The sequence below is a fragment of the Hibiscus syriacus genome, unplaced genomic scaffold (genome assembly GCF_006381635.1).
Source record: "Hibiscus syriacus cultivar Baekdansim isolate YM2019G1 unplaced genomic scaffold, ASM638163v2 tig00006507_pilon, whole genome shotgun sequence".
Lineage (NCBI taxonomy): Eukaryota > Viridiplantae > Streptophyta > Magnoliopsida > Malvales > Malvaceae > Hibiscus > Hibiscus syriacus.
The window spans coordinates 501,474-573,562 of NW_024062101.1; the positions used below are offsets into that span (position 1 = coordinate 501,474).

The window sequence follows — 72,089 nt, forward strand, 5'->3', positions numbered from 1 at the left end:
TACATGTATATGTGAAAGAAGCTATGAGCTTATATGACATGTAATATGAAAGTGTATATGTGAAATAATATAAGTGAAAATGCCCATGTTATATGATACGAGAGCTATAGGTATAGATGGAATGCTAAGAGTCGAGGGTCTACGCGGTCTTCGGGATATACAATGATCCTTCGGGATATTTCATAGTGGTACTTCGGGACAAAAATGTCATAGCCCCTAGTGGGACCCCATACGAGCTATGGTGATAGCATAGTGCACAACCTCAATAGACTCACATATCTACAGTTCTCACATGTGTACATAGGCTAATAAAAGATAACATTGAATACAATGTATGTGATATATATATGTGTTTTGTGATATTATTTATATGATATGATATGTGTGTGTTAGTGATTATTATATATGTTATAAGATATATGATATGAATATAATAGATCATATAAACAAGAGAATATAAATATGAATGGTAATAATATGATAATGATAGAAAAGAAGATAATTATATGCATGTGTGGATTTGATATATGAATGGATATATGTTTGGGTATGATGTGATAGCAGTAATTATTCATGCATGATTACAAGTTATAGTTTACATTATATGTTTATGCCTCACTAAGTCATAGACTTAGCGTGTAAGTGATTTACACGTAGGTTTCAAGAAGAGTAAAGAGCAATGTGGAACAAGACAAGTCAGTTCTCCTTATTGATGGTCAGATCAGAAGAGAGGTGATAATATGTATTTTAATATATAAAGTTCTATTTGGCATGTATTCAAAAGAATATATTGTATAAGCTCTGAATAGTTTTGTAAACGTTTTGAATAAGTTATATGTTATAAAAGTTTTAAATTACTCACTATTTTATACAAGTAAATGTTTTGAAAAGTTAATGTGACACCTCCGACTCGTATTTCGGCCAAATACAGGTTGGGGTGTTACATTTAATTGTATCAGAGTTACGGTTTAGCCAATTCTAGGCTAAAAATGAAGTCAAAAGTGTTTTAAAAAGTATACATGCTAACACAAAGTGGAAAATTTTCTGATCTGATAGGGTGAGGAGTGTGTTGTCTTGTTAATAGAGTTAAATTGTTATGTTATATAAGATAATGAATACCTGAGAATAATTTATGAGATATATATGTTTATATGTTATGATAGATGATATGTGAACATATGCAAATGACATATGTTATATGATATGAATTGGATGATCATATGCACACGCGATATGTGAGAGAAAAAATGATATGAGCACATGAATATATGAGAGCTTCCAAAGTGAAGCACAAGGCAATAGACCTGAAGGTAGTAGCATTCACCTGCCTAGGCCAGGCAGGGAGAAGAGCAAAAACCTCAGGGAATGCCTGTATAAGATTAGAGAATGTTTCATGATGTTGAATGAATGTATAGAAATAGTTAAAAGAGTTAAGAGCACATGAGTTCAAGGGTGAATTTGAGAAAGGTTATGTTGTTACAGACCTTTGAATAAATGATATGAATATAATGTTAGATGGTTTTTATTTCTCCAAAGTGAAGAAGTTAAATTGAGAAGTTTCGTTATTATGAGAGAAACCTAGAGTATGGTGGACAAATGTCACCATAAGAACGTTAAAAGATCAAATGATATAGTTAGAATTGTAGAAGAGTTCAACAATAAGTGCATCAGTGATACATTTATAAAATGAATGAAATCAGAGTTATGGATTTGAAACAAAGAAATAGTTTGGTGTATAAGCAAGAGTGTGGATATGATAAGGGTTTGTACAATAAAAGGAAAGAGTTATCGTGGGCTAACAAGATTTCGTGATGAAAATGTATTGGATATAGTTGTATATTTTGATCATAGTAAGGTGATATCGTGAAAGAAGTGAGGAATCATATAGTTGAGTAAAACTGGGATTGATAAGAAGAGTTTAAGAATGAGTATATTGGTGAACAATTTATAAGACAAAGAAAGTTACAACGTTTGACTCTTAAACAGAGGAATAATACAGTGTACGAGTAAAAGTATGAGTTTGAAAAGTTGAGTACGATACCGTTGAGGAAAATTTTGACGGAAAAGAAGATATATGATTGGATGATTAGGTCTTGTGCCCTAGATTGAACAGTTGATATTTATTAACTGTAATAGTAAAGGTGATGGTGTTGTAAGATTTGGAAAAGATATAAGGTTAAGTTAATTAAGTATGATGAATCTGGATTTGGTTATGTATTCTAATCATATAGATATGATGTAGACAAAAAAATAAGTGGTTGTATAAGATTAAGGAAGAAATTATCATTACAAGAGATGGTCAAGGAAGAGATATATATAAATGAAAGGAATTATCAAAGTTATGAAGATGTTATGAAGATCGGTAATCAGGGATAAGTCTAAGTGATATGAAAAGCGTATGAGAGACTGAAGAAAAGATATGATCTATTTACAAGGATATTTTGAATTGTGAAGGAGTAAAAGGATAAAGAAATTAAAGGGTTAAGTATGATAAAGGTTATATGGAAGTGTAGATGATAAGTTCGATTCTATAAAGTATGTGTTTAATCACAATTAAAGAAGATTTAAAGTAGTGTTTTGGTCAAATGATGATAGAATAAGAGTTAGATTATTGTTATGAAGTAATTAGAGATGGATTTATGATGTTGAGTGATGAAAATGGATGTTACTGTCTACATGAAGAGTGACATTGTATAAATTTTTAAAAGGACAAATGAAATATACAGAATCAAAGGAGAGAAATGACAGAAATGAATGGAGTTCTTTGGGAAATTGAAGTCAAATCACTGATCATAAATTACGAAGGAATAAAGTTGAGAAAACAACATGAGAATATTAGATGATATGTTCTTATCAAGATGTGTAGTGAAAATTTGAGGACAAATTTTCTTTAAAGGATGGGAGATTTGTAACATCCTCAATACCGGGTTAGTGACCAAATTGAAATTAGGAATTTAGTGATTAAAGTAGAATAATTGAATAGTTCAATGATTTATCTGGAAATATTTCCTAAAAGTTAGTAATTATTAAAGGAATTAAAGGGCAAAATGGTCATTTGATAAGGAAAACTTTTATATTCCTTTTATAAGATAATGGAACCACGTGGGAAATGAGAGAATTCTCTAGAGTTTTCTTTCTTCTTCTTCCTCCTCCCGTATCTCCAAGCTCAAAGGTGAGTTTCTTTGTTTGTTGATTAATTGTTGATTTTAAGGTTGGGTTATGATCATTAGATGATAATTAAGCTTAAGAAAAGCTTAATTTGTTCTAAAACAACAAGATGAAAGATATAGAAGATATTAAAGAAAATGAGTTTTTAGATGAATTTCTGGAAAAAAGTTAATAAGTGAAATTTGAGAAGGAATTTGACTTGTCATCACTAAGAATAAGAGATTTATGAAGTTAGAAAGGATTAATAACAAAGTTGAAAGTTTAGTAAGATTCTTAATTTTAAGAATCATGATGAGATATGGAAGATAGAGATGGTTTATATGAATACAAGTTGGTTTAAGTAATGGTAGTTGAGTTTAATGACATGATAAAGGCTTAAAATAGAAGAATTGAATGAAGAGTTGATGATTTTAGGGCGTAAAATACAAATTCTATGCAAAGTGTATCGATGCACATTCAATGTGTATCGATGCACTCTTTAAAGAAGAAACATCAAATGCCTTGAGTGTACCGATGCACAGTTAGTGCATCGATGCACCCCCTTAAAATGAAAACATCAAAGGTGATTTGTGTATCGATGCATGGGTAGTGCATCGATGCACATGTTAAAGAATGCATCGATACACTGTAGAATGTATCGATGCACTTTAAGGGAAAATAGAATTATACCTTTTTTTTGGTCTAAGAAATGATAGATTAGAATATATCAATTGGATACTGATATGTATCAATGTATGATTATATAGATATCGAGCACGAACAAGTTCCGGAATGATTATCAAGTTAAGATTCGATCGAAAGAAAGGAAATCATAAAACTGGATTGGAACTTAGTGAGTGCATATTAGTTAGTTTATGGTGCTAAATGGAAACAAGACTTGCGACAAGTCTATTTCCTATATTAGAATGCATGAATATATGATTATACGTATATGAATGACATGAATTGTATGTATGCATGAATATATGTGTTAACATGCTTTTGAATGTAATGATATGAGAAGTATGAGCTATGTGATGTATATATATATGAACATATGTGAAACTGAACTATGTGACTGCATGAGAAAGATATGAGCCATATGACATGATATATGGGAACATGAGAAAACAAAGTATAAGATATGAGCTATGTGATCCTATGAGAATATGAAAAGAAGCTATGTGACTACATGTATATGTGAAACAAGCTATGAGCTTATATGACATGTAATATGAAAGTGTATATGTGAAATGATATAAATGAAAATGCCCATGTTATATGATACGAGAGCTATAGGTATAGTTGGCATGCCAAGAGTCGAGGGTCTACGCGGTCCTTCGGACATACAGTGATCCTTCGGGATATTTCATAGTGGTCCTTCAGAACAAAAATGTCATAGCCCCTAGTGGGACCCCATACGAGTTATGGTGACAGCATAGTGCACAACCTCAATAGACTCACATATCTACAGTTCTCACAAGTGTACATGGGCTAATAAGAGAAACATTGAATACAATGTATTTGATATATATATGTGTTTTGTGATATGAATTATATGATATGATATATGTTTGTTAGTGATTATTATATATGTTATAAGATATATGATATGAACATAATAGATCATATAAACAAGAGAATAAAATATGAATGGTAATAATATGATAATGATAGAAAAAAAAGATAATTATATGCATGTGTGGATTTGATATATGAATGGATATATGTTTGGGTATGATGTGATAGCAGTAATTGTTCATGCATGATTACAAGTTATAGTTTACATTATATGTTTATGCCTCACTAAGTCATAGACTTAGCGTGTAAGTGATTTACACGTAGGTTTCAAGAAGAGTAAAGAGCAATGTGGAACAAGACATGTCAGTTCTCCTTACTGAAGGTCAAATCAGAAGAGAGGTGGATAATATGTATTTTAATATATAAAGTTCTAGTTGGCATGTATTCAAAAGAATATATTGTATAAGCTCTGAATAGTTTTGTAAACGTTTTGAATAAGTTATATGTTATAAAAGTTTTAAATTACTCACTATTTTATACAAGTAAATGTTTTGAAAAGTCAATGTGACACCTCAGACTCGTATTCGGATCGAATACGGGTTGGGGGTGTTACACTTATTTAGTGATTGAAGATAATGCTTATACTATCGTCGTTCGAGCGGCTCGTATTTGTGCAAATATGTGTCTCTGACACGTATCGTGCGTATTACTTCTTTTTCAATAAAATCAATACAATGTTCTAACATTTTGATCCATTATTCTAATTCTTTCATCTTGATCCTAGCTGATATAAACGGTGGAGACTTCATCCTAAAAACTTTTCAAGTATAGATGTGCCCTACAAAATACATTTCTTTCGTGGCATGCCTTAATACAAATAAAATATTTAAAGTAATATTTGATTAAATAATAAAAATATATTATTCCCATTAAATATATTAATATTTTTTTGTTTTCAAATATTAAATTTAAAAAATATGCCAAGAATAAGTCAAATCGAAAATGGGCTTTAACAAATAAAACAAAAAATAAATTTCAAATTTACAACGTATCTCTATCCGTAGATAAATTTATTTATAAAATATTGTAAAAATCATATCAATAGTTGAATCTATAGACCATCAATATCCGTAGATAAATTTTCATATAATAAAAGTTTATAAAAAAAATTCAAAAATTAATTTAATCGATTGACTCATTAATAGTTTTTATCTTGAATTTTGTTTATAAATGATCACGTAACTTATTTAATTTTATCCTATTAATTTAACTCATAAAATTATTAATTTCAATGAATCAATTTGACAACCATGCTAATATTTCACATTACAAATTAAATTAGATTAAATATATAACTGATGTAAGGGTGTTGTACTCTTTTAATTGTGAATCTATGAAGGAAGCAAACCAACCTGCAAATGTAAGTTAATGGTTCAAAGAGAATGGTTTGGTAGTTGATGTAGATGAATACGGTGGGTTGTTTATATAGAAATGAAAATGGTTTAAGTGTTGAGAAGGTGATGATTTATAAAATAAAAATGGTTAAGATTATAAGCTGATTGTGAGCTGTATATTAACTCCACCAAGCTACCAATATGTGTGATGTCCATTGATGTACCTACACAAATGAATAAACTAAGGTAAAATGCAAGGAATGAGCTCGAATAAATGAAAAAGCTTGTTGTGGTGCATGTTTAATTGCTTGTGAGCTATGGATTAATGTCATGAGCTAAGTATAAGATGGTGTGATATTAGTGAGCTAATATATAAGCCTTATGAACTGAAATTACATTTAATGAGCTAAAGGAATCATGATTAATATGCTGTCATATTATAAATGAAATGAAATGAGTTCAATTTGAATGAATATAAAACTAATGTGAATCAATAATAAATTAAGTAAATAACATGCATCACATAATATAAAGATGTGAGCTATTGTAAGTTATTCTTCAACTTGCAAAAACATTATAGAACTTATCATCAAGTGCTGGTAACTTATCAAACGAACCAAAGGCATCAAGACACTTGAGTAATAGTGTAACCCCTCAGGCCGATATGGGTGGCCCGATCCGATCCGAGTGTTACATTAGGGGCACCGGAGCGACCCATCGTAAAAATCTCAAAAAAATTAACATTTTGATTAAAACATGTAAAAATAAAATCATTTAAAAATACAAAAGTAAAATTTGTCAACATTCATAAATAGAAATAATTTTCCAGACTCATATAAAACAAAGTACAACCTACATGCCCCTAATCTCATGCACAGTACTTTGCAAGCAACGCCAGTGGAACTCCCTTACTGAAGTTGATAGCTGCACTGATACGATTCTTTTAGCCTGAAATGGTGAGTAACATAGTGAGTTTGGAAAGCTCAGTAATATATAACTACTAGATGATGCTAAAGAACATGCAGATAACAGATAATTATATGTTTCATTATTGGTTCAGATATCTATAGATTTTTATGCTGAGCTAAGGTCCCACTGATATCTCAGGTAGTAACATACATTAAGTTTTTCGTTCAGAGGGAAATATTTCGGATAACTGGGTTCAGGAGATCAGGATGGGGCATCTAGTGTGTTCCCACAAACCATTTAAAACATGTTTCAAAACCATAATAATCCCTCCAACCGAACGCCATATTCAGCTCCCCAAAAAGCTTGGGGCCCAAGAGCCTACCCAAGAAAGTTCTCGGGGCCACGGAGGCCTACCTAAGAAAGATCTCGGGGCCGCAGAGCCTACCCAAGGGAGGTTCGTAAGGAATTACCAGTCGGTGCATAACCTATAAAAGGAATTAACCACAGCGACTGAACCTGCCAGAGTCTTCATACCAGATCCCAGGATACCCCAAATAAAACATTTTCATTCATAACCAATATATCAGAAATTAGAACAGAAATCAGAACAGAAATTAGAGAAAACATCCTAGTGATAAGGGAACACACTAGAGGTTTCAGATATTTTCGAAGATACTGGATAGTCTTATCGGGCAGAGAAACACGGATCTTGTATACCATTAGAATGCCGGAAGTTAGAATCACTATCGGAAGAGTTCATTAGCTGACGGAATCATTAGTTATTCAGAATGTGATTTATCAAGATCATATTGTATTCAAACATTTTTCGAAGGCACTAAGAAATCAGAAGGGTATTCAGAGTCCTTTGTATTTGAGTTACTTATGTTTCAGATATGACCGAATTTAATTCTATTATTCAGGAAATTTAGGGGCATTTGGGTATTAGGTTCTTAGAGAATTCATAGTGATTTGAGATGATAAGGGAGAAATAAATTCAGAGAATTTACCATCCATGTCAATCAATCGGATTATCGAACAACTCGAGATGAACAACTCCCAGAACTGATGCTGTCGACTGTTCAATTCATTGCCCTTCTAGGGTATTCACTCTTTAATACCAACAATTCTTGTCTAAAGATCATCTTCATAATCTTCTCTGAATAAATCTTAAGGAGACAAACATATCTTCCATAGGTCTTTATTTCATTTCCACGATTCAACGTATCAGAAAATGTCGACTTACTTGATTTATGGTTCATAACCCAAATGAATGGTATATCATGTAAGTTCATCAGAGTTCTAGACTTATCCAATCATTTATTTAATCCACAATCATTGAGGTTGTTGAATTCATTTCAGAGTTGTGGGTATTAGTTATTCCAGGGCTTGAACGTGCTTCGAATCATATTACACTTTAAGGATATTATCATCATTTCATCTAATTATGACAGTGGAATTACTTCGAATAACTTAGGCTTGAATATATTCTAGTTCCTTTAGAGTTTAGAGTATTTTGTTCATTTAATCACTTGAGGTTATTATCACCATTAGGGGATATCTGGGTCATTTTTCGGTATAAGGGCATTTTCGTAATTTTACCCCAAATGCTATTCTTGGTAATTTCTTATCCAAATATTTCCATCATTTAATCTTTAACGAGATTAATCAGAAATTACGCTTTCTGATATTGATTGATTGATCGATTTATTCATTGAACTGAAATTTGTTTCCGATCAGTCTACCAATTTCATTTTCGAGTCGTCAGAGTCTTATACAATGTTCCTTCTTTAATCCAATTTTCCTCTAAATCCCAAGATAGCTAACTACCCTAATGGACTATTTATTTCCATTCATGCATTTACCATTTATCAGTGAGTCCCGAAAAGCATTCAAAGGTAGTAAACTATTACCTCAATTTTTGTGCCATATCGATCAACCATTTAACTCCATTTGATCACCCTCGAACTTGAATTCAATGCCCCGTAATTCCTCGGATACCAAGCAACCAAATTTACATTACAAATTGAACTTAATTTAGAAACCAACTTGAATCGAAGATAGAACATTGAAAAACGGCTTACCGGGTGCGAATTTGGTAAAACAGACTTCAAATCGGACTCAGGACGTCGAAAAAAATAAAATAGGTCTTTTCGAAAAGTTTGACTTTTTGGTAAAAGTCAAGGTCAATGGTCAACGGGTTGACTATGTCAAAGTTAACGAGTTGATCCAGTGAATTGACTCAGCCGAGTTGACTCAGTGTAGGTTGACTCAGTCGGGTCAAGCGGGTAGGGCAGGCAGGTCGGGTCGTCCTGATTTCATAAATTTCCTTGGAGCGTGGGCAAGTCCCATGAGCTCTCGGTGGTGCGTGAGGGCACGCGAACCTACGAGAAGATGGTTGATTGACGATCGAATTCTCTTACAACTCCAAATACCCAATATCAACCAATAAATTGCCAATAACTTCTTAAAATTCATCGAAAATAAATAAAAGAGTCAAACTCTTACCCATGCCGACGACCAGACGAAATCGTCGACGTTGACGCGACCCCGTCGGTCTTGAGCGCAACAGATCGAGGAACACGACTATGGCGGCGGTGAGGTACAACGATGAGCGAGGCAACCGAAATTTGAGAAAAAATGAACGGCGGGGCTAAGGATTCGTATGATTTTTGTGAGCTCCCCACGGCGACCTGTGACGGTTTTCGAATGAATAGAAGTCGGGTTTTGTTCACCGTTCGACGATGAGTATTTCGGTGGTCATAACTCGGGTTGAGGTGGCCGGACGGCGACAGATCGAGGCGGCGAAAGGAGTCGACGGGGAGAAGATTTGGGGTTAATATTTTGGGGGAAACCATATTGATCGGGAAAGAGGGTTTATTTTTCATGTCCAAGAAAAATGGATAATTTGGGTTCAAAACCTTAAACTTTCCACATGTTTCTAAACCAAGCTACAACTTTTTAAAATTTGCAATTTGACCCCAATTTGAGGTGTTACAAATAGTACTTCCGTGAATTGTGGCTCTAGATCGGGTGATAGGATCTTGTGGCATTACTTCTAGATCCAATATAGATGTGACCACATCAATAACTTAATGGTATCTCTTTATTTATTTTTGACAAATTCCAAACTAATCATAATCCCTTCTAGAGAGAAGAAGAGGATGAGAGACTTTAAAGAAAAGAATATGAATACTTTTAGTAGGTCTAGAACTCATAACTTAAAGAAATATTAAAGGAATAAAGTAAACAACTCGACTAATTCAGTTACGGATCTAAAAATATTTTTCAGGGTGACACACATATATATTAATCCCATAAAATTTTTATATTGTATGGGTACAGATAAAATTTTAGAGTGACACAATCATTAAAATATATAATTATTAGAAGAAAATTTAGATTTAAAAATATACCTATTCTTAATATATCTTTCACTAGACTAACCGACTAAATTACTTACTAAATTATTTAATCTAAAAAGCAATCTAATTGATTAGAAGACATAAACCAACTACCCATTGTTAATCGTAGTACGAAAATCATAGATCCTAGGGCCCTACCAAATTTTCTAAAACAATAACATTGAATAATATCTTTGTTTAACATGTATTAAAAAAAGTAACGATGAACCAACGAAAGTTAGTCTGAGTGGATTCTGATCGCTTAAGTAAGGGGTCTCTAGTTCGAATTCTTGTGGATGTAATAAATTTTTTGGGAGAGATCCCCATCTTCGTGCCCGACAGTACCTCGAGGATTAGTCTCAGACAAAACCTGAGTATACATTTGGATATACCAAAAAAAAAAAATGATGAATATGAATATAAAATTTTCTGATTACTCATTAATCCCCATTAACAACACCTCAACTCAGTTAACACCTGGCCCCACTCTTCTTGCCTTTATTTCTTCAAATACCCCCATTTCGTTCACTTTTTCCCAGGAAAAACAGAGAGAAAATTTGATGGGAAACTACAGGTTTCAATTCTCGGATATGATGCCCAATGCCTGGTTTTACAAGCTTAAAGACATGGGAAAACCCAGAAACCATGGCTATTCTTCCAACAAACACCACCACCAGATTTCATCACCTTCTTCATCAATATCACAGCCATCAAAAACCAAGCAGCCCCACCATTTTTATCCCAGAAAATCTTATTACTTCACTCGAGAGCTTGTCCCCAGTGATGGATTTTATGTTGCTCCAACAAACAACAAATCTGCAGGTTCCCATTTACTTGACCCGCCGAGAAAATCCTCTCAAAAACGATCAAGGAAAAGTAACATCAGGTCTTCTTCTTCTAGGAAGCTTGTTAGCTCCTCTGTTTCTGCCGGTTGTCGTTATCGTGCCACACTCTGGACAAAGCCTGATTCTCCGCCGCAATACTCAGCTTCTTCCTCCTCTGATGGTGTCTCTCCGCCGCAAGAATTCAGGTCTGACTGCGTTCTTACGACTCAATCGTTCGATAATATGGTTTCCTTGTCGCATTCTTCTAGCTGCAAAGCCATGGATTCTCAGCCCATGGACATCGTCGTTGTCGATGAAGGTAGCAAGAAATTCAACAAGATGGACGAGTTTGACAACTTTTCTGAACTTCAACTCCCTCGGATCATAACTAAGCCCGTTGAATTCAACTATAAGAAGGAACAGAACATGGAACCAACAAATCATCGAAGGAATTCAGCTAAATTTGAAGAAAACAATGTTCATGGTTCATATTTAGTGAAAGAAAACAAGAAAACGTGTCAGGGGAGGAGATCTTGTGTGAATTCTACAGGGCTAAGGCTGAGAATAAACTCTCCTAAAATGGGAAGCAGAAGACTACAGGGTCATGCCCAGAAAAGCATGTCTTCGAGTTCGAGGTCGAGGTCGAGGAGGAGTCTGTCGGATAGTTTCGCGGTGGTGAAGTCGTCGTTCAACCCTCAAAGAGACTTCAGAGAATCAATGGTGGAAATGATTAGGGAGAACAACATCAGGACATCAAAGGATTTGGAGGATTTGCTGGCCTGTTATCTTTCCCTTAATTCTGATGAATATCATGGCCTTATCATCAAGGTTTTCAAGCAAATATGGTTTGATTTGAATGATGTCAGGTTGAAATAATTTCCTCTAAAACATAATAAGTAGATTTGTATAATATCTTTCTCCTTTAATCTTCTTTTATAATTTTATTGTCGGTTACTACTAGTTCTTAAAGCATCAACATTTTTTTACCAATCAAATTTACATATCAAATTACAGCAGAATAAAAGTAAGAAATTCAATCGTTTGGTTGCTCTCTTTTGTTCTGTCGTCAGCCTCTTACCTATTGAGACATGGGATCATCTCAAATATTTGGATTCGTTCTATTTGATTCTAATAGCCAGGACATACGTAATAATTTACATTAAGGGGGTGAAAACTTAAAAAATTATATTAAAAATGTAAGAGATGTAAAATTAGATAATTTAAGAGATATAAAATTAGATAATCAATAAAAATTATAAAAAAATACATAAAATATAAGAGAATTTAAAATTTTAAGAGGTACGATCCGATCCTTCCTCCTATATCATATCAATAATGCTTTTGTTGTTGTTCTTTTAGAATATTTTTTTATTTAAAGAGAAAAAGAATAAGGAAAGTGTTGGTGCAAAAGATGTAGAAGCATATTTTTCTTTAATAGTGACCGAGGCAGTACCTATTTGGTAAAGAATTGATCTCAGCAATTTCAGCCACAGTTATTTTAGTTATTTTGTTAGCACATTTTGTTCAAATTAAGCTACGTTTTTATTGAGTATTATTTTATATTAAATTTTATGTTATGAAGATAATACAAAGTTTATTTCATATAATTCTTATTGATTTTGAAATCTAAAATTTGAGTTGGTTTATCATACAATACTTTTATTTGAGTAGAATTCTCATTTAACCAAATAAAGAGTTTTTATACATTTTGTTAAAAAAATGTTAATCCAAGAATGAAATAATAAACAAATATTGATAATATTTTTTGAATCGAACATAATTAAAATACATATAAAATATCTAAAATAAAATCGAATATAAACAATATTAAATCGATTACTTGTCGTAGACAGAAAAACTGATTAATAGGAAACATGTTGAGGCTTGGAGCTATGCAGTTTCCTTAAGATAAAATTTCGACCACTCTTATGGTACTTGAGATCATTGATCGTCTGTCTCCTATGATACAACAACTAGATGATAAGCTACAATTGCATAGTTGTAAAGATCATGAACTATATCATTATCATCGTCTATCTTTAAAATCCAAAGGAGAAGAAAAGAATTCTTTTTTAGTTGTGTTTAACCACCAAAAAGGTTTGCACGATATTTATAGAAGTTTCACTTAAATACCATATTTCAATCGAATACGTAGCCACATCATACAAGTGTGACCCCAACCTCGATGGGTTTGGTAAGCTTCAATTTACACCCATTCTACACCTATGCGCGAGACACAATCAAAGCGTAAATCATTCAACAACTAACAAGTGGGTTGGTGTATAAAAATACTTCGCATGCTTATTATCATACCAATATGGGATATATGTTTTTCCATTTTCCTTACACAATTCACAAGTGTCATACTTTGAGCATCAATTTCTCATTCATTATTCAACTTTTTGAGCATATAGGATATCATTGTAAAGGTCTAATAAAACATAATATGAATCACTAAATTCATCATTTGAGTCTCCACCTTTACCCATAGAAAATATGGCTCAAAATTTTCAATTTATGACATTTTCCCAACAATCCCTCACATGAATGAAATTGATGATTTTATCAAAATATTTTGAATCGATGTGGAGATAGATTCTACGATCGATAGTTACATAGGATAGGTAGGTGTCTTCCTTTGGACCTTCCCTTGTAATAGTATATTTACTTTATTGGCTGACTAGTAGACGTGATGTCCTTGAATTGTTCTGTCGTTTGTGTAGATGATGATATACTTCACACAACTACCTTTCTGACAAGAATATTAATTCTATGAGTATGTCCATATAGCCATGAACATCATCATTTTAAACTTCTTAATGATAAGTGACCAAAACGTAACATTATGTATAATATTAAAAAAATAATAGTTAAGTGTCCAAAATAAAAACTAAGTGGATGACCAAATGGATAGTTTACCCTAAAGGTTTCCACTATCAATGGAATAGTATATGTGTACTTTGTAAATTTCATGGGATTGTCTCAGGAAAGGTTAATTAATATACGGCTAAGAAACGGTCTGATCAGAAATTTAATAAGATACTTAACAAAGTCGGTTTAGCGCTACCGAAAATGTTCAGTAATAATAATGTTGTAGGTGAAAAACATGAAGAAATATTAAAAAAATTGGAAATCGTCAAACTTAGCTTATCGGTAGGTATCAATACAGTGCATAAAAGTATCGATATACATAGTAATTTATGAGAAAATGATGAAAACCGGTTAAAAGTAGACATGTATCGATACCTTTATAATTGTATGTATAAAAGTATCGGTACTTTAGTGATTCAAAAGAATTGCAATAAAAACGCCTATAAAGTATCGATATCTACACATGTATCAATACATGAGAATATAACAGGTTGAAATTTGAGAAATCCAATTTCAATTTGACAAAACAGGTAACGAATTTGACAAAACCAATTGGAAATTGACAAAATCGGTTGAAATTTAAGAAAATCGGTAAAGATGTAACCCCCTCAGACTATACGGGTGGCCGGTCCGATCCGGGGTGTCACATTAGGGCCACCGAAGCGACCCACCGTAAAAATCTCAGAAAAATTAAAATTTTTGTTAAAATATAAAATCATAAAACAATTTATAAACATAACAGTAAAAATTAACATTATTCAAAAATAAAACAGATTTCAGACTCAAATATAAAAACAAAATACAAGTTACATGCCCCTAATCACATCCACCGTACTCCGCAAGCAATGCCTGTGGAACTCCCTTACTGATGTCGATATTTGCACTGGTTTAATCCTTTTAACCTGACAAGGTGAGTAACATAGTGAGCTTTGAAAAGCTCAGTAATACAGAACTACCATAAGATGCTGAAGAACATGCACATAATAGGTAAGCATAATTTTCTTATTGGTTCAGACATCTACAGATTTTTATGTTGAGCGAAGGTCCTACTGATATCTCATGTAGTGAAAGACAAGAAGCTTCTAGTTTAGAGTAAACGTTTAGATGACTAGGTTCAGGAGATCAGAAAAGGGGTGTCTAGTGTGTTCCCGCAAAACCATGAAAATGTAAAGATCATTTTTAAAACAGTAGTAATTAAAACATATTTCTCAAAAACCATAGTAAGTCCCTCTAACCGAACGCCAATATGCAGTTCCAAAATTACATCCATAAGGACTTACCCTAGGCCCAAAAGGGTGTAAGTGCCAACCTAAGGGAACAACTTGGGTCCATAAGGTCTTACCCTAGCCGAAGCGTAGGTACCTACCTGAGGGGAGTGCCCTCAGGTCCATAAGGACTTACCCAATGCACAAATCAGAGGAGCCACCCTAAGGGAGTTCCTTAGGGTCCATAAGGTCTTACCACTAGGCCCATTAGGCCTAGGAGCCCACCCAAGAGTCACCTTAGGTCCATAAGGAATTACCAGTCGGTGTTGAACCTATAAAAGGAATTACCAGCAACGACTAAACTTGCCAGAGATAGGAATTACCAGTCGGGGTAAAACCTATACAAGAAATTACCAGCAGTAACTGAACCTGCCAGAGTCGTCATTCAGATACCAAAGTACCCCAAATAACACATTTCTAGTCAGTAAACAGAGATATCAGAAATCGGAGCATAGATCAGAACAAAAATCAGAGAAAATATTCATGTGATCAGGGAACACACTATAGATTTCAGATATTGTTCGGAGATACTAGATAATCTTATCGGGCAGAGAAACAGGGATCTTCAATATACTGATAGAATGTCAGAAATTAGAATCACTATCGAAAGAGTTCATTAGTGGTAAGGATCATCAATTATTCAGAATGTGATTTATCATGTTCATAAAGTATTGGGACATTTTTCGGAGGCACTAAATAATCAGAAAGGTATTCAAAATCCTTTACATCTGAGTTACTTGTATTTTCAGATATGACCAGAGTGGTTCCATTATTTAGGAAAATCAGAAGTATTTTGGGCATTAGATTATTGGAGGATTCAAATGATTTGAGTTGATAAGGGAGAAATGAATATTCAGGAAATTTACGTTTTATGTCGATCTATCGGAATATCAAGTTAACTCGAGTTGAATAATTCCCAGAACTAATGCATATCAACCGGTTAATTCGTTGCCTTTTCAGAGTATTCACTCTTTAATACCAACATTTCTTATCCATAGATCATCTTCAGAATCATCGCCGAATGGATCTTAGGGATGGTATAACATCCATGCTTATTTGGATTCCTTAATTAATCCAAGACATTCACTTATTCTAGGACATAAGGGTATTTTGGTCATTTTACATATCTAGGGTATTTCAATCTTTTTCTTTCGTCCGGTCTTTTTATTTAATCTGAACTTATCATTTATTTCAATCTATCAATGACATTACTTCTGATATTTTAGGCTTCATGTATTATAGTTCATTTAGAGTTCAGGGTATTTGTTTCTTTGATCAGTAGGGGTTATTATAATTATTACAAATCTCGAGGTTATTTCAATAATTCCTTTCAATTCAATCCTATGCAATTTTTTTGATAATTGATCCAGTAGGTTCTTTTAGAGTTATTTTATACCTTTCGGAGAAGTCTTGGTCTTTTATAGTACAAGGGTATTTTTGTAATTTTGCCCCTATAGGGTTATTTTGGTAATTTCTAATCCACATAAATCCTGATATTTAGCCTTTAAATAAATTTTATCAAAATTTACGGATCTTGAAATCAATTCATTTATTATTGAATCACCGAACTTATTATTAATATTTTTGACTGGTCTTCCACTTTCTTAAGCGAGCCATATAAGTCTTATCCGGTTATTGACTTTTTATAGTATTTGAATCGAGTTTAGGAATTCATCACTACATACATGTGACCAATTATACTCATCCTTATATCTATCAATTTCTAACATATTCCATAAAACATGTATAAGGTAGAAATATATTACCTCGATTTCTTAGCCCCACCGATCGAACATTTAAACTCCAATCGATCAATCTCGAACTTGAATCCAACGTCCAATAATTCCTCGGATACAAAGTAAATGAATTTACGTTAGAAACTGAACTTAAATGAGAAACTAACTTGAATTTGAAGATAGAACCTTGAAAAATGACTAACCGAGTGCGAATCTGGCAAAACGAACTTCGAATTTGGGCTCAGAATGTCGAAAAAAATAAAATACAGATTTTCAGAAAATTTAACTTTTTCGGTCAAAATCAACGGTCAACGGTCAGACCGGTCAACTCTGACCAAAGTCAACGATTCGAGTCAAAGTCGACGGTTCGGGTCGAGCAGACAAGTTGGTTCTGCCTAGACCGGTTCTATAAATTTCTTGGACCGGTCGGAGACCCCCACGTGCACTGCCGGCACGTGATGGTGCGTGCGGCGGTGGCCTGGACCATTTTTACATTCCGATCACTCGCAACACAACCAGGAATTCATTTACACCCAAAACCAATCCAATATCACACTTAAACCATACCAAATTCACCTACAAACCTATCAGAACTTACCCAAACGGAGGACCAATGACGGTGCATCCACGGTGAACAAAATCGGTCATGTTTTAAGTGCATGATGTCGGTGAATCCAATGGTGCAGGTGGTGAGGCGAGACAATGCAGGTGGCAATCGGAATCGGCGAAGATATACTCGATGACGAATGGTTTTTGACATGACTTTCTGGCATAATTTACAGCGAACGATGTCGATTCAGGACGGGCTAGGGGTTGGGTTTTGATCATTGTTCGACAGTGAGTCTATAGGTGGCATTGGAGCGGCGAACGATGGCCGGACGGCGACAGAATATGGTGGCAAAGGAGGGTCAGCTGTGAGATGGATTTGGGATTAATTTTTGGGGTAAACCAGACTGATCAGGGAAGGGGGTTTAAATTTTTCTCTGTCCTACAAAAATGGATAAATTCAAGGTTGAGTCTATGAATTTCCTTTACTTTCTAAAACTGACTATAAGTTTCAAAAACTTATAATTTGACCCCTAAATTGGGGTGTTACAAAAAAGCTACCGGAATGGTTGAAATTTAGGGTATAAGTATATGTACCAAAGTATCGGTACTGTAGGAATTTAAAAGAAATGAAAAGAGGAAAATGTCGCGAAAGTATCGATACCTTACACATATGTATCAATACATGACAATTTAACAGGTTGAAGTTTTGACAAAACCGGTTCAGTTTGACAAAACCGTTAAAGAGACCAGAATGGTTGAAATTTGTATCGATATTTTTATAAGTATATGCACCAAAGTATCGGTACTTTAGGAATTTAAAATAATTGCAATAATAGCGCCTATAAAATATCGATACCTTATACACATGTATCGATACATGACAATATAACATGTTAAAATTTGAAAAAATCGGTTTCAATATGACAAAACCGGTAAAGTACTATCGGATATGTTAAAAGTATCGATACTTTTATAAGTATATGTATCATAGTATCGATACTTTAGGAATTGAAAAAAAAATGAAAACGTATCGAAAATATCGATACCTTACACAAAAGTATCGAGACTTGGGTAATAGTATTGATTGAATATAAATAACATATTCGGTTAAAATATAAAAGGCATAGCTACATTTCTCTGCCTCGAGGATATAAGGTATTGCATGCATGATACTTATTGGTTTCGAAATGTTAACGGAGATCATTACAACTATTCTTATATACATTGAAGAATAAATCTTCAAGAACTTAATACAACTATTATATGTAATGTTCAATCATGCAGTCCTTACCTGGGAGGGGTTGAGTTCAATGACCCTCAAAGAAAGCTTGTCTTACCAATTCTTAGCTTACCATTTGGACCCTACAAGGGGGTTTTATTGGCTATGCAGTCAACATGATTAACCTGGATAATCCTAACTACATAATTGATTCCGACCACGACTTGCGGGAGACTCTATTCTACAGACTGTTTGGCAAGGTTCAAGTACACAATACAAGGGAACATATGGAAATGTCTCGTAGTTGCATAAAACATGGAGGGATTCTGAGAAAGAATTGACTTATCCGTTTACATTGTTAATTTACCTATTACTTTAAAGTAATAGGTTTCGAAATTTCAAGTATCGATATTCCAAGTACCGATTTAAAGTAATCAATTAGTGCATTGACATCCCCATTGATGATTTCCTTTGTTTTACCTCTTTGAAGTGCATTGTAGATGTCTTATGTGTAAATCCAACATTATGATAACCCATATATAAAGAGCATTGTAGAAGTAATAGGTAAATTTATAATGTAAAAAGTAAAAGTATACTGGTATAATGATAATAACGTAAACACATTGTATTAATACTTTGTTATATTGGTCTCGATACTTCAATTCCAGTATGTTTCTCTAACAATTTGCACGCAAAATGTATCGATACACATATATATATTTTTCATACTTATAATTTCGAAACCTATTACTTTAAAGTAATAGGTTAATTTCCAATGAAAACGGTAAAAGTCAATTAGTAGAATGATAATATATGTAAACATCAAGTATCGATACACATGTATAAAGTATCGATACGTGGAATTTCGAAACCTGTTACTTTAAAGTAACAAGTAAATTAACAATGTACACGATAAACTTTTCTACCGGTATAATGAAAATAGGCGTAAATGTACAAATATCGATACTGTCATATAAGTATCGATTCTTATAATTTTGAAACCTATTATTTAAATGTAATAGGTAAATTAACAATGTACACGGTAATATGTTGAACCTCGGTACCTAATAATAGGTGTAAACATAAAGAATCAATACTCTTTGTATATGTATCGATTCTTTTAGTCCAGTATGTTTCTCAACAATTTGCACACACAAAGTATCAATACATGTATAACAAGTATTGATACTTATAATTTTGAAATCGATTACTTTAAAGTTATAGGAAAATTTACAATGTAAACAGTAAAAATCTATCGATTTAATGATAATAGGTGTAAACATAAAATATCGATACTATTTGTGTAAGTATCGATACTTTTAGTCCAGTATGCTTCTCAAACAACATGCACGCAGAAAGTATCGATATACGTATCATAAGTATCGATACTTATAATTTCGAAACCGATTACTTTAAAGTAATAGGTAAATTTACAATGTAAACGATCAAAATCTATCGGTTTAATGATAATAGGCGTAAACATAAAGTTTCGATACTTTTTGTATAGGTATCGATATTTTCGATCTAAACAACACTGATACTTTCAACACAATTACCGATATTAATCCAATTAACCGGTTAGGTTAACACTATTTTACCGTTTACAATACTATTAACATATAAACAAACTGGTATCGAGGTTCAAGTAATAAGTAAATTGACAATGTACACTGTAATATGTTGATAATACTGATAACAAATCAAGTAATTAATCGATTATGTTACTGCCGGATTTCTAAGGATCTATCAGCTTAAACTTTGGTAACATTTTAGGTTTTACCTAATATGTTGATAATACTGATAATAAATTAAATAATTAACATATTTTGTTATCGTCAGATTTCTAAGACCCCATCAACTTAAAAAATGTGCTACCTATTACGTTACATAAGCGCTACCTAATATGTTATTATGGTTGATAATGTTTTGAGGAATTAATCGGTTATGTTATCGTCAGATTTCTAAGGCTCCATCAGCTTAAACTTTAGCAACATTTTTGGCGTTACCTAATATGTTGATAATACTGATAACAAATTAAATAATTAACATATTTTGTTATTATCGGATTTCTAAGGCCCCATCAACTTTAAAAAGGCGCTACCTATTACGTTACATAAGCGTTACCTAATATATTATTATGATTAATAATGTTTGCAGTAATTAACCGGTTATGTTAAAGTCAATATTTTTTGTCGCATTTTACATACGATGATAATATTCCCGATTATTACCATTATTATTACCAACACAAATAATATTTCTGGTGAAAATATATAATATTTTCGATATCAATTTTAAACAATTACATTATTTTTTAACCGTAATTTAACCGTCTCACATCATAACCTCCAAAATTTCATGCGCTCAGAATTGGACAATTGTTGACAGAGCAAAACTATTTGGAAACAAAAAAAACACCAAACAAATATTCAATGAACGTGAAATTAACGTGCAACGAGAGAGGTCCCTCCATTGTACAATTCCTGACACCCTAATCTCATTATCATCATCATATAGATTTGACTATTAAATATGTATGAATTATTTTTTTATTAAATTATCTGTTAATATTTTATAATGATTTATTTTACTTTCATATTTTTCTTTTGCAATAATCAATAATGGCCATTACAATAGTATTCTCCCAAAAATTGTATCTTTAATGATAGAATATGTTTCTTCTACAATAAAATCAATTTCAAAGAAGAAAGAAAATATTGATATATGCAACAACTTAGAATATATATTATTTTTTATTGAATTATTAGCTCATTGATATAACAGTAATTGTACATTTTGCACTTTTTAAAAGCAGCAAAAAGCATTTTACGCTACATGCATGCACTTAATTAATATTTAGGGTAAATTCCGCATTTAGTACATAAACTATCAATTTTGGTCTGTTTTAGTATTTAAATTTTTCATTTTTTTCAAAATCATACTTAACGTTTAGTTTTTGTTTCGTTTTAGTACCTCGCCGTTAAGCTCGCTAGTCATCGCGTCCATAGTCGTCGGTCGTCGTATTAGTCGATCGATAAAGTCTAAACTTTTCAACCCGCACCTTTTTAACCCCCTGAACGCAATTCTGACCTTCGTTTCATCGAGAAACGCCTCAATCTCCCTAAATCAATGATAGAATCTTTGATTTCTTTATCTTCTGATCTTCATGGTCCACCGTCTGAAGGGCTTCAAACTGGACTATGTTGGTCAACTCATCATTCTCTCATGGTCTATCGTTCGGATTAGTCGTCCGTCTACTGGAGCTATGCCACGTCAGCTCATCCGTTAAATTTTTAAAGACAGATACTAAAATAAAAAAAAACTAAACATTAAGTATGATTTAAAAAACTTAAGGTACTAAAACAGACCAAAACAAACATGTTAGGTACTAAACGTATAATTTACCCTAACATTTATTTTGGTTGAGACTTTATGGGGTTTTAATTATTTTGTTTTTAGTGCAAAACTTGAGTCACACTTCATACCTTGAATTTGTACTGAAGTCTAAACTTTCCAATATTCGAATCTGATTCCAATTAAATTAAATTTTAAATATGTAAATATACAAATTCTATGAAAGCATAGGAGATGATAAAAAAGCCAAATTAAAGCAAATTGGGGAAGTTGTCGGCGAGGCGAAAGGAGAGACCGAATCAATGAAAGAATTATTTAAAAAAGGAGATGAAAAAGCAGTGTGAAGACACTAGTTTTTTACAATTGGTTTTTTTTATATTTATTATTATTATTATTATTATTATTATTATTATTATTATTATTAATATTATTATTTATTATATATTACAGGCCCAAATTACAACCCAAACAGGAGCCCAATTCTGGTCCAACTGAGCAAACCCATCAGAAACCCTAAAACCCAACTTGGGTTTTCTATCCTAGTGCTGCCGCCGCTTTGCTTCTCCACCGTTGGATCTAGCATTGATCCAACGGTTCAGATGGTCCCAGCAGAAACCCTAGGGTTATGATACCCTAGGGCCACATGGTCGCCGTTCGTCAGCCAGCCGACACCTTCAATGCCAGGTGACCCAACCAGCAGCTGCCGACGCTTTGCTACCTTGACACCACCATCGCTGAAGTCTCCAGAAGGCCAGATGGCCACCCACGTTGCTGCTCTAGGGGTGAGTCACCACATAGTTCGGTGACTCACCGAACTAGACTTTATACCCGGTCCGACGAGAGGCTCATCGAGGCTATAAAGCCATCACCTGCAAGACGAAAAAAAAGGGAGACAGAGAGGAGAACACAAAAAACAGGAACCAACAGCCACGAGAGCAAGGGGACAGAAACCAGAACCGGAAACAACAAAAAGACAGAGAGCAAAAACAACACAAAACCAAGAACCAACACCAACACCAACAACAAACCAACAACGAAAAATAAACTGAGAGAGGAGAGAAACTTACCACGACCATCGGAGCCCTCCAAAACGTCGTCGAACCGTTAAAATACCGAAGGTATTATCTTTAGATCTAGGAAATACTATGAGGTTTTAGGAGAAAATGATACCAGATTTGGCTTTAGGGTTAAAAGAGCTTTGATTTGGTATGGTTTTGTAAATTCCGGCCACCGTGCGGCGGTGCTTGGCGACGGATCATGGTTGTCGGCCGGTGGTCAGCTCTCTCTCCGGGGAGAGAGTTTAGAGAGAACAGAGAGAGTTTTCTCTCTCAGAGAAAGAAAGAAAGGAAAGAAATGAGAAAAATGGCCCATAAGGGCCGGCCGATTGGGTATTTAAAACCCTCCCCAAACGACGTCGTTTTGGGGAGGGTATTTCTGTAATTTCATAAAGGGTAAACCCCATCCGTAGTGCTCCAAGTTTGTATACCTTGCAATTTAGTCACTAAAAGCAATTTTTGATTATTTTAATTTAGTCTTCTTATTAGCATATATATATATATATATTTAGGTAATTATCAAATTTAGTCCCTCATAGTTTAGTATTTTTTATTTTAATCTCGTATTATGAATTATGGTTAAATTACACTTTTAATGCCCACCTTTTATATATTTCGAATTAGGACTCTAGTTTTATAATTTTACATTTTAATCATTAAATTTTCATTTTTGACTATTTATTTTTAATACTATTTATTTTTTTCCTTTTATTTTAATCATTATTTGCAATATTATTTTATTATTATTATTGCTTTAATTATTATTTCATTATTATTATTTTTATTATTTATATAAATAAATATATATATAATAATATTTGTTTATTTATTCTATTTATTTTCTATTAAAATCCTATATTTCATAAATTACTTTTAATAATCATATTTTAATATATATTTATTTTTCAATATCAAGAAAATGACTGTCTTAAAACACCTAGAAGTATGTTTTCTGATATTTTTATAAATATATTATAAATCTTATTTAAATAAATGAAATATTTCATAGAAGCCCTTTTCTGATATTTCTAAATAAATAAATATGAATATAAAAAATCATAAATTTGATTATAAATTAAATATATATTTGAATTCTTAAATTTCTAATAATCGAGACAATTTATAATTAAAAAGTACCAATTTTGGGTGTTGTATGGTTGCTAATCCTTCCCTAAACGTAACCGACCATGAATCCCTTTTTATTATTAAAAAGAACAAATTTTTGGTTAAAACGCATATCAGTTTATCTTTTAATCGTTGCTTTCTTAAAAACTCTTTTAAAAGATGATTTTTAGGTATTCGACCTACCTGACCCAAAAGGCAAATGGCGACTCCCAAATTATTTTAAAAAACCATTTATTCACATCACTTTTCCCGCCAAGAAAAAAATTCGTGCATGGGCGAAAACCGGTTACGACAGCTTGGCGACTCCACTGGGGACCCTGGTCAAACTTTTAAAATCAATTATAAATTGTCTCTATTAATTATAAATTTAAAATTCATATATTTAATTTATAATTATTTCTTTTCAAATTTTTTATACTTATTATTTTTATAATATTTATATTAATATTTCATTTTACTTACAAGTATTTTATTTCATTATTTATTTTTCTGTTAGAGGTTTGAATATTTCTCCTCACACACAACACTTGCATTACATAACATAAAGCTCTATAATTGAGTTGGTCCCTTTTAAGTGGGAGTGAAAGCGACGTCTTCGTGAGAATTTATTCTCCGTGTCAGACCTAGCAAGTAACTTTCGGGGTTCATATGCTCTATGTCTTCGTGAGAATTTATTCTCTGTGTCAGGCATAGAGAAGTGTATCCCCTCGAATTGAACTCGATCCACTTTAGTCTGTGATGGACTAGGATAGAGGGTTAGCAGCCCAAGGGGGTACTAACAAGGACAATTCGGGTACCTTTACTCCTAGAACTGAAACCCTGCATATAATAAACTCTAGCACTTCACCTGATCTAAAAAGTACTGAAATCCTGTCCATAGGTGTACACAAAGGAGAAATAAGCTCTAGCTTTTAATTTATTTAATTTATTATCTTTCTCTCTAAATAAATGCCTGCGAATTAGTAATCATGTTATTAGGTTAATTTTTCCAAACAAAGCATGGAACTAGAAAGCATGAGGTTAGGATATATTATATATACCATGATAGGTAGAATATTTTCTTTTCATTAATTGGTACTTACCAATTTATTTATTTCCTTTCTCATTTTTATTTTTCATATATTTTGTTTTGTTTTAACTTGTTTATATTGATTTCTTTTGTTTTGTGCCTGCATTACATGATCATGGCATAACCAAAAGGTGTTAACTGGAAAGACTGTTCATCAAATTGGAAAGAAATCATAAATGGACAAAAAGTTTTATGATCAAACAAAATATGATGTGGCCAAGGAAAGACATCCTGAGGAAACTCCGAGGATGGAAGCGAGCAATGCACACAGAGATCTTGTTATATTAATACCAAAAGTACTCCATAAAGATTTTGCCAGATTGATACCAAAAGCAGTCTATGGTAAGAGCATCAGTCAGGGCATTCAAAGTGGAGGAGGTTTTTATGAAGCTCAAGCATGTTATTTGAAGGACTTGAACGACCAAAACAAGAAATTGAGCACAGAAATGAAAACTATGCATGACGATTTTCAGAAAATCAGTAAAGCTTTTCAAAATACTGGCCTAGGAAGTACCCCAGAAGAGTGGATCACAGGGGTCACCAAGCTGAAAAAGAACTGCAACATATATGAAGATCTTGTTCAAGAACTTCTTGGACAGAAAGGATCTCTTACAAGGGAAAATGAGCAACTCCGAGAAATAACACAGAAGATGAAAGAGAATGTCATGGAAGAAGTTGCAGTCCAGACAAATAATATGGTTCTTAAATGATAAATTTAGCTGACTTTACAATGAGATGAAACAGACTGAAGACTCAACTTTTGAGCATAAATGGAAACTAACTGGGCTTTGGAGAAGTTAGAAGTGAAAGATATCCCTATATGTAAAGTTTTGTTTGATGTACCGAAACTTTTGTGTTCAATAAAATATGTTCTAAGATAATCACTCTTGAGTAAACACCTTTTCATACATGCATTTGCATTTTGCATCTTTGCATTTTTCATTGTGCATTTATACTTTTATATTTGTTTTTGTACTATACAATTTGCATTTTTATTGTTACATTCACATATTTACATTTGCATTTACATTTGCATTTTTTACGTTTGTATTTACATTTTCATTTTTACATAATTACATTTGGTTTTAAACTATTTTACATACATTTAAACATGAAAACATGAGAGTAATTCGTGGAGAATTCCATGACAGAATTTCTGAAATCAAAGTGGAGCTAACTTGGTCTTCCTAAATAAGGATAAGAACCACGAATGAGATTTTAGCAAGGGTTGGTAGAATTGAAAAAACTACAAGAGAAACTTATCAAGACTCAACAAGAGATGATTGATCAAGTAAAAAAATCCCATAATGATTCAAAAGAGCAAATGACAAAACTGATGGACCTGATAAATGTTGTACTCCATGGAGAGAAACCCTTAAAGGATCCCACTGTGAAGGCTGTGAATAAGGTTTTGAATGATAATGATGAGTTCAATGTGATAGTGTCTGCTGATCAAGAACCTATTAAAGATCATGGTAATTCAAGACAGATTCAAGATTTGGTCTCAAGGGGCAATCTAAGGAGTCTGGTGAACACTACCCCAATTATAGGTGAAATGAGCACCCAGAACCCCCTCGATAACATGAGAGCATTCATTCGTTCAGAACGATCAAAGAAAGTGATAGCCTCGCGAGCGAGAAAATCTCTGAAGGTGTTTCAAGAATCTATCTCAGACCTGTACCCTCATTTGGTTAAACGTCGGATACATTACACCAAGATTGGTGAAGGTGTCACCAAAGCCTTATGCTCATTGCTATGATCAAAATAGCTTCTGTAATTTTCACTTGGGAGTATCTGGACATTCAACAGGGAATTGTTGGTCACTGTTAAAGGAAATAGAGACACTCGTCGACAAGGGAGTCTTGACACAAGAAATGATCAAGAAATGGGGAGCAAATAAGGATAAAAATCCTGGGCCAAGTACATACCCAACAATAGAGGAGTAATGATGCATAAACAACTGGAAGTATTATCTACCACTGTAGTACTTTCTATTTTCAGCATCTTGTTTGAATATGTTTTTTGTTCCTTTCTCCGCCTTTTGTGCAATAAATAAATATGTGTTTCTTTTATGGTTATGAGCAAGGAGACAAATTTTAATCTTGAGATTATTGAGTATCAAGTAGATTAAATATTCTTTTAATTTTTCAAAAGTTATAGATCTATTGGCAAGTAGTAAAATTATATATCCCATCCAATGCCAATTACTCGACCCTTACCAAAACCAAATCTTGACACTACATTTATCTGAGACTCTGAAGAAATGTCTCTACTTGTTTTTGAGACATCAACTCTAGATGTTTACCTTCTCGGATAGAGTTGGTTGGTTTATGATATTATCCATTCCACCATATACATGACTTTAAAAGTCACACATTTTCCTTCCAAACACAAAACCATCATAAACCAAAAGACCTCAAAAGAACCAAACTTTCAATTATTCGTGAATTTTACTGCAAGAAGAGACGAGATGAGGCATCATGGACCAACTCATTGATGATAATTTCGAGTGATTAGGGCATACTCAAAGAAGAAGGGGAAGTGATTGATTGAAATAAATATATCATGCATTAATTACATTTTTTCATGTAAATAAAGTTAATCTTGAATATTCATCCCCCTGTGGATACCTCTTTTTACAAAGGTTTATGTGTATGAGATGATGAACGACATTGTTTCATTTATCCTTTAATATATATATATATATATATCCTTTGTTGTCCCCATTTGAGCCTGAATAATTTTTCTTCTAATTCAACCCTAACCAAAGATCACCCTCTACATTGGGGGGCATGGTAAAGGATATTGGCTCACAAGAATAAAGATTGTCAATACAGTTTTATTACGAAGACAAGTTTCCATGAAGTCATGAAAGTTTTGAACTACAAAGTATGTCAAATATAGAGTGCTTGAAGATCAATCCAATCAAGAATAATGGAAAACCTCCAAAATGCAAAAGGAAAAGGAGGTGCTCAAAGCAATTGAAGTATTATACTCATCCATCAAAAAAAAAGAAAAAAAAAGGAAAATTGAATCAATATGGGTGACTTATTGAGCCTCAAGTTACAAGGTTGATCAAGTACAAACAAGAAGAGCAAGAAATGCTGGAGATATGAGAAAATGGAAATGAATCCAAAATTTGGCAGTCTAGAGGGATCCAGATGATGGAAAAATCCCCAGCAAGGCAGATCCAAGTCAAACAAAACAAGATTGATGGCATCAGAATGAATTGATCCTTGGTTTGATTACCCTTAAACACTTATTTGGGCCTTTTTATCCCTTTCTTTCGTAACCACCATGGCCTACGTTATGTACCTGAAAAGTCCATTTTAATCATACATGGATTTCTAAGTAAAAGAGAATATCTTCAGAATTCATTCCGCCTCTCAAGATTGATTTTTATTTGCAAAAATTGGTTTTTAAAATCTTTAATGCATGATATGAAAAATGATAAAAGGAGGGTTCAAGATATAAATTTTTAAATAACATCTTAGAACCAAAGGAGGATTCGAGTTGAAAACCTGAAAAGGCGGCTCGAATATTGAATGGTGCAACAAACGACATAAGAGATGATCTTAAGCTCTTAAATGAAGCACCACACATCCCAAAGACGTTCCTGAGATTCTGGAATCAAGAAGTATCTCTACAAGATGAGCATAACAACCATTTCTTCAAGTTAATGGAAGCCCAAAGAGACATATATGCTGGACTAACCTGAGAACCTGAGAGACCTTACTTTACCAGAATCAACCTATACCTCAAATCAGTCAATAATTTTGACACTTGCCATAGGACTATGATTTTTGAATGATTTAAAAGTGTAGTTAATTTATTTGATATTTATTAAACTCATTGTTTATGATTTGATTTTATTGTGAACCTATGATAGGCAACATTCTACAAAATTCTTTCATTCTTCAATAAAGAAAGGAGGAAAAACATTTTCAAACAGGACAGTCTCAAATGAGAAGGGTCCTTAAAGCAAGTTGTTGCCTAATCTACCTCTATTGTAAAAAAAAAGACGCCAGAATGATGAAGCACTTCACATTTTTGAAGGCAAGTGGTCCAATAAGCCAGAAAGTATGAAGAATTGAACTTGTGACACTCTCCTATGACATTATTAGCAGCTCATAAAGAAAGATTATCGTTTATCTCATGCTGAGGGCGATAAGCATCACCAAACAGATTATTTTCCCTAACCATCAATTCATGTTCTCTAGAAGATTACATCATAAAACCATGAACAAGTCACTACATGCACTCTGGTGTTAGCTCAAGTCTTGATACATCATTGCTACTTCTTCTATGCCGATCACTTTCTTTGTCAAGATAATATCCATTATGTCATTCAGAAGATTGCTGAATTTGAATTTGAGGACTTATGGCACAGAATAAGACGTTGGAACAAATTCTACATTTGTATGTCGTACAGGATTCCAAAAGTTGAGATAACCAGTTTTACCATCAACTAAACCTTTCCATGGTTAGGGAAGAGTGGGATATGGCAGTGTGTATTTTGGAGCAGCAGAAGAGACAGTCATTGTGGCAGTCATTGTAAGAAAATGCACCAACAAAAATCTTCTATTTCATCCTGATGATGTTTATTTCTTCCAGTAAGGTTGTTACGCTGGATGCCACCGACAACAAGGTCGAATTCGCCAAATATACTCATCAATTGCTCCAATCGATCATCATTCAGTTCTTGCACATTTGTTTTCAAAGGTATACCAAGACAGCAGAAGGCAACCTCTGCATCACTGATTCCAGAGAAAAAAGACAGGACATTGATACCACCGGGGAACTCGTCTCTAGCAGCTCCTCGTGTATGGTTTTTAGGGAAACCTAGAAGCATTTCCACCTCATCAGGTTCAAGTGGAGTAACTTTATTCCTTCCAACCCATACCATATTCCATTTTCAGCACTCATCAAGAACATACTTCTGGACACTCGAAGGTGGCTCATCGTCATAAGCTTCAAGAGCCTTACAGATCCTTTCTGTCAATTTGGCACTTCCTGTACATGTTTGTAAACAGTTCAACTTTGTTCTTGGATCCCAGGAAGGCCATCATTTCTTTGTCAATGGAAAAATATCATGTATAGTGTGTGGAGAAAACATGATAAGAGTAAATCTGTTCTCAATTGGCAGATTATGAATATAGCCCCTTTTCAGTCTAGCAGTATGAAAATGCTTCGAATCTACAAATTCTGGCTCTACATCGAATAAGTACTGTGATATTTCAGTCCAAACCAACTAGAGCAAGTGCCACGTTCTCATAGTAGAAATAAGGAGACCCAATAGCATCTTCTGGAAGTGTTCTTTGAGTTATCTGATCTGGTTTGGTATTAACCCCAAAACCAATCATTAGATTTGAAAGACGAATTTGCTCATAGTAGAAATAAGGAGACCCAATAGCATCTTCTGGAAGTGTTCTTTGAGTTATCTGATCTGGTTTGGTAGGAACCCCAGAACCAATCATTGGAATTAAAAGATGAACTGCATGATCGTCTTTATTAAGAAGCTTCTTTTCAAGCTTCCTCTGCTTCTTCCTTTTCAAAAATCATAGCCCAAGTTTCGCCTTTTCTTGTAATTGGGATCATTGCATAATGACTTCCTATCTTCTACCATAAGAAGTGCGTCAGTAGCCTTAGCCAGTTGATCCGCACATATAAAATCTGTCAATTCTGCAATTGATGAATCTGGACCACATCTCTCCATGGTTATTGAAGTCTCAGCCTCTGAGAATCCCATTTTTGTCAAGTATAACAGTTTATTATCTTCATCAGAATCAGAGTTCAGGATTTCCTCGATATCAGAAGAACTATCAATATCTGTGAAATCATCCTGAAAGATCACTTCATAATCAGATGAGTTGTTATCAGAATCAACATGTTGCATGGGTGTGGATTTTTCAAGAGCTTGTACTGCTGTATATGTAGTCTTGCTATTGCATCAGATTACTGTTTGCATAAATTGGTTTCTCTCCCACAGAAAAGTATATTTCAGAGATGGCCTTCACTGAAAGATGATAAGCCACTGTGTCAGCCTGGAACGGATTACCAAGCTATTTTTACTACTCTGTCTGATTAAATCCCTCCAGATACAGAAAATGGTCACCTCATTCAGAAGACACATATCTCAGACGTTTTTGTCAGAATGATTGAGTACTTCTTAAATTTGTGACAACATGAAGAGAATTCCTCCAGTTACCTGACAACACTGCTGTTTAGTGACACCAGAATGAGAGTATTCAAGATAAACAGATTTGGAGCATGAATAAAGCCACAAGTACCTACAACAGTTCATTGTCAAAATTGGACCTTGTGGGGATCATGACATTTCAGTCAAACAGACATTGAGAGTGAATCAGACAGATCTAGAGGGACATCTTGAGGGCCCATTTCAACCAGAAATAGAATATTGGGGCATTTTGAAGGCTCACAACAAAATGAATATTTGGGTATTCTTGGAGGCTCATCTGAACAAGAAGTAACGTTGAGCACACTTTTAACATCTGTATCAGTAAAATGTTGGGGAATTTTAAAGGTTCCTTCAGACAGATCCATGTGGGGCATTTTGAAGGCTCAGATTAACAAGAAGCAAATATCGAGGCATGCTGAAAGGCCATTTCAATCAGAATTAGGACTGTTGATGCATTTTTGAACATTCGTATCAGCAATGCTGGGACATGCTGAAGGCCCACAACATCCTGTGTCAAGATCATTGATTTGAACAAATATTTTCAATGAGACAGAAAGATATGAAGAATGAAAATGATAAAACAGTGGCAGTCGAGCTGACTATACATAATTGCTTCGTTCATCAGGCAGTTACATTATGATCATATTGTTGAACAAATATATACTCAGCAAGTATGGTTTCTAATACCCAATCTTCTTAACCATGTGTCACATGATAGCGTGTTCCTTGTTAAGCTACATCACAATCGAATGAATAAAGATGGTCCCCCAGGCAGACTACTCGATCCAGAGTTCAGTTCCTGAAGATCTCAGCTTTGAATTTTGCATTATCTGTGTCGGTGATAATTGAAAATATTTCTTTGAGATTCCTGTCAGTTAGTTTCAACCATACTGTTGAGGTCGAAGCTGTTTTTCACATCAGTTTTGTTTACTTGATGACATTGAAGAGAGAAGCTCATGTATATTGCTCTTTCCCGATGTTACTGGGGTTATCATTGCCAGCTAGACTGAACCGAGTTTTCATCTATTTGGTTTATCATGTGCGTTTTATCCCCATCTGTAAGAATTCCACGGATATCTTTCTGTACATTGATCCTATAGCTGAAGTGTTTCTACTTCCTACAATGCTCATTATGAAAAAAAGCATGATCAGTATCACATTTTCCTTTTCCAGAGATGATATCAAGATTTGTTGGTATCTCCTATTCAATTCGATACCAGCATATTTTGTGAATTTGACCAACTTTTTGGTCATACCAACATTACACTTGAATCCCCACTGAGTTTTGTTCTCAAATGGTCTTGTGACATCATTCAAAATCTTTGAACACTAGGTAAAGAGCTTCAATGATTGAGAAATCTTGGCAGAAGTCACAAAAAAGGATGAATGGGTTGTAAAACGCTTTACGAATGTCAGAACTAAAACCACATGAGATGAAGAATGTGTTGTCAAATGTTTTACGAACCAGTTATTCTGATGTTGAACCAATGTTGTGATCATATGTTTTCCATTTTTGATCCAAGATAAAGTTTGTCTTCTTCAACTTCAAGATTATAAGATGATATATGATGAAGATTTCTTTCTACAGAAGGAGAACTAAAATTTTAACCACAAGAAACTAGTTGAACGACAGGTTGTGGTTAAGCATCTCGACATGATATGGTCCAAGTTTCTGTATTTGAGATTGAATTAAATGTGGAGACATGAAAGGAATTGGAATAAATCCTCCTTGTGATATGTTTCAAGAGTCAAATCAGAACAGACTCTACTCTCCTAATTAATCCCTGCTGAGTCAGGCATATCTACATCTATACTCTTCAAAGATGATAGATTCCCTTTTTAAAGATGACAGATTCTCTTTTCAAAGATGAAAGCTTTATCGGATTTCTGCACAACTCCAAGCAAAGAAAGTTGGTTTTATCCAAGACAAAATGGGGCATCAAGGTCATAGTTCTGATTACGACAAGAGTTCTACAAATGAAACAATTCTTCTAAGACTTTCATGAAGCAAAGAAGACCTAAAGATACAAGTTGATCAGATGGTTCTTCATAAATGCAAGCTTGAGAGCATAAGTTGCTCCACTGATATCCAGAGGTGACCCTGAAAATAAATGATGAAGTGGAGGAAAACCAAGTTCACCATTTTGAAGTCAAATGAAGATTGCATCAACATTCATGCATCATATTTAGGCATTTGCAAAAACAGGTGCATTTTCATTCATTTTATCCATGTTGAATTTTGACAGGAATTTCAAAGATTTTAGCAAAGATTTAAATCCATCATTCAATGGATCAACAGTGCCAAATAGAGTTCATAATAAGAAGAACTCATCTAAAGAAGGAAGAAGAAGTTGATAATAAGAAGAACTTGTTCAACTTTTCGCTTGAATTCATCATTCGATAGATCAGCATTACCAGGTCGAGTTCATAATGAGAATAACTCATCTGAAGAAGGAAGAAGAAGAAGTTCATAATGAGAAGAACTTGTTCAACTTTTCACTTGAATTCATCATTCGATTGATTAGCAGTGCCAGGTAGAGTTCATAATGAGAAGAACTCATCTGAAGAAAGAAGAAGAAGTTCATAATGAGAAGAACTTGTTCAACTTTTCACTTGAATTCATCATTCGATCGATCAACATTACCAGGTCGAGTTCATAATGAGAAGAACTCATCTGAAGAAAGAAGAAGAAGTTCATAATGAGAAGAACTTGTTCAACTTTTCGTTTGAATTCATCACTAGATGGATCAACATTTCCAGAAGGTGTTCGTAATGAGAAGAACTCATCTGAAGAAAGAAGAAGAAATTCATAATGAGAAGAACTTGTTCAACTTTTCGTTTGAATTCATCACTAGATGGATCAACTTTTCCAGAGAGAGTTTATAATGAGAAGAACTCATCTGAAGAAGGAAGAAGAAGTTCATAATAAGAAGAACTTGTTCAACTTTTCGCTTGAATTCATCATTCGATTGATCAGCAGTGCCAGTTAGAGTTCATAATGAGAAGAACTCATCTGAAGAAGAAAGAAGAAGTTCATAATGAGAAGAACTTGTTCAACTTTTTGCTTAAATTCATCACTCGGTGGATCAGTAGTGCCAGTTAGAGTTCATAATGAGAAGAACTCATCTGAAGAAGGAAGAAGAAGTTCATAATGAGAAGAGCTTGTTCAACCTTTTGCTCAAATACATCACTTGATGGATCAACATTTCCAAAAGGTGTTCATAATGAGAAGAACCCGTCTGAAGAGGAAGAAGGAGTTCATAATGAGAAGAACTTGCTTAACCTTTTGCTAGATTTTATCACAGAAGGAGACAAATTATCATACCCAGTGGAAAAGTTCATAATGAGAAGAACTAATCCCAAAGAAGATTTTATTCAACGTTACCATCATAATCAAATGAAGTCAAATGAAAAAAACTTATTGTCTTTTCATCTTTGCCCAATTCTTGTTAATACAAGAATGAGCAAAAAGGGGCAGCTGAAGACACTAGTTTTTTACATTTTGTTTTTTTATTTATTATTATTATTATTATTATTATTATTATTATTATTATTATTATTATTATTATTTATTATATATTACAGGCCCAAATTATAACCCAAACAGGAGCCCAATTCTGGCCCAACTGAGCAAACCTATCAGAAACCCTAAAACCCAACTAGGGTTTTCTATCCTAGTGTTGCCGCCGCTTTGCTTCTCCACCGTTGGATCTAGCATTGATCCAACGGTTCAGATGGTCCCAGCAGAAACCCTAGGGTTATGATACCCTAGGGCCACATGGTCGCCGTTCGTCAGCCAGCCGACACCTTCAATGCCAGGTGACCCAACCAGCAGCTGCCAACGCTTTACTACCTTGACACCACCATCGCTGAAGTCTCCAGAAGGCCAGATGGCCACCCACGTTGCTGCTCTAGGGATGAGTCACCACATAGTTCGGTGACTCACCGAACTAGACTTTATACCCGGTCCGACGAGAGGCTCATCGAGGCTATAAAGCCATCACCTGCAAGACGAAAAAAAAAGGGAGACAGAGAGGAGAACACAAAAAACAGGAACCAACAGCCACGGAGAGCAAGGGGACAGAAACCAGAACCGAAAACAACAAAAAGACAGAGAGCAAAAACAACACAAAACCAAGAACCAACACCAACACCAACAACAAACCAACAACGAAAAATAAACTGAGAGAGGAGAGAAACTTACCACGACCATCGGAGCTCTCCAAAACGTCGTCGAACCGTTAAAATACCGAAGGTATTATCTTTAGATCTAGGAAATACTATGAGGTTTTAGGAGAAAAGGATACCAGATTTGGCTTTAGGGTTAAAAGAGCTTTGATTTGGTATGGTTTTGTAAATTCCGGCCACCGTGCGGCGGTGCTTGGCGACGGATCATGGTTGCCGGCCGGTGGTCAGCTCTCTCTCCGGGGAGAGAGTTTAGAGAGAACAGAGAGAGTTTTCTCTCTCAGAGAAAGAAAGAAATGAAAGAAATGAGAAAAATGGCCCATAAGGGCCGGCCGATTAGGTATTTAAAACCCTCCCCAAACGACTTTGTTTTGGGGAGGGTATTTCTGTAATTTTATAAAGGGTAAACCCCATCCGCAGTGCTCCAAGTTTATATACCTTGCAATTTAGTCATTAAAAGCAATTTTTGATTATTTTAATTTAGTCTTCTAATTTTATTTTATTTTAATTTAGTCCTTATTAGCATATATATATATATATTTAGGTAAATATCAAATTTAGTCCCTCATAGTTTAGTATTTTTTATTTTAATCCCGTATTATGAATTATGGTTAAATTACACTTTTAATGCCCACCTTTTATATATTTCGAATTAGGACTCTAGTTTTATAATTTTACATTTTAATCATTAAATTTTCATTTTTGACTATTTATTTTTAATTTTTTTCCTTTTATTTTAATCATTATTTGCAATATTATTTTATTATTATTATTGCTTTAATTATTATTTCATTATTATTATTTTTATTATTTATATAAATAAATATATATATATAATAATATTTGTTTATTTATTCTATTTATTTTCTATTAAAATCCTATATTTCATAAATTACTTTTAATAATCATATTTTAATATATATTTATTTTTCAATATCAAGAAAATGACTGTCTTAAAACACCTAGAAGTCTGTTTTCTGATATTTTTATTAAATATCCTATTTTTATAAATCTTATATTAAATAAATGTTTTATTTATTTTTATATCAAAGAAAAGAGCTGTCTTAAAGCACCTAGAAGCCCTTTTCTGATATTTCTAAATAAATAAATATCTTATTTATATGAATATATTTTCATAAAATCATAAATTTGAAATAAAAAAAAGATTATAAATTAAATATATATTTGAATTCTTAAATTTCTAATAATCGAGACAATTTATAATTAAAAAGTACCAATTTTGGGCGTTGTAGGGGTGCTAATCCTTCCCTAAACGTAACCGACCATGAATCCCTTTTTATTATTAAAAAGAACGAATTTTTGGTTAAAACGCAGATCAGTTTATCTTTTAATCGTTATTTTCTTAAAAACTCTTTTAAAAGATGATTTTTAGGTATTCGACCTACCTGACCCAAAAGGCCGATGGCGACTCCCAAATTATTTTAAAAAACCATTTATTCACATCACTTTTCCCGCCAAGAAAAAAATTCGTGTCCGGCGAAAACCGATTACGACACATAGAGGGCACACCAACATTAATCCGTAGATTCTGGCTACTGCCAAGTGCTAACACGTATCTTTCCTTCTATGATGATTCTACCTTACAAAAGCTATTAACATATTGGGGCAAAACGAAGGGTAAGGTACCCTACAATGTTCCAAAGTATAGGGTGAGGTGGAACTTGGAAGGGCTCTTTTCTGAATTAATATTATTTCAAAGGTAAAACAAATTAACAATGTCCCCCTTACCAAGCGCTGCACGTGTTTGATTAATCCTTCGACAATTACTCTTCACACCAAATTTGACTTTGTTATATGTTATATAATTACCTTAATATGTTTACCACTTCACCTCACAACTAACAAAATGACCCATAGGGCGGTGAATGATTGATACAAGATAAAATGGTTTTGTAACTAAAAAATGATTATTATTATCTTGTGTAGGTTCGAATTTTAATATTTTCCTTGAATATAATATATCTCTACTTAATAAAAAATAGTTTATTTCAATAGCTACCTGAATTCAAACGAGCGTCTCTCTGTGTGTATATATGCGTCTGAATTCAAATGAGCGTCTGTGTGTGTACCTGAATTCAAACGAATGCCTATGTGTGTGGTGGGTGGGTGCGCACATGTGTACCTAAATTGAAACGAGTGCCTATGTGTGTGTACCTTAATTTAAATGAGGGCTTATGTGTGTGTGTCTGAATTTAAACGAGCGCCTATGTGTGTGCGTGCGCGTGCGTGCGTACCTGAACTCAAACAAGCGCCTATGTATGTGTACTTGAATTCAAACAAGCGCCTATGTATGTGTACTTGAATTCAAACAAGTGCCTATGTGTGTGCGCGCGCGTGTGCACCCACGCTCGTGTGTGCGTGCATGTGTGTGTGTGCGCGCGCTCATGCGTGCGTGTATACCTGAATTCAAACGAGCACATGTGTGCGTGCGTTCGTGTGTGCGTGCGTGTGTGTATCTGAATTCAAATGAGCGCTTGTGTGTGTGCGTGCGCACGTGTGCGTGTGTGTGCATCTGTATGCGTGTATGGGGTAGGGGTGGGGGTGGGGGTGTGCGCGTGTATGTGTGTGCCTGTGCACGTGCGTGTGGGCGGGCAGACTGACGGATGCATGCTTGTGTATGTGAGTGTGCACATGCACGTGTGTACTTACACAATATAAAACTCTTTAGTTTTATAAAAGAGTTTTATAATGTAAGAAGGCCCTCTCTCCTCTCCTCTTTCCTCTCTCTTCTCTCTCAATATAAATATATAATATATATTTCACAATATAAATATATTTTATAATATATATTTCACCAAGTGTGTAGTTTAGTACGGTAGCTATTTCTCTCTCTCTCCCTCCCTCCCTCAATATAAATATATAATATATATTTTACAATATAAATATATATTATATATTTCACAAGGTGTAGTTTAGAACTCTAACTATTATTTTTATTATATTTTAGTTTTATTTTGGCTATTTACCGAAAATTTAATAAAAAAACAGTTGAATAACAAAATCAGAATAAAAGTGATAATTGAATATTAAACATGTAGTTTACCCTAATGTTTATTTTGTTATTATGTAGGTTGATTAATTGACTTACAATCATGTATACTATTGTAGATCTTACATTTTGGCAAAGTAAATATGAAATCTGTGGACAACTAGATATCGATGGCGATGCGACTAACGAAATCTTTTCAAGAATATTTGGTTGGATTTTCTCTTTACTCGTTTCTCCAAGTTACATAGAATATATATATATATTAATCGATGATGCATGCGTTTCAACCTAAAGTATAATTAGCAAATCTTTAAATGTTAAATCATTAACATTGACAACTTAACTAAATCCATATACCATTTTCTCATTACTTTTATCTTCATGGATCATCGATTAAATTTGAATATCCGTTATACGTTTGTGGATAATTTTTTATGTTGCTCGAGTTTGATTTATAATTTTTCAGTAGTTTGATATCTTTTTTCGTTTACTGATACAATAAGATCTATTTGTATCTATCTTGGATCAAGTTTTCGTGGTTAGATTTTAATCTTTTATTGTATGATTCATGTGATATTAAATTGCTAGCTTTATTTTAATTATTATAGAAAACTATCCTAATTATGAGCTTAATTTATGATTATGATTGTAATTTTCATTATAATTTAGGATAAAAAATATACTGTCATACTATTTTCCAGTCTTTTCACCTATCAAGCACTGCACTCTTCAATGTTCAATCTCATTTCTCAATGCCCCAAACTGTACATTGGTCAATCAAACCATGTAGAAGAAACACACACACATGCAACTTTCTAACTCTTTTTGTACATAAAAATGGAATAAAGGTAAAAAAAAATGATGAGTGATGTGAATAATTGATCAGCTAAAGGGATTAACTTTTTACATGTTATTTGTGAGATATGTTTACAGATGAACACTTGAGCTCCATGGAAAAAAGCATTGGGCTCCATTCCTATTGCCAAAAAAAATAGAAGGGTATGTTTTAAGATCTTATTTATTTATTTAATATAGAAAATTGCATTAAGTATACGTAAATTTCATAATATATTTACCCATTGAGTGGTCTTAGTGCTACAAGAGAATGTTATTATTTTTATAGGATTTGTTTTCAAATAGTTGCATTTGTATGGTATATGTACACTATTAATGATTAAGACTTAATGTATAAGCACAACAATGGTTGTTTTCTTCTTTATTTGATGTAGGTTTTGATCAGTTATCATTATTGTTGTGATTGTTATCGTTGTTATTATAATTATTGTTGTCATCATTATGAATGCTCAAATGGAAAACTCCTTTGCACACTCATTTCATTGCTATCTTACTTGCATTTCTACCAAAATCTTCCCCATTTCTTCTGCAACTTCCTCAAGTTTACTTGCCACTTTCTCACTATTTCAAAACAATCAAGCAAAGGGCTACTCATTATATATACGCATGAATCAAACAATGCACATATAAAAGAAATGAATTTTTACAGCTTTTTTATGTTTAGTTATTGTTTATTAAATTAACCTATATATCAAATAATACTTTACGCTGTCATGCAGGTAAAGTTTTAATAAAATATCAGATATACTTGAAAATTATTCTATAGAATATCAACCCTTCGTAAGCATGGGTTTTTCTCTCTATTATTCTATAGAAATGATTTTTATACATAAAGGAGCATTTTTCCCCCTAAAATGAAACGTTTGTGGACAAAATGCTAAAAAAATGACTAAAATGACCATTTAATAAACGTTGAGGGCAAATGTTGGCATTATGCCTAAAAAATTTATAAGAAATTAAATGTTACATACATAGGTACAGTTCTCAATCCATAAATATGGTGATGCATACATACATTTCTTCTCCAAAAATATAGTGAAGTTTTAGGGAATAGTCGTTCATGGTCTTGACCATGTCTGCAACCTGGCATTAGTTATTACACTAAACCAGATTGAGGATTCAGAATTTGTACAGCATCACTATTGAAATCAACTAGCATATTAACAGAGAAATCAAGTTATTAACCACCTAAATCTCCCACGAAATCTTCTTCATTATCTAAAAAATCCTTCCCTTTATGCCGTTTTCAAGATATGCCTTGCCTGAAACCTCCCCCGGCTCCTGATATCCGATGTTCTCCACTGCTCCAATGGTCTTGAATAGGCGTCTCTTGTTTATCTCCGCCATTACTGACTGGTGCAGCAATTTTCTGCGTATGTCCACAAGTGAACGAATCTTTGTTAGCTTCCTATGGCCGTTGACGTGAGAAGACCTCCATGAATCAAGTTGTGTGTAGCACTGTTTGTAGCAGTAAGCACTCATGCTATCTGACGGACAAAATCGTGTAGATTTGAGGGTCTTTGGAATGCAGGGTTGCTCCCATTGATGCAGACTCGAATCAAATTCGCCTTCATAATTCATGCTAGCGTGACGGAATGAGTTCATAGAGCAACTGGAACTTGCATCATCATTGCTGAAAATATCTGCAAAAATGAACAATTCTTGTCAAATGTGGGACAGCAAAATATGACTGGTATATTTTCCAACGAACTAAGATTACAAGTACCTTGGGGCCAATTGCAATTATTAGAAGAGATACTTTTCTCTAGACAATATTCTGCTTCAGAGGAAGAATGGGAGAAGGTAGCATAGAAAGGATGGCGGATTCCGTTTTGGTGATCGTCTTCATCGTACTTAAAGCTGTGCTGGAAGTTGAGAGATGCCCCGATCCTTCCATGTAGGGACAAGTGAAGAGATTTCCTCTTCTATCATATCAGCAATTTTCAACGGCTCCCAGTCATCAATATCCAACTCTTTCACCATCTCCAAGGCAACATCAATCGCCGTGTCATTCAATATGTCGAAGGGAAAATAGATGTTCCGAGCCTGACCTGTAATAAGGGAAATCATTGATTAAGAATCTTGTAGGATTCATGAACTTCTTCAGTATGTATGCAATAGTACCTTCCTTGTCTGTAATCTGTACTTTGAGAAAAATTGTGTCTTCGGGACCCATTGTGCCAGTTATCGACATATCAGTACTCCTTGTTGGATCAATCCGCAGAGAAGGATCTAGCTCTGTGACTCGGCCTTTACGAGTTAGTTCCTGGATCGACTCTTGGGATGGACTGCAGAGTCTCTTCATTAGTGGCCAAAAATGGATGAAGCAAGAGTTCATGTGCAGGCAACCTCTTGGAAACATTCTCCAGGCACTTTCCGATAAACCTCCGGGCTTCCTCGTCTTGGATTCTATAAAATGCCTCTGGCAACTTCCCCTGGAGAGTTAAGAACGAATATAGCAGACACAAGTCTTAGATTAATTCAAAGGTTGATTGTCAAAACTAACAAAGCTGTATATAACTCACTGAAGTCACTTTCTTGTATATTTGAGCCGGATTTGAGCACTCGCTGAAGATACTAATTTTTTATCCATATTATTATTATTATTATTATTATTATTATTATTATTATTATTATTATTATTATTACTATTATCATTATTATTATTATTATTATTATTATTATTATTATTACTATTATTATTAAATATATTAAATACATATAAATATTATTAAAAATAAATAAATAATAAAAAATATAATTACAGGCCCAATTACAATTGGACCGGCCCAGTTACAAACCAACCAGAGCCGGTCCAAATCCAACCAGAAACCCTAAATATTTGGGTTTCCAGTTAGGGTTTCCTAACCCTAATCTAGCCAGCCGCCATCTTTAATCTCAACCGTTGGATCTGGTTTGATCCAACGGTCCACCATTTGCCAGAGGAAACCCTAGGGTATCTATACCCTAAGGACACGTCCCAGCGCCGCCGCTGCTGCTTCCAGAAGCCCTCACCGCCTCCGCCGCTGCCACGTCCCGAATGATGCTTCCAGAAGATCAACGCCAGCCGTCCATGCAAGGCTACGGGGTGAGTCACCACTGGTAGTCCGGTGACTCACCGAGGCCCCCTCTTCGGACCGGTCTGAGACGAACACCGGTGGTGGCTATAAAAGCCACCACCCATCTGCGAAAGAAAAAAAAGAAAAAGAGAGACAAAAAAACCAGGGACAGAGACAGAACCAAAAAGAAAAAAAAAGGAAAATAGAGAGAGATATAAAACTACCAACGATCCCAACAGAGCAAAAACAAAAACAGAAGGAAAAAGAGAGGAGAGAAGCTTACCAAGGAAGCCTTGACCGTCGCCGGAAACACTGAACATCGCCGGAGAACCGAAAATACCGAAGGTATATTTATAGATCTGCTCCGATTGGGAGCCATTTAAGGAAAAGAACATCGGAACCGTCCTTAGGACGGTCCGATCTATCCAATAGTATAAAAATAAATTTTCCGGCCACCGGATGCGGTGGCCGGCGGGGACACTCGCGGCGGCAGACGGCTGCCGGATTCCCTCCGGTGAGGGAATCTAGAGAGAGGCCAGAGAGAATTCTCTCTCTCTCTCTCTCTTTCTGCTTAAAGAAAAAAAAGAAGAAATGAAATGGCTGGCCCTTCGGGCCAGCCGGTTTGGACCATTTATAGTCCTTCCCGAACGACGTCGTTTCGGGAAGGACTATGCGCGTAATTACAAAATAGTTAAATCCCGTCTGTAGTCCTCCCAACTTGTAAATTTTATATTTTGGTCACTAAACTGAATTTATAATAATTTTAATTCAGTCTTTGAATTTTAATTTTGTTCATTTTAGTCTTTTTTATTAAAATAATATATTTAGGATAAATGACAAATTTAATCCCTTAATTTTAATAAATAATTTTTTTAATCCCTAGTTCATATTTTTAATTTAATTTATTATAAAATTCGAATTTTAGATAATTTTATTTTGGTCATTAAATTATTAAATTAGAAAATAAAATATTTAATCCCTATAATTTCAATTAATTAGGAATTAGATTTAGTTTTATTTTAATTATAATTTAGTTATTTATTTTATATGTCTTCATTTATTTTATTGTTTTTAAATATATTGTTTTAGTAGTATTTTTATTTTATTGTTAAATATTTTTATAAATATATAATAATAAATAGTATTTTTTTTTTAAATTTATTTTTAATATCGAAGAAAAAGGACAGTCTTAATACAACTGGATGTCCTATTCTGATATTTTAATTAAAAAGTAAACAATATTATTTGAAATTTATATTTATCAATATCAAAGAAAAGAGCTGTCTTAAGGCACCTAGAAGTTCTTTTCGGATATTTTTAAATAAATAAATATTTTTTATATAATTTTGAAATAATAGGATTATAAATTAAATATATTTTTGTATTTTTAAATTTTAATAATAGAGACAATTTATAATTAAAAAGTACCAATTTTGGGCGTTGTAGGGGTGCTAATCCTTCCTTAAACGTAACCGACCACGAATCCCTTTTTTATTAAAAAGAACGAATTTTTGGTTATAAAATGCAGATCAGTTCATCTTTTAAATATGGTTTTCTTAAAAACTCTTTTAAAAGATAATTTTTAGGTATTCGACCTACCTGATTCAAAAGGCCGATGGCGACTCACAAATTATTTTCAAAATTATTTATTCACCTCAATTTCCCCACCAAAATTAATATTTCGTGCCCGGACGAAAATCGGTTACGACAGCTTGGCGACTCCGCTGGAGATCTTTGGTCAAACTTTTAAAAATCAATTATAAATTGTCTCTATTAGTCAAAAATTAAAAATTTATATATTTAATTTTTAATTCTTTCTTTTCAAATTTTTTATTTATTTATTTATTATTTTTATAATATTTATATGTTTTATTTACAAGTATTTTATTTCAGTATTTATTTTTATGTCAAAGGTTTGAACATTTCTCCTCACACACAACACTTGCATTGCATAACATAAAGCTCTATAATTGAGTTGTCCCTTTTAAGTGGGAGTGAAAGCGACGTCTTCGTGAGAATTTATTCTCCGTGTCAGACCTAGCAAGTAACTTTCGGGGTTCATATACTCTATGTTTTCGTGAGAATTTATTCTCCGTGTCCGGCATAGAGAAATGTATCCCCTCGAATTGAACTCGATCCACTTTAGTCTGTAATGGACTAGGATTGAGGGTTAGCAGCCTAAGGAGGCACTAACATGGACAATTCGGGTACCTTTATTCTTAGATCTGAAACCTTGCATATAAAAAACCTTAGAAACTCTTCCGATCCGAAGTCATGCCAAAATTTTGTCCAAAATAGGTGTACACACAGGAGAAATGAATTCTGTCTTTTCTGTTAATTTATTTATTGTTTAAATTACATGTTTATTTAAATTATTTAAATTCAGAAAAGCATGTTTAAATAAAGAATATTTATGTAAATGTTATTATTAAATTTCTTTATTATGTAAACTAATTTATTTTCTTTTTGTGTGTTCTTTATTTTTCTGTTTGCATTGCATCATACAGGATAAAAGACATTGATCCTTGTGTTAATTATCTCATTGGAAAGCCTTCATCTATGGATAAAAAGTGTTCAAGTCAAATAATTCTAAACTCAGAAGTAAGACAGTGGGCTGAGGATTTACAAAGACAAGAAGGAGACAGTCTGCAGGATGATTATGTATCTGACTTGGCCAGTTATGCTTCAGTTTCACTAAAAAGAAATGATATGAAAGATTTGCGAAGCATTTGGGAAAGTTGGGATTCAAACAAAAAATTGCAGTTTTATCAGACTTACGGAGACATCCCATATTTGCTCTATGTTGAAGTTGATGATGAATTACTCAGAGCCCTAGTTCAATTCTGGAATCCAAGGTACAATTGCTTCACTTTCAATAAGGAGGACTTGGTCCCTACTATTGAAGAATATACAACTTTGTTACATCTTGAAGGTGCTTTGGTGAATCAAATATATTCAAAGTCAATTAAAACTCAACCCTTTCGAGTTAAATTAGCAAAGATTGCCGGAGTACGAGAAGAATGGGTAGCATCCCGTACAAAACAAAAAGGCGAAAGCGAAGGCATAGCTTGGACCAACATCAGAGAACTTATTCAAAGCCATCCAGATATTAAAGTACGATTCGATCTATTTGCTCTGGGTATATATGGTATGGTCATCTTCCCAAAAGTATTGGGATATGTTGAAGCTGCAGTGGTAGACTTGTTTGAACAGCTACCGAAGAAGATTAATCCTGTTTCTGCCATCCTAGCAGAGACCTTCAGATCGTTAAATGCTTGCAGAAGGTTAGGAGGTGGACGATTCTCAGGGTGTACCCAGTTGTTATATGTTTGGATCCGTAGTCATTTCTGGAGGACGGAAAAGGTTTCATACCGACGCTTCAATACGGATTATTCACCATTAAAGGAATTTCTGGAGCAGGAATGGCCTAAAGAAATTAAGAAAGATATGTGGATTAATGCCTTTCGAAATCTGCAAAGCAATGACGTTGTTTGGCGAGCCCCGTGGCAAATACAAAGAGAATTCTTTTACGGGTGTGGTGATTACAATTGGATAATGCTGCTCGGATTATGGGGAGGAATTGGATATGCACCACTTCTGGTTATAAGACAGTATGAAGGTCGTCAATTTGTACCTGTCACTGCTGGACTACAGTCATCTGAGTTCGCATTCCACAGCAAAAATTATAAAAGAAATATCATGGAAGCCGTTACAGCTTGGAAAACAACTTTTTGTATCCGAGCTAAAGCAGCAAAAGAAATGCTAACTCCTGATTATGAAGAATGGAGATCTGTCAGAAAAAACGAAAATATTCCTCTACCAGATCAAAATGAGGATATTTCTATGGAGAATCACATTAAGGTGGTTCCATCTGATTGAAATCTTGAGAGCTGAGTTTGAAGCAGAAAGAGATGGCTGGTCGAAAGAGTTAGAGCAAATGAGACAAGATAAAGCTATGTTGGGGGTTGACATTGACTTTCATTCATCACAATGTGCAGTGTTGAGAAAAGATAAAGAAAAAGGTGAGGATGAGTACAGAGCCTTACAGAAAAATTACCAGGAGTTATATAAATCCCGAAAAGCATCAGGACCCGGCCAATCGACGGTACAAATGACCAGAGAATTAAACATTGAGAAAAGACGAGTTGAAGATCTGAAAGTAAAGAATAGCCGTCTACTCAAAAGCCTGGAAAAAGGAAAGAAAAAAATGGAAGATTTCGAGGTTGACAGAAGAGAGCGAATTATAAAACACAAGGCTGAACACCGCGAGATCATGAATGAAATGCAAAGAGAAAAGGATCGAGCCAAAGATTTAGAAGAGATGAAGAATGACATCTTTGATAAATTTGAAGGCGAGAAAATATCATGTTCAAGGGATTTGAATCTGAAATGAACCATTGATTGCTGAACTTGAAGTCAGAGGCCAAAAGATGGAAGAATCCAATGTTGAAAAAGAAAAATGGGAGCTAGAAAGAAAAAATTTCAACACCAGACTTGAGGTAGAGCAGGAGGTGGCTAGCAATTGGATGCAAAGATGCAGAAACAAAGATGTTCAAATCCAGAAGCTTAATCAAAGAACGCAAGAAGCACGAACAAAACTTGAAGAGGATCTGGATCAGTCTAGAAACAAAAACTCAGAGTTTAATGCTTACATTTTGCAACTTGAGGAATCATTGTTTCAAGAAAAGGTTCGTCTAGGACCTAATGATCTCAAAGAAAGTAATGAGGAAAATGCTTCACTACGAAGACACATTAGAGATCTTGAAAAAATTCTGCACAATTTTCAAGTCAGAATCACTGAGTTAGAGCAAACTCTTGAAGGAACAACTGAACAATGGCAAAAGTCAACTGAGTTCTATGTCGAAAGAAGTGAAGAAAGAAGCAATATGGTGTTCGAGGCCATGGTACAAATGAGCGAGGTTGCCAGATATGTTGGGGAACTAGCTGTTGAAGCCGAAATAATTGAGCATCAAGTTGATCCAGTTTCTAAGTGCGGAAAGAAGGTGTCATGGTTAATGAAAGAAATTATAGAGCTTAATAGGAAAGCTATGCCTTATCTGTAGTTATGAAATATTATAAAGAAACTTTTGTATGCCGATGAAAGTTGTTCTATGACAGTTAACTTTTTGGGATCAATGTTTTTTACATACATGCATTTTGCATACATTCATCATTCATTTCATAATTTTCGCTATGAATTATTTTATTTAAGTTAAAGTTCATTAATTAAAATTTGAAAAAATAATATTAAAAGATTTTTCAATCGCAGTTACTCTGGCCAAAAGAGAAATACTACATCACTACGGTACTAGACAAGCTACTAAGAGAATTATGGAGGATAAAATACAGCGTATTGAGGAACAGCATCATAAAGAACAAGAAGAAATGAGAATGAAGTTGGAAAAAATTGAAGCCAGTATTGCAAATTCACAAGACAGTATGATGAAGAAGATAGAGGACATGTTTAAAAGGCAGGCTATCAGTGGAAAAATGCATGAAAATCCTGTATCTTTCGACCAAGAACCCATATATCCTCTAGGTTTTTCACCAGAACCAATTTATCACTCTGGTACTACCCCTATACAAATCAATGCTCGTACATCTGCATTACAAGAAGCTAAACCACATGAAGATCAACAAGTGGATCCCGCATCTTCAAGCAAAAATCCGCTTATATCAGATGTGAAAATAGGTGATCTTAATACTGAGCATTTGATCCCAGATTTGAATGAGCTGAATGAGAAACAAAAAGTAAATGAAGAACTGACCAGACAGATCAAGAACTTAGAAGAACGAATGAAATCAGTGGAAATAACTGAATCATTCTATGGGTTTGATGCTAGTGAGTTAAGTTTGGTTCCAGACCTAATCCTCCCCATCAAGTTCAAAGCTCCCGAATTTGATAAATATGACGGTACTACATGCCCTTCATCCCACATTACTATGTTTTGTCGAAGAATGGCAGGATATGTGAAGGACGAGAAATTGTTAATTCACTGCTTCCAGGATAGTTTGACAGGACCGGCTTTAAAATGGTATACTCAATTGACCAAAGCCAACATTAGATCCTGGAAAGATTTGGCTAAAGCATTTTTAGAGCAGTACCGCCATGTGACAGACATGGTCCCTGATAGATGGACTCTCCAAAACTTGGAGAAAAAGAATAATGAAACATTCAGACAGTATGCCCAGAGATGGCGTGACACTGCGGCTCAAGTTCAACCACCTTTGTCAGAAAAAAAGGCCACAGTAATGTTTGTCCATACATTAAAGGCTCCTTATCTAAACCATCTAATGGGGAATGCAACCAGAAATTTTGCAGATTTGGTAATTTCTGGAGAATTAATTGAAAATGTCTTGAAAAGTGGCAAGATTGAATCAAATGATGGGTCTAGTTCTAAAAGACCTACATACCGGAAAAAGGAAAATGAAGTCAACAATGCAAATTCTTACAGCAAGGATTCATCGAAAAGTGTTACAATAACCCAGCCAAGGGTTAAGAAAGAGGAAACAAACACTAATCGAGTAGAGTCCAGAGGATCTCGAAAGGAAAATGAAAGGTTATCTTTTACACCTTTACCAGTACCATATGCAGAGATCTATGATTCGCTGTTAAAAGCAGATGTTATAAGGCCCTATCCTTTGGTTCCCATGCAACCACCATTCCCTCCTTGGTATGATACAAAGGCACACTGTGTTTACCATGAAGGAATTACAGGACATTCTATTGAAAACTGTCTAGCATTCAAAAGGGTGGTTCAAAATTTGATCAACACTGGGAAGTTAGAATTCAATACACCATCCGCATCAAGTCATCCATTGCCAAATCATGGAGATAAAAACGTGAATGCAATTCAGGAAGAGAACAGAAAGAAAGCAAAGACTGACATTTCTGAAATTAAATCTCCGTTTGTTTGGATATTCCAACAATTTTCTTTAGTCGGTATAATTCCACAACAATTCAGGCCAAAGCAGAATGAAGGCAAGAATTATTGTGAATATCATCAGGAGAAAGGGCATAAAATTCAACTATGTCCTGAGTTTAGAAACTTGGTGCAAAAATTGATGAACAACAGAGAAATAGAATTCTTTGAAGAAGAACCCGGAAAAAAAGAAGATGATGTTTGCTCATCAGAAGATTCTAAACCAAATCAAAGAATAAATGATCCTGTGATCATTAATGTGAAATCATCTACGGCGATTCCTACACCAATAAGGCCAAAAGTAGTTATCACCACTCCTCTACCATTTCCATACAAAGATACCCGCAGGGTACCTTGGAATTATACTACCAATGTTTCAGTGGTAGGAGGATCTGTTTCTCTAGATAAAACAGAAGAGAAAATACAGAGTTTGAGTACCACATCGACGTCTGAAGCAGTGAGCGAGGTCGGTTTCTTTACAAGGAGTGGGAGATGTTACTCTCCCTAAACATCCAATGCTTCAGAACAAGTGAAAGCAAAAGGAAAAGCCATGGCAATACCTCAGAAGGTATTTGAAGATGAATCCCTTCCAGCATTCAATGAACCTGTGACAGAAAAGCAAGCTCAAGAATTTTTGAAATTCTTGAAACATAGTGAGTATAGTGTGGTTGAACAACTACACAAACAACAGGCAAGAATTTCTATTCTTGATCTTTTGATGAATTCAGAAGCGCATAGGAATGCTTTGATAAAAATCCTCAATCAAACATTTATCCCCGAAGATATATCCCTCAATAAACTTGACAGAATTGTGGGACATATAGCCGCTGACAATTACATAACGTTCACAGATGATGAAATACCAGAAGGCGGAATGGGGTCAGTAAAAGCTTTGAACATCACGACACATTGTCATGGTCATGTGTTGCCAGGAGTATTGATTGACAATGGATCCGCTCTCAACTTGATGCCCCTAGTTACACTTCAAATAATGCCTCTGGATCAATCACACATGAAGAGTTATCAGAATGTGGTACGAGCATTTGATGGTACTCAAAAAGAAGTGCTTGGGAAAATGGAAATACCTTTGTTAATCGGCCCAGTCGTGTACAATATTGACTTTGTGGTGATGGACATCCACCCCACATATAATTGTCTATTAGGGAGGCCATGGATTCATTCAGCAGGAGCCGTTCCTTCTTCATTACATCAAAAATTGAAATTTGTTGTTGATGGACAACTAATATGCGTTAGTGCTGAAGAAGAAATCATTGCGTCTGTAACAAGCGATGTTCCATATATCGACACCAATGATGAGGCTCTTGAATGCTCTTTTCGAGCTCTTGAATTTGTAAATGCAACCTATATTGCAGAAGGAAGCAAAATTCCATATCCCAGATTGTCTGATTGCACCAAGATGACGGTACAACAAACTTTAGGCATCGGAGCTAAAGCTGGGAGAGGTCTAGGAAAGAATCTTCAAGGAATTTCAGTTCCTATCAGTATAAAGATGAAAAAGACCGTTTTGGGCTGGGATTTAAGCCCAATCTTCAGCAAAAGAACAAAGAGATGAAAAGAAGATGTGAAGACAGAAAGGCAAAATTGAAAGGGGGAGAAATCCTTTGGAAACACATGTCTTTCCCACAGTTGAAGACCATATTCAGATCAGGGGGAACAATTAATGTGGAACAGCAGCTTGTTGAAGCCTTTAAAGAAGAAAAGTTGACGAAAGATCAAGACATAGTTGAAGAAGCTATGAATGGATTATTTATCAACATGATCATAAATGACAACAAGACTGGCAAGTACTTGGATAGGATTCGACCATGTCTTCCTGGAGAAACCCTCACCAATTGGACCACTGAAGATCTTCCTATAGTTTTTAATATTAATGCAGAGTAATATTCAGAACTAATCTTTATGTTTAGCTCAAAAATATGAAAACTTTTTGTTATCTTGTAAAAGAAATTATGTTAAATATAAGAAATTTTCTTTAAAATTTTCAGATGGCAATCATTCTTTATATTTTCTTACATTTTTACATTTATTTATTTTCATAAATTTACTATATTCTTTCGGAAATGTTCCGACTTAAATTTGCAGGTGTCACCGTGTTAATAGCATGTTTATTCCTAGATTTAATCCAGTGATAAATTTAGAGCAGCCTATATGTCTGGAAGAAATCAATGGTTGTGAAGATGAACTAGAATGTGATGTTCCTACTGAACTATTAAGATTGGTAGAAAAAGAAGACAAACAAATTCTACCCCACAAAGAAGAGGTTAAGACTGTGAATTTGGGAACAGATGAAGAAAGAAAAGAGGTGAAAATTGGTACTACTCTGACAGTCCAGATAAAACAAGAATTGATAAATCTCCTTCAAGAGTTCAAAGATATCTTTGCATGGTCTTATCAAGATATGCCTGGTTTGAGCACAGATATAGTGATACACAAGCTTCCAATCAATCCAGAATATAAACCGGTTCAACAAAAGCTCAGAAGAATGAGGCCAGAAATGTTGTTGCAAATCAAAGAAGAAGTGATGAAACAAATCAATGCAGGTTTCCTACAGGCATCTAAATACCCAGAATGGGTAGCCAACATTGTTCCCGTACCTAAGAAAAATGGAAAAGTTCGAATGTGCGTGGATTACAGAGATCTCAACAAAGCTAGTCCGAAAGATAGTTTTCCCTTACCCCACATAGACACATTAGTGGACAATACTGCAGGGCATGCATGGTTTTCATTTATGGATGGCTTTTCAGGATATAATCAGATAAAAATGAATCCTGAAGACATGGAAAAAACAACATTTATAACCATGTGGGGCACATTCTGTTATAAAGTGATGCCATTTGGATTGAAAAATGCAGGGGCAACATATCAAAGAGCCATGGTAACTTTGTTTCATGACATGATGCACAAAGAGATTGAAGTATACGTAGATGACATGATTGCTAAATCCCGAACTGAAAAAGAACATATTCAAAATTTGAGGAAGCTTTTCCAGAGATTGAGGAAGTATCAATTAAAGCTCAACCCCGCTAAATGCACTTTTGGAGTAACTTCTGGGAAACTTTTGGGATTTGTGGTCAGCAAAAAAGGAATTGAGATTGATCCAGATAAAGTCAAAGCAATTCAAGATCTTCCACCACCCAATACAAAAAAGGAAGTTCGAGGCTTTTTGGGAAGATTAAATTATATATCTCGGTTCATTTCTCAATTAACTGATAAATGTGATCCAGTGTTCAAATTACTTCGAAAGAACAATCCTGAAGTCTGGAATGAAGAATGTCAAGAAACTTTGGATATTATTAAGAAATATTTATCCAATGCCCCAATTTTAGTATCACCAATACCTGATAGACCATTAATTCTCTACTTGACGGTCTTCGAAAATTCGATGGGATGTGTACTAGGATAGCATGATGAATCAGGAAGGAAAGAAAAAGTTATTTATTATCTGAGCAAGAAATTTACCGATTGTGAAGTTCGATATCCACCAATACAAAAATTATGTTGTGCTTTGGTGTGGACTACTCGAAGACTCAGACAATATATGTTATACCATACTACTTGGTTGATATCCAAACTTGATCCTTTAAAGTTCTTAATGGAATCACCAGCTTTGACAGGCAGAATGGCTAGATGGCAGATGTTATTATCTGAGTTTGATATTGTATATGTCAACCAAAAAGCGATAAAAGGAAGTGTCATAGCTGATTTTTTGGCCAGTCGTGTATCAAATGATTATCAGCCTTTGAACTTTAATTTTCCCGATGAAGATCTGTTATGCATATCCATGAATGAAGAAGTCAAAACAAATGATGCATTTGCAACTTGGAAGCTTTACTTTGACGGAGCATCTAATGCTTTGGGACGAGGAATCGGGGCAGTGTTAATTTCTCCTGAAAATATTTATTATCCCTTTACGAGTAGATTGGAGTTCTTTTGCACCAATAACATGGCGGAATATGAAGCTTGTGTCATGGGGATGAAAGCAGCTATAGAAAGGAAAATCAAATTTCTCAAGATATATGGAGATTCATCGTTAGTGGTGTATCAATTGCGAGGAGAATGGGAAACAAAAGATCCCAAATTGTTGGAATATCGAAATTTTACCCTCGAATTAGTGAAAGAATTGAGAAAGTTACCTTCAATTATCTCCCTCGAGAAGAAAATCAAATGGCAGATGCTTTGGCTACATTAGCTGCTATGTTTCAAGCAACTAAGAAGGTTGATATGATGCCAATCAAAATGCAAGTATATGAAATTCCTGCACATTGTTATAGTGTGGAAGAAGAGGTAGATGGTAAACCATGGTATCATGATATCCTGCAATATATCAAAAATCAAAGTTATCCACCAAATGCAACAGAAATTGATAAAAGAACCTTGAGAAGAATGGCTGCTGGATATTTTCTTGATGGAGAGATTATGTATAGAAGAAGCAGTGATCAAATGCTGTTGAGATGTTTAAATACCAGTGAAGCTCGAAATGTCATTGAAGAAGTACACAGTGGAATATGTGGAACACATGCAAATGGTCTTTCCATGGCCAGAAAATAATGAGATATGGATACTATTGGGCTACTATGTACACAGATTGCATTGATTACGCAAGGAAATGTCATAAATGCCAGATATATGCAGACAAGATTCATGTACCCCCATCACCTTTACATGTAATGACAGCACCCTGGCCATTTTCTATGTGGGGAATAGATGTCATTGGAGCAATCACACCAAAAGCATCGAATGGACATTGTTTCATTCTTGTGGCAATTGATTATTTTACCAAATGGGTTGAAGCTGCTTCATACACTAATATTAAGAGGTCCACAGTCTGCAAATTCATAAAGAAAGAGATAGTTTGTCGATATGGCCTACCAGAGAGGATCATTACAGACAATGCTTTGAACCTGAACAACAAAATGATGACCGAACTTTGTGCACAGTTCAAGATCAAACATGCAAATTCAGTGGCATATCGTCCAAAGATGAATGGGGCAGTTGAAGCAGCAAATAAGAACATCAAGAGAATCATTACAAAGACTACTGAAACTTACAAAGATTGGCACGAGAAGTTACCTTTTGCTCTATATGCATACCGAACTACTGTTCGAACATCTACTGGGGCAACGCCTTTTTCTTTAGTCTACGGGATGGAAGCAGTCTTACCAATTAAAGTTGAGATTCCATCGCTCCGAATATTGAGAGAAATAAAATTGGATGAATCTGAATGGATCCAAGCTAGATTTGATCAATTGAACCTTATTGAAGAGAAAAGATTGAAAGCTATTTGCCATGGACAGATGTATCAAAAACGGATGATGAAGTCTCATGATAAGAAAGTACATCCAAGAGAATTCCAAGAGGGTGATCTAGTACTAAAAAAGATCTTGCCTATACATAAAGATTTCCGTGGGAAATGGATGCCTAATTGGGAAGGGCCATACGTTGTGAAAAAGGCCTTTTCCGGAGGAGCGTTGATCTTGGCAGAAATGGATGGAAAAATTCTGAAAAATCCAATAAACTCGGATTCTGTCAAGAAATATTATGCTTGAAGAGAATAGAAAAAAAAATTAAAAAAAATAAATAAAAAAAAAGAGAAGAAAAAGAAAGGGGGTCAAGGTGAAAACCCGCAAAGGGCATCTTGTAACCAAAGGAAGGATTTGAGTTGAAAACCTGAAAAGGCGGCTCAAATGCAAGTTGATATTAGGCATCTGGCAATTGAACTCTCTTAAGATTTTGACAGTTTGGAAGAAACTTCACATCCACAAGCATTTTGACAACGTTTGAGATCTTCCATACAAAAGTTTCCATCATTACTCTAAATTGTGTCAACTTGATTAATTTAGAAATACTTATGCTTATAATTTGTTGAGACATTTGAATTTTTATCATTCTTATGCTTGCCATAACTTTGAATACAATTCTATCTATTTCCAGTTTCATTTTATTTGAGATTAAATTTATTTTTGGAAATTCAATTTATTCTTTTCTATTGAATTAACATAATTTTGAAATAATTTAAAGATTTCTGAATATCACTTTATGTTAATACTTTTAAATACATGGAATACAAAGTAGGCAAATCATCACTAGCTTAAAGCCATGAACATCAAGATTATTACAAGTGGTGCTACCGACAACAAGGTCGAATCCGCCAAATCTACTCATCAATTGCTCCAACCGATCACCATTCAGTTCTTGCACATCTGTTTTCAAAGATATACTAAAACAGTAGAAGATGATCTTTGCAGTACTGATTCCAGCAAAAAAACAAGACATTGATATCACTAGGAAACATGTTTCTATACAGATCCTTGTATATGGTTTTAAAGGAAACCTAGAAGCATTTCCACCTCATCAGGTTCAAGTGGAGTAACTTTATTCCTTCCAACCCATACTAGATTCCATTTTCAGCACTCATCAAGAACATACTTCTGGACACTCGAAGGTGGCTCATTGTCATAAGCTTCAAAAGCCTTACAGATCCTTTCTGTCAATTTGGCACTTCATGTACATGTTTATAAACAGTTCAACTTTGTTCTAGGATTCCAAGAAAGCCATCATTTCTTTGTCAATGGAAAAGCATCAGCACATGGATGAAGCATAATAAGAGAAACTTTGTTTTTAATTGGCAGAATTATATAGCCCTTTTCAGTGTAATAGCATGGAAATGCTTCAAATCTACAAATTCTGGCTTTACATCGAATAAGTACTGTGATATCCCAGTCCAAACATTAAATAGAACAAATGAATTTACCAATAGCATCTTCTGGAAGTGTTCTTTGAGTTATCTGATCTAATTGGACAGAATCAAGCATCTTCTGGAAGTGTTCTTTGAGTTATCTGATCTGGTTTGACAGAACCAATCATTGAATTTGGAAGATGAATGTGCCAATAGCATCTTCTGGAAGTGTTCTTTGAGTTATCTGATTTGGTTTGACAAAACCAATCATTGAATTTGGAAGATGAATGTGCCAATAGCATCTTCTGGAAGTGTTCTTTGAGTTATCTGATCTGGTTTGACAAAACCAATCATTGAATTTGGAAGATGAATGTGTTCATAGCATCTTCTGGAAGTGTTCTTTGAGTTATCTGATCTGGTTTGACAGAACCAATCATTGAATTTGGAAGATGAATGTGCCAATAGCATCTTCTGGAAGTGTTCTTTGAGTTATCTGATCTGGTTTGACAAAACCAATCATGGAATTTGGAAGATGAATGTGCCAATAGCATCTTCTGGAAGTGTTCTTTGAGTTATCTGATCTGGTTTGACAGAACCAATCATTGAATTTGGAAGATGAATGTGCCAATAGCATCTTCTGGAAGTGTTCTTTGAGTTATCTGATCTGGTTTGACAAAACCAATCATGGAATTTGGAAGATGAATGTGCCAATAGCATCTTCTGGAAGTGTTCTTTGAGTTATCTGATCTGGTTTGACAAAACCAATCATTGAATTTGGAAGATGAATGTGTTCATAGCATCTTCTGGAAGTGTTCTTTGAGTTATTTGATCTGATTTGACAAAACAATCATTGAGTTTAAAAGATGAATGTGTTCATAGCATCTTCTGGAAGTGTTCTTTGAGTTATCTGATCTGATTCAGTAGGAACCCCAGAACCAATCGTTGGAATTGAAAGATGAACTACATGATTATCTTCATTAAGAAGCTCCTTTTCAAGCTTCCTCTGCTTCCTTTTCAAAAAAAACATAGCCCAAGTTTCGCCTTTGCTTATAATTAGGATCATTGCATAATGACTTCCTATTTTTTACCAGAAGAAGTGCATCAGCAGCCTTAGTCATTTGAGAAGCACATATAAAATTTGCCAATTCTGCAATTGATGAATCTGGACCACATTTCTTCAGGGCTATTGAAGTTTCAGCCCATGAGAATCTCATTTTTGTCAAGTATAACAGTTTATTCTCCTCAGAATTCAAGATTTCTCGGTATTAGAAGAACTATCGATATCTGTGAAATCATCTTGAAAGGTCACTTCATAATCAGATAAGTTGTTATCAGAATCAACATGTTGCCAGAATGCAAGCTTTTCAAGAGCCTATACTATTGAGTTTTATTCTCAAGAGGTTTTGTGACATTATATCTACATCTACATCTGTCAAAGATGATAGATTCTTTGATTTGAAGAAGACAGATATATTGGGTTTTTACAATTGAAGAAATACTCAATTCACCCGTCTAAAATCAAACAACTTAATATTCATGCATCATATTTAGGCATTTGCAAAAATAGATGCATTTTCATTCATTTTTGTTGAATTTCTAACAGGAATTTCAAAAATTTTAGCAAAGATTCAAATTTATCATTTGAAGGATCATCTTTTCCAGAGAAAGTTCATAATGAGAAGAACTCATCTGAAGAAGGAAGAAGAAGTTCATAATGAGAAGAATTTGTTCAACCTTTTACCTGAATTCATCACTTGATGGATCATCTTTTCCAGAGAAAGTTCATAATGAGAAGAACTCATCTGAAGAAGGAAGAAGAAGTTCATAATGAGAAGAATTTGTTCAACCTTTTACCTGAATTCATCACTTGATGGATCATCTTTTCCAGAGAAAGTTCATAATGAGAAGAACTCATCTGAAGAAGGAAGAAGAAGTTCATAATGAGAAGAATTTGTTCAACCTTTTACCTGAATTCATCACTTGATGGATCATCTTTTCCAGAGAAAGTTCATAATGAGAAGAACTCATCTGAAGAAGGAAGAAGAAGTTCATAATGAGAAGAATTTGTTCAACCTTTTACCTGAATTCATCACTTGATGGATCATCTTTTCCAGAGAAAGTTCATAATGAGAAGAACTCATCTGAAGAAGGAAGAAGAAGTTCATAATGAGAAGAATTTGTTCAACCTTTTACCTGAATTCATCACTTGATGGATCATCTTTTCCAGAGAAAGTTCATAATGAGAAGAACTCATCTGAAGAAGGAAGAAGAAGTTCATAATGAGAAGAATTTGTTCAACCTTTTACCTGAATTCATCACTTGATGGATCATCTTTTCCAGAGAAAGTTCATAATGAGAAGAACTCATCTGAAGAAGGAAGAAGAAGTTCATAATGAGAAGAATTTGTTCAACCTTTTACCTGAATTCATCACTTGATGGATCATCTTTTCCAGAGAAAGTTCATAATGAGAAGAACTCATCTGAAGAAGGAAGAAGAAGTTCATAATGAGAAGAATTTGTTCAACCTTTTACCTGAATTCATCACTTGATGGATCATCTTTTCCAGAGAAAGTTCATAATGAGAAGAACTCATCTGAAGAAGGAAGAAGAAGTTCATAATGAAAGAATTTGTTCAACCTTTTACCTGAATTCATCACTTGATGGATCATCTTTTCCAGAGAAAGTTCATAATGAGAAGAACTCATCTGAAGAAGGAAGAAGAAGTTCATAATGAGAAGAATTTGTTCAACCTTTTACCTGAATTCATCACTTGATGGATCATCTTTTCCAGAGAAAGTTCATAATGAGAAGAACTCATCTGAAGAATGAAGAAGAAGTTCATAATGAGAAGAATTTGTTCAACCTTTTACCTGAATTCATCACTTGATGGATCATCTTTTCCAGAGAAAGTTTATAATGAGAAAAACTCATCTGAAGAAGGAAGAAGAAGTTCATAATGAGAAGAATTTGTTCAACCTTTTACCTGAATTCATCACTTGATGGATCATTTTTTCCAGAAAAAGTTCATAATGAGAAGAACTCATCTGAAGAAAGAAGAAGAAGTTCATAATGAGAAGAATTTGTTCAACCTTTTACCTGAATCCATCAATTGATGGATTATCTTTTCCGGAGAAGTTCATAATGAGAAGAACTCATCTGAAGAAGAAAGAAGAAGTTCATAATAAGAAGAACTTGTTCAACTTTTGGCATAATTCTATCACAGAAGGAGATAGATTAACATCAGCCTTTCTAGAGAAAGTTCATAATGAGAAGAACTCATCAAGAGCTTATTCAACCTTTTGAATGACTCTATCACAGAAAGGAGGTTATCATTATCCCCAGCAGAAAGTTCATAATAAGAAGAACTTATTTGGAGAGAGAGAAGAATTTATTCAATATCTCCATTATGATCAAAGTAAAGTCAAATGGATAAAAAAAATTTATTATCTTTTCATCTTTGCCCTATTCTTGTTAACACAAGAATGAGCAAAGAGGGGCAGCTGAAGATACTAATTTTTATCCATATTATTATTATTATTATTATTATTATTATTATTATTATTATTATTATTATTATTATTATTATTATTATATTATATTATTATTATTATTATTATTATTATTATTACTATTATCATTATTATTATTATTATTATTATTATATTATATTATTAAATATATTAAATACATATAAATATATTAAAAATAAATAAATAATAAAAAATATAATTACAGGCCCAATTACAATTGGACCGGCCCAGTTACAAACCAACCAGAGCCGGTCCAAATCCAACCAGAAACCCTAAATATTTGGGTTTCCAGTTAGGGTTTCCTAACCCTAATCTAGCCAGCCGCCATCTTCAATCTCAACCGTTGGATCTGGTTTGATCCAACGGTCCACCATTTGCCAGAGGAAACCCTAGGGTATCTATACCCTAGGGACACGTCCCAGCGCCGCCGCTGCTGCTTCCAGAAGCCCTCACCGCCTCCGCCGCTGCCACGTCCCGAATGATGCTTCCAGAAGATCAACGCCAGCCGTCCATGCAAGGCTACGGGGTGAGTCACCACTGGTAGTCCGGTGACTCACCGAGGCCCCCTCTTCGGACCGGTCTGAGACGAACACCGGTGGTGGCTATAAAAGCCACCACCCATCTGCGAAAGAAAAAAAAGAAAAAGAGAGACAAAAAAACCAGGGACAGAGACAGAACCAAAAAGAAAAAAAAAGGAAAATAGAGAGAGATATAAAACTACCAACGATCCCAACAGAGCAAAAACAAAAACAGAAGGAAAAAGAGAGGAGAGAAGCTTACCAAGGAAGCCTTGACCGTCGCCGGAAACACTGAACATCGCCGGAGAACCGAAAATACCGAAGGTATATTTATAGATCTGCTCCGATTGGGAGCCATTTAAGGAAAAAGAACATCGGAACCGTCCTTAGGACGGTCCGATCTATCCAATAGTATAAAAATAAATTTTCCGGCCACCGGATGCGGTGGCCGGCGGGGACACTCGCGGCGGCAGACGGCTGCCGGATTCCCTCCGGTGAGGGAATCTAGAGAGAGGCCAGAGAGAATTCTCTCTCTCTCTCTCTCTCTTTCTGCTTAAAGAAAAAAAAGAAGAAATGAAATGGCTGGCCCTTCGGGCCAGCCGGTTTGGACCATTTATAGTCCTTCCCGAACGACGTCGTTTCGGGAAGGACTATGCGCGTAATTACAAAATAGTTAAATCCCGTCTGTAGTCCTCCCAACTTGTAAATTTTATATTTTGGTCACTAAACTGAATTTATAATAATTTTAATTCAGTCTTTGAATTTTAATTTTGTTCATTTTAGTCTTTTTTATTAAAATAATATATTTAGGATAAATGACAAATTTAATCCCTTAATTTTAATAAATAATTTTTTAATCCCTAGTTCATATTTTTAATTTAATTTATTATAAAATTCGAATTTTAGATAATTTTATTTTGGTCATTAAATTATTAAATTAGAAAATAAAATATTTAATCCCTATAATTTCAATTAATTAGGAATTAGATTTAGTTTTATTTTAATTATAATTTAGTTATTTATTTTATATGTCTTCATTTATTTTATTGTTTTTAAATATATTGTTTTAGTAGTATTTTTATTTTATTGTTAAATATTTTTATAAATATATAATAAATAGTATTTTTTTTTAAATTTATTTTTAATATCGAAGAAAAAGGACAGTCTTAATACAACTGGATGTCCTATTCTGATATTTTAATTAAAAAGTAAACAATATTATTTGAAATTTATATTTATCAATATCAAAGAAAAGAGCTGTCTTAAGGCACCTAGAAGTTCTTTTCGGATATTTTTAAATAAATAAATATTTTTTATATAATTTTGAAATAATATGATTATAAAATTAAATATATTTTTGTATTTTTAAATTTTAATAATAGAGACAATTTATAATTAAAAAGTACCAATTTTGGGCGTTGTAGGGTGCTAATCCTTCCTTAAACGTAACCGACCACGAATCCCTTTTTTATTAAAAAGAACGAATTTTTGGTTATAAAAATGCAGATCAGTTCATCTTTTAAATATGGTTTTCTTAAAAACTCTTTTAAAAGATAATTTTTAGGTATTCGACCTACCTGATTCAAAAGGCCGATGGCGACTCACAAATTATTTTCAAAATTATTTATTCACCTCAATTTCCCCGCCAAAATTAATATTTCGTGCCCGGACGAAAATCGGTTACGACACTCGCTATACGGATATTCGGAAGTAAGCATCTCTAATAAACACATGCCAAAGGAGTATATATCGACTAGCTCGTTGTAACACTCCTCATATAGCTCCGGTGCCATAAATTCTGGTGTCCCTAGTATTGTGTGCAAGTTTGAAGAAAGTAACATATAAAGATACCCAGAAATCAGACAGATGATGGAAATTTAGAGCATACCTATGACACTATGAGCATGTTGTGAGCCACGAAGAATGGAAGCTAGTCCGAGATCGCCTATCTTGACTTGTCCGAGGTGGCCATTGACAAAGATATTATCACACTTAAGATCTCTATGGATCACTGGAGGGTCATGGCAATGCAGATAAGCTAGACCCTGCAGAATTTGACGAGCCCAGCTCTTAACTGCTCGCATGTCTACACGCTGGTACCTCTGTCTATACCTGTATTATATCAAACAACATATTAAAACATACACTAAAACAACACCAATGTGACATTTTCAATTGATAGTAAAGTCCGATGTGGTTACTCTCGAAGTGTGCCGGAGGTGAACATCTCGGTGATGAAGTTGAATGTTCTCCGATCGACATCGATCCAAGTTGCGTAGAATTGAATGATTGAATCATGGTTGACATTCTTGAGGAGGTAAACCTCGGAATAAAGCCTCTGCAATTCGTCCGGTGAACGGAAGACATCGTTAAGCTTGACTTGATTCCATGCCACCACCATTCCTAGGGCCTCATCGAATGCCCTATACACAGTCTTCATAGCTCCTTTACCAAGAATCTCTCTAAACTGCAGAGAAAATTCCCACAGATTCAATCATGTTAAAAAGCTTAAACCATGCATATAATTTCATTTACACACATGCTTCACTACTTTGATATTATCATCAAAAACTATTTCTCAAATTTTCCCGGAAAATTTAGAGAGAAGGAAGAAGAAAGCTTACACGTCCGTACCGACCGGAAGGGTCGGTTTCAACGTATCCAAGCTGAGATTTAACTCCATCATCACATCCACCTAGACGTGTTTGGTACATGGTCTGAGAAATCAGGCACCGTGAAAAGCTGTCGGGCTTATTGTAATATGTCTATATATATTGAAAACACGAATATTATAGTTATCTAGCTACTGGAATATGAAACTCAAGAACAAGGCAGCAGGTAAAGAAAGAAAATTTTGAAGATGTGCTAGGTGATCCGAGGCTTTCCTTCATGATTTTCGTAGGAAAAAACACCAAATAATAACCAAAACAGCCTCCAGTAATCCACACTCAGCATAATCCAAGCCATTTCCACAACTGCTCGTAAGAACAAGTAGTAGTCCTTGGAAACCATTTAGTCTTTTTCCAGAGATAAACACAGTATTCAAGAATATCTATTGGTGGAAAAAAAGAACCCAAAGCCAAAAAACAAAACTGTGGGTCGGTGTAGGGGTAAATAAAAGAAAAGGCTTTAGATTGAGGAAATGATAAAAAAAAATCCTTGTTTTGTGAAGGAGAACCGTTTTCTGGGGATTGAAAGAAGGAAAATTTTAAAACTTGAAAAGATTTTGATAGCTGGGAATTTGAATACGGAAAGAAACTAGAATTCTGAACTTGAAAAACCTATGGCTACGCTTTGACATCACCATTTCTACAAATTCCAAGGATGAAAATTTGGGGTTCACATGCAATTGAAGATAGAAAAGGAATGAGATATTCTGAAGTTGCAGATGAACAAGGAAACAACAGTGGTTGTGGAGAGACGAAAGTATACAAAAAAGAAGACGAGAGAAGCTGATTGACGAGAGTTTGTATATTTGGTGCGATGCGTTGCGCTCCTCTCTTCCACCAATTAATAAAGTTGAGCTGACGTCATTTTTTTTATTAATTTAAATTAAATATAAAATAATATTTATTCCAAGATAATATTAAATCATTTAATATATTTATAGTATTTTAACTTAGAATTTTAAAGAATAATAATAATTCTTTTATGAAATCATTTGATTTTGATAAAGTTTAACTTCTAACATTTTTATTTTGCCATGGGTGATGGAAATGTTCATGTTCAACCTTCTTTTCTTCTTTCTTTGAAGTTAAACGATTTATTTGATTCACTTATTTATTTTTTATTTATTGGCTTAAATAAAAAATAAATTCTTAAATTATATTTTTTTTGTCTTTAAATTAATTTTATCAAAATAAAATTTTAATTTATTATATATAATCACTTAAGTATCTAATTTTTTTAGAATAGAATTTTAAACTATGCTTCTATATCGTTTTGAATCTCTAAATAATTATTTTAATTAAAATAAGTATTTAGTTTTATATGACATGTCACGTTGACATAAAGAAAATTTTCTAACTAAAATAATAGCAAGATTAGAATTATTACAAATAATAGTGTAATGACTTATTTTGTTCAAGAAAATAGTTTAGGGGCTTAAAACAAAAAAAATATAGTTTAATTACTTTTTTTACTTTAATCTTAATTTTGTTTTGGTCACTTAATTGTTTTATTTTTAAATTATATCTAATATTATGTTTCATTTCTGTTTTGATCACCCACCATTAAAATTAAGCGTTGACTTAATTGAACAAACTATGTTACATGGTATAATAATAGTTATAATCATCAAATTTTACATATTTTATCAAATTGATCATCAAAATAATTATGTAATTAAAACAAAATGCAGAAATAGATAGTAATCAAAGAAAAAATAATCCAAGACTCAATTATTAAAGAGAATATGAGTTTCTTTAAAGCTTAAATGATGTATTGAGTAGGGACTTGATATTTAAAGATAAAATATTTATAATTAGTAAAGTATTAAGCAAAGAAATGGAAGAAGCAATCCATAAATGAAAAATAATAAAGCAGCTTGATGAATGATGACATAGCAATGGTTTGACATTCTTATAAGTGGTCCAAACAGGCATGGGAACATGCACAATGTTTATCATGATGATCAAATCTTAAATAATTAATTAGTTTGATTAATCCGCTTATATTTTTAATTACAAATTTTAAATATATATTTAAAATAATTAAAAGTAATATATTTAATTAATTAAATTAGTCTATTTGGTAATTTTAATAATCGAACCACCAAAAAACATAATCAAAACTAAAATCAACTTAACCAAAATATTTGAATTAACTAAATTGATCGGTTAAGTTAATTTTAACTTAATTTCATTTTTATCTAGCAATGAATATTTAATATAATGATAAAAAAATTTACTCTCTCAAATACAATAACTTTAAGATCAAAGTTTGGAAATGATAGGAGTGGTGAATAAATGAATAAATAAACCATAATATACTTCTAAATCAAGGTAAAAACACTTTGAGCGACTTGGTACATACTATAGCATTAATTTGGGTGATTTAGTATATGTCACATCATTATTTTATTAAGGTAAAATATATCATGTCATCAATTAAATATATGTAAAAACATCACTTTAATAACATATGTTAACAAGTAGTCAACTAACAATTTATCTAACAAAGGTTAATTTGACCAAAACTTGAAACGTTGAATTACTAAAATATTTTTAAAAAGGGTAAACTACACCATTCTTTATTGGACTTTACTCTCTCTCCTATTTCAGTCACTATACTTTCAATTTTCTAATTTACTCACTGAACTTTCGAATTGCTCTTGTTTTGGCCACAACAAATTATTTTATTATTATTATTCTATGACGTGACATTTTTATTATTATTAAAATATAAATAATTTAAAATAAATAATAATAATATTTTCACTTCTCCACCATCTACAACATCACAAGCGTCCCTTCTCGTCACCGTCGACCGCCGTTGGCCTTCAGAACCGGCAACCGTTTGATCCCAAATTGTACCGAGAGACTCACTTTGACACACTAAGTCGAATTTAGTGGTTGTTTCACCGAAAAATATCATAAAACACATGAATCTCGACTAAAATATTTTGGTTTCCTCACATTCAATCACTTATTTGTGGACTTCGGAGCATGTTCCAACAAAAATGGAGGTTGGACTTGGACTCAGGGGGTTAAGGATATGCGACTGTTGAATTTTGAGACCGAACAACCGCCATCTAAGGCGGTCAACAACGACCAGTGTTTCGATTTTCTCACTTTTGATCGGATTTGGAGTATGTTCCAACAAAATGGAGGCCAGATTTGGACTCAGGGGGTTAGACGAAACAATCAATAAATATTGAACCGAATGACCACATCTACGATATTTGACGGTGACGTCCAACAGTTATGAACAATGGACGACCACCCTTTGTTTTTATTTTATATTAAATAAAAATAATAAATGCCACATCTTATCAAAATAATAATAAAACAATTCAGAGTGATCAAAATAAAAACAATTCAAAAATTCAGTGAGTAAAATAAGAAATAGAGTAAAGTTCAGTATGGAATGGTATAGTTTACCTTTTAGAAAAGAATAAAGAATATAATGATTATTCTATTCAAATGTTGTGATTAATTTTTTCATTATACCTATTATATTAAGAGAAAATCGCCTCAGTGACCAAAAATGCCTTATAATATACGATTTTAACCAACTTTTTTTAGATTTGCCAAAATGACCAACAAAATCGCAATGCGAAATAAAAATCGCAACGCGATCTCCAGAATCGCAAATCAGTTCCCAGAATCGCAACGCGATTATGAAGAATCGCAATGCGATAGTACAAATTCGCATTGCGATTTTCCAGAATCGCAACGCGAATATGAAAATCGCAACGCGAACATATAAATCGCAACTCGATTCTGACTATCGCAACGAGTATCCGTAAAATTGCAACGCGTATCCGTAAATCGCAACGACAATATGTAAAATCGCAACGCGTATCCGTAAATCACAACGAGAATACGTAAATCGCAACGCGTATCTGTAAATCGTAATGAGAATACGTAAATCGCAATGCGTATCCGTAAATCGCAACGACAATACGTAAAATCGCAACGCGTATCCGTAAATCGCAACGCGATCGATAATTCGCAACGCGATCTCCGGTATCGCAAATCAGTTTCCAGATTCGCAACGCGATTCTGACTATCGCATTGCGATTTCCCAAATTCGCGTTGTGATTTTCCTAATTCGCAATGCGAATACGTAAATCGCAACGCGATTACGTAAATCGCAATGCGAATACGTAAATCGCAATGCGATTGCGTAAATCGCAATACGAATACGTAAATCGCAATGCGAATACGTAAATCGCAATGCGAATCTGTAAATCGCAACGAGATTCTGACTATCGCAATACTGAATTTCAAATTTGCAACTCGATTTCTGAATTCGCAACAGGTTTTAATTTCGCAACACAAATGTTTTATGTATATAACTACGCAGCAGCAGCAACTCATAACCTAAATCCCTAAATCACAACTCATTCCATCTCCATCTATCACTCTCTCCGGCGACATCTGTTCCTATATCCAACGACATCCTTCCCCATCCGACAATAGGTTTTAGTTTCGCAGCTCGTTTGTTTAGTAAATTAATTTACAATAATGAAATCATCTAATGTTGATCATGTTTGGATAGATTTGTGTTTTGGAGGGTCATGGGAGAATGTTCATGGTGTTTTACAATATATGCCTTTACCCATGAATCTTCAACTAAAACTGTCATTAAAAAAGTTAACTTATGAAACTCTAATGTTACGTGTTGCAAATAAATTGAATTTAGAGCCCCTAAGTGGATTTAGGCTATCTTATCGGAGAAATGGTAAAGTTTATTTGTTAACCGACAATGAAGATGTTGAACGATTCATTGCTTACATCAGTGTTTCAAGTGATGATGTTACATTGTATGTTGTTGAACCTAGAAGTAGTGAAGTTGGGTCAGTAGCGGGAAGTAATCAACTAAGTTTTTCAACCCCAGTTTATGGTGCTCAAAATTTAGTGGTTCCACCACAATTTCATCACCAAGCAAATATTGTTTCACCACATTTCCAATACCAAACACAACCTTTCCCTAATCCAAATCCAAATCAACTTTCAGCACCAAATTCCGGTTTTCGTATTGACCAGTTAGATGATGATGAGCCAACAGAAAAAATTATGAGTACTAGTCAGTATTTGAAATTTGATCTTGGTCAATACCCGGACTTTGATCTTGGTCAATACTCGGATTTTGATGATTTTTCAAAAGAAGAAACAGACACTGCGTGTAATGATTTTGATATTGGTCAATACCCGAATTTTGATGATGAAACAGCCATTGCCGAGGAAGATGTTGTTGATGATAATGAGGAGGAAGTTACGACTATAAATGAACATGTTGAACATCCATTATGTAATTCATATAACACTGAAGAAGAAAAAGAAGAAGAAGAAATCCCCAAAGAAAAGTCCCCGAAGAAAATGCCACGGGAGTATAACTGGAATATGCCAGAATTACTTCAGATACCGGAAGAAGAGTTGGTAAAGATAGCAGTTGATTGTTACACAAAAATTATTCGTATGAAGAAAGATGATTGTTTTGATACAAAGGAAGACTTGAAGATAGCTTTGTATACTAAATGTGTGGAAGATGGCTATCAACTAAAAGTTAACAAATTAAGCAAAGATCGTTTCGAAACAAGGTGTATGATTGACAAAAACTGTATGTGGCGTATGATTGCAAAGAGGATAAAAGATTGTGAAATGTTTCAAGTTAGGACTTTTATTGATAAACATACATGTTCAAGAACCCAAGTTTTTCCTCACCATAGACAGGCAAACAAAAAGGTGTTGGGTGGTTTTCTGGCTGAGTTAATGTTTTTGAATGGTAGGGCATATCGGGGACATGAAATTATGACTGACATGAATGCTCGGTTCAAGATTAGTATCTCATATTCTCAAGCTTGGAGAGCCAAATGTTATGCCTTGGAATTGTTGAGGGGGTCGCCAGAAGCATCGTTTGCCCAACTGTCGGCTTATTGTCACAATTTAAAGCTGAAAAATCCTGGGTCGGTAACTCATATCAAAACAGATAGAGATGGACGCTTTGAGTTGTTGTTTATCGCCATTGGTGCTACGGTTAGTAAATCAATATAATTTTGTTGACTCATTTTTGTTAGTTACATGCATTTCACATTTAAATGATTATATTTCTTGTGTATATGATTTTGTAGATTCGTTCGTTTATTAATTGCATGCGCCCAGTTATTATAGTTGATGGAGCACATTTAAAAGATCGATACCTTGGAGTAAACTTATTAGCAGTAGCCATGGATGCTAACAATGTGATACTGCCAATAGCTTACGGGGTTGGCAAATCTGAAACCTCTGATTCATGGACATGGTTTATGGGGCATCTTAGGGATTGCATAGGTCCTATTAGCAATCTGACAATCATATCCGATAGGGCAAACTCAATTGACAACGCTGTTAGAAGGTGTTTCCCAGATGCTTTTCATGGACTTTGTGGTGTTCATTTGTATAGAAATCTAAAATCAAGGTCTGCTGGTATAAAAAATCACAAATGGACATACTTGAAGGCTGTAAAAGCTTATCGGAAAGTGGATTTTAATAAGCATATAAACTGTTTAAGACGTGTTTTACCTTAGTGTGCTCAAACACTAGAAGATGTCGGGTTTGAAAGATGGTCAATAGTACATCCTTCTGAGTATGACATACCAGATGACTTACAAACAGTTTTGCCACCAGCCATGGACAGAAGGCTACCTGGCCGACCAAAAATTCACGATCGTATACCGTCTAAGGGTGAAGAGAAGAAGAGATCGACATGTAGTCGGTGCAAGGAAAGTGGTCATACAAGATTGACATGTGGATCACCAGTGCCATCACAAACATCTTTTCCTCTACCAAAATATGGATCCTCATCAAAATCTCAATCACAACTGGCTTCACCTTTTAGGACTGTTAACTTAGGTGATTTTTAAATGCAAACGTTGTATTATGTGTATATTATGTGTGAACTTTTAACATTTTCAGTTAGGCATGTATTAGTAACTTGAGTTTGAACATTGCTATGATAAGTTCAGTTGTTATCACTTATTAGACATTCATTTGACTATCGCAACGCGGAAATCGCAACACGAATATGACTATCGCAACACGGAAATGACTATCGCAATGCGGAATTGACTATCGCAATGCGGAAATGATTATCGCAACGAGAGAATCGCAATGCGAAATGAAAATCGTAATGCGAAATGAAAATCGTAATGCGAAATGAAAATCGCAACGAGTGAATCGCAATGCGAAAATGAAAATCGCAACGCGAAATTAGTTTCGCGTTGCTATTTTCATTTTCGCATTGCGATTCACTCGTTGCGATTTTCATTTCGCATTGCGATTCTCTCGTTGCGATAGTCATTTCTGCGTTGAGATAGTCTGTTTTGCATTCAACATAATGCATATTGAAATCAACAAATCAAATATTACATTTCAATCAATTAAACAAGCACAAATATTATGTACACATCAATTAAACAAATCAACATTTACAAATCATCTTTTACAAATCAATTAAACAATCAAAAAATAATAATGAAATCAACTTTTGCACCCATACATCCATTTCACGCAGCTCACATCAGGATTAACCTACAGAAACCAAACATTGAATCAACAACACTTTCTACACATCTAAAACCTACAAACAACAAATTATTGAATTCTAGCTACTTAACCAAACATTTTCAAACCAAAAAGAGTAAATATGTTTAACAACACTTGCATTTGACTTACAAATTGTTTATGGACACTTTCATAACGCGGATGCAGGTAGGCAGCGTCTCGCATATATCGCTCTAGCCATAAAATGTCGAAACCACAAGCCTACTGCACCTTTATCTCTATCGGTGGGAGGTAGAAAATGTGTACTTCCTGTCGTCAAACGCTTCAAGCACATGCATACGAGAGGACCACAATCCCCTCTGGCTTCATTCGTTTGTTGTGGCGCGGTCTCATCTCTGATAACTGTAACATTGAACTTCTTTGGCTTCTTGTTTCCAGACTTAGTCCAATAATTAATTGCATCCAAGAATTTAGCCAAATGAGAGCTCCATCCCTTAATCATATCTCTCAAATCAGACAATGATATGTAATTTATCATGCTGTCATATACTATTGTCTTTAGGGATGGGAGCTGAAGCTCGACGAGAAGCCAATGAGTACGGTCCAAAACAGGGATAAACACCTGCATCGAAATGTAATAATTCAAATTGCGCACTTATTTATGAACACCTTTAAAATATTTAAACAAATATACTAACCTTATCGACCTCCCACCATGCAGGATAAAGTTTAGCGTGTCCATTAGCCAACACATATGATTCCTGTCGTTGATTCTTCAAGTGAACTACGTGAAAAGACGTCGGCATAATTGTATATCGCATTTTTTTAATATTTTTCTTCAATTTCCTTACAATTAGAAGACGTGTCACCCATGCATCAATATGCTGTTTTACAAAAAAAGACATATATTAGTGAATTACATAAATTTTAAAAAAAAATCAATCAAACTGAAATATAAGAAATATAAGACTTACCCCCCATCGAAATAGCCGTTGTCTTCAACCCCTAATAATACACCCCACCTAGACCGTTCAATCAACAAATGCATATCATCGTTGAGTTTGTATATGTCAGCGTAACACCCTTGGCTCCGCTCATGTAGATAAAAATCAACTACGATCTTAGCCCAAAGGGTATTATCCAGAATTGTTTCCGGTAGTTGTTTCCTCTCCACTTCATCTGCCGAAATAGTACTGGCCGGTAACTTATACGAAAGCCAACAGTCATCCATCATGTCCGGCACGTGAGGGGGCTTCTCAATAATTCGATATATTACGCCGTGTGAATCGGGCTCTAGAATGTTGGGAGGGACCTCTTCAACGATGACAGTGGCCTCTTGAACGGTGGTAGGGGACTCTTGAGGGATGATAGGGGCCTCTTGAACGATAGGGGAGGCCTCTTGAACGATGACACGTGAGTCGGGCTTTTTCTTACGGATTCTTCGCACTATTGGGGTGAACGGAGAC

General features: G+C 34.2%; 3 protein-coding genes across 7 annotated transcripts; 1 reads left to right on the forward strand and 2 right to left on the reverse strand.

Moving 5' to 3' along the window:
- Positions 1-10,843: 10,843 nt before the first annotated feature.
- Positions 10,844-29,635, forward strand: LOC120200717 (transcription repressor OFP1-like). 4 transcript variants are annotated; one of them, XM_039201480.1, is made up of 4 exons: positions 10,848-11,673; positions 11,707-12,062; positions 15,147-15,152; positions 29,625-29,635. In XM_039201480.1, coding segments are annotated over exons 1-4 (1,104 nt in total). In that variant the 5' UTR covers positions 10,848-10,932; the 3' UTR covers positions 29,626-29,635. The 4 variants fall into 4 exon arrangements, with proteins under 4 accessions (XP_039057414.1, XP_039057409.1, XP_039057411.1 ...); XM_039201479.1 differs by having other exon boundaries at positions 10,850-12,062; XM_039201483.1 differs by lacking the exons at positions 15,147-15,152; positions 29,625-29,635 and having other exon boundaries at positions 10,844-11,258; positions 11,403-12,072.
- An 11,065-nt stretch (positions 29,636-40,700) lies between these two features.
- LOC120200739 (probable serine/threonine-protein kinase WNK5) lies at positions 40,701-42,266 on the reverse strand. Of its 2 annotated transcripts, XR_005523595.1 has the most exons (4): positions 42,214-42,266; positions 41,813-42,123; positions 41,415-41,739; positions 40,701-41,331 (listed from the first exon to the last, which is right to left on the reverse strand). XR_005523595.1 is itself a non-coding variant. In XM_039201503.1 (3 exons), the coding sequence occupies exons 2-3, from the start codon at positions 42,048-42,050 to the stop codon at positions 41,543-41,545; spliced, it is 435 nt and encodes a 144-aa protein (XP_039057434.1). In that variant the 5' UTR covers positions 42,051-42,123; positions 42,214-42,266; the 3' UTR covers positions 41,349-41,542. The 2 variants fall into 2 exon arrangements, 1 of the variants encoding a protein (XP_039057434.1); XM_039201503.1 differs by lacking the exon at positions 40,701-41,331 and having other exon boundaries at positions 41,349-41,739.
- A 13,959-nt stretch (positions 42,267-56,225) lies between these two features.
- On the reverse strand, positions 56,226-63,882 carry LOC120200726 (probable serine/threonine-protein kinase WNK5). Its single transcript, XM_039201491.1, has 5 exons — positions 63,040-63,882; positions 62,617-62,882; positions 62,304-62,527; positions 62,100-62,222; positions 56,226-56,251 (listed from the first exon to the last, which is right to left on the reverse strand). Exons 1-5 carry the CDS (start codon positions 63,127-63,129, stop codon positions 56,226-56,228), a joined length of 729 nt encoding a protein of 242 aa, XP_039057422.1. The 5' UTR covers positions 63,130-63,882.
- Positions 63,883-72,089: the final 8,207 nt, after the last annotated feature.

Coding starts and splice junctions, on each gene's coding strand:
- LOC120200717 (XM_039201478.1), top strand. CDS start 10,933: ATGGGAAACTACAGGTTTCAATTCTCGGATATGATGCCCAATGCCTGG.
- LOC120200739 (XM_039201503.1), bottom strand. CDS start 42,050: ATGTTTCCAAGAGGTTGCCTGCACATGAACTCTTGCTTCATCCATTTT. Junction 41,740..41,812: donor ACAGATTACAGACAAGGAAG/GTACTATTGCAT, acceptor CCCTTATTACAG/GTCAGGCTCGGAACATCTAT.
- LOC120200726 (XM_039201491.1), bottom strand. CDS start 63,129: ATGTACCAAACACGTCTAGGTGGATGTGATGATGGAGTTAAATCTCAG. Junction 62,528..62,616: donor ACCTCCGGCACACTTCGAGA/GTAACCACATCG, acceptor GATATAATACAG/GTATAGACAGAGGTACCAGC. Junction 56,252..62,099: donor ATATCCGTATAGCGAGTGTC/GTAACCGATTTT, acceptor CCATTGACAAAG/AAATGATGGCTTTCTTGGAA.